Below are 68,750 nucleotides of genomic sequence, written 5' to 3' on the forward strand. Positions count from 1 at the left end.
TTTGGGGAGAAATATGGGGATTTCTTCTTTAAGGGTTGATTTGTTTGTTTTAAGGGTTGATTTTGTTTTTAAAGGTTGATTTTTTTTTTAAGGTTTGATTTGTTGTTTTTTTAAGTGTTGATTTTATTTGTTCTTAAAGGTTGATTTTGTTTTTTTTAGGGTGGATTTTTTTAAGGGTTGATTTTGTTTGTTTTTAAAGGTTGATTTTGTTTTTTTTTTTTAAGGGTTGATTTCTTTTATTTTTTTAAGGGTTGATTTTTTTTTTTTTTAAAGGTTGATTTTTGTTTTTAAGGGTTGATTTGTTTTTTTTTAAGGGTTGATTTGTTTTTTTTTTTTAAAGGTTGATTTTTTTTTTTTAAGGGTTGATTTGTTTTTTTTTAAGGGTTGTTTTTTTTAAGTGTTGATTTTGTTTGTTTTTAGGGGTTGATTTTGGTTTTTTTTAAAGGTTGATTTGTTGTTTTTTTTTTAAGGGTTGATTTTTTTTAAGGGTTGATTTTGTTTTTAAGGGTTGATTTTGTTTTTTTAAGGCTTGATTTCTTGCTTTTTTTTTTTAAAGGGTTGATGTTTTTTTAAGGGTTGATTTTTTTAATCAAATTAAAAAAATAAGTTTTTTTTTTTTAAGTAATTATTTTTTTTAAGCATTGATTTGAGTTTTTAAGGGTAGATTTTGGGTTTTTCGGAGCGAACTGGGGATTCGGGGCGGGAGCTGTGCGACGTGAGGGCGTTGGCGGGGCGGCGGGCTGTTTTGGGTGAATTTGGGGCTGTTTTGGGCAGCGTCCTTCCCCAGGATCCTGCATTGTGCCAACGTGACGGTGCAGCCCGAGGCGACGTGTCGGCGGGCGTACCCCCGCCGCTACACCCCCAATATGCTCTGCGCGGGGGGCATCAGCCCCGAGGGGGAGCCTGCCGACGCCTGCCAGGTGAGTACTGGGGGCAACTGGGAGCACTGGGAGCAACTGGGGGCACTGGGAGCAACTGGGGACACTGGGGGTATTGGGAGTGCTGGGGGAGCTAGGGGGAAGTGGGAGCACTGGGGGCAACTGGGAGCAACTGGGGACACTGGGGGGTTTGAGGAGTGCTGGGGAAGCTGGGGGGAAGTGGGAGCACTGGGGGCAACTGGGAGCACTGGGGGAAACTGGGGGCAACTGGGAGCTCTGGGGGCAACTGGGAGTACTGGGGGCAACTGGGTGTACTGGGGGCAGCTGGGAATGCTGGTGGAGCAGGGGAGAAGTGGGAGCACTGGGGGCAACTGGGAGCAACTGGGGACACTGGGGGGTTTGGGGAGTGCTGGGGGAGCTGGGGGGAAGTGGGAGCACTGGGGGCAACTGGGAGTACTGGGGGCAACTGGGAATGCTGGTGGAGCAGGGGAGAAGTGGGAGCACTGGGCGCAGCTTGGGACACTGGGGGCAACTGGGAGCACTGGGGGTATTGGGAGTGCTGGGGGAGCTCAGGGGAAGTGGGAGCACTGGGGGCAACTGGGGGCAACTGGGGGTATTGGGAGTGCTGGGGGAGCCGGGGGGAAGTGGGAGCACTGGGAACTGGGGAGGTGAAGGGCACTGGGGGCAACTGGGAGAACTGGGATCATTGGGATGTAGGGGACACTGGAGGCAATTGGAAGCACTGGGTCAACTGGGAGCACTGGAGAGAACTGGGATGTGGAGGGGGTTCCAGGTGTGGGGGAGTCTTTGGAAGGTTTTGGGGAGGGTGAGGGGTCCGTGCCATACTGGGAGGGAGCCCAACTGGTCCCAGTGCCCCCCAGTAGCCACCAACCTTCCCCTTGCCCGGTCCTTTGGGGTGGTTGGAGGGGGGAATTAAGGGGGTTTAGGGGGGGGGATATGGAGGGGACGGGCCCCCACCCTTGTCCCCGTTCCCCCAGGGGGATTCGGGGAGCCCCCTGGTCTGCGGGGGGCAGCTGGGGGGCATCGTCTCGTGGGGCCCCTCCATCTGCAGCGACCCCCGGCGCCCCGGGGTCTACGTCAACGTCTGCCGCTACGTCCCGTGGATCCGCAGCGTCCTACAGCAAAATTAGGAACCATCAAGCCCCCCCACCCCAATAATCCCCCCCCCCAGACCCTAAATAAAATCCTTTCTGGCCAAGCAAAGCCGGCGCTGGGCTCGTCTTGTGTTTTTTGGGGGGCCCCAAGGGGGTTGGGGGTGGTTTGGGGGATGGATGTGGCCGTGATTTTTTTTTGGGGGGGTCAGGCTTGGAAATCTTGCGAGGGGCAGAGTTAAGGGGTGAATATGGGGGGACAGAGTTAAGAATATCTCTATTTTGGGGGGCAGAGTTATGGGTATCTCTATTTTGGGGGTAGAATTAAGGATATCAGTTTTGGGGGGGCAAAGTAAAGGATATCTCCATTTTGGGGGGGGGCAAAGTAAAGGATATCTCCATTTGGGGGGGCAGAGTTAAGGATATCTCCATTTTGGGGGGTTAGAATTAAGGATATCTCAGTTTTGGGGGGCAAAAATATGGGTATCTCCATGATATGTTGGGGAAAAGTTAATGATATCTCCATTTTGGGGGGGCAGAACTAAGAATATCTCAATTTTGGGGGGGGGCAGAATTAAGGATATCTCCATTTTTGGGGGGCAGAGTTATGGGTATCTCTATTTTGGGGTTAGAATTAAGGATATCTCAATTTGGGGGGGGGGGGGGGGGCAAAGTAAAGGATATCTCTATTTTGGAGGGCAGAATTAAGGATATCTATCCCACCCAATTAATCTCTACCTCCCCCAATTAATCTCTACCCCCCTAATTTATCTCTATCCCCCCCAATTAATCTCCCTCACCCCAAAATTAATCTCTATCCCCCCCAATTAATCTCCCTCACCCCAAAATTAATCTCTACCTCTCCAATTAATTTCTGCCCCCTCAATTAATCTCTACCCCCCCAATTAATCTCTATAGCCCCAACTAATCTCTACCTCCCCCAATTAATCTTTACTCCCCCCAATTAATCTCTACCTCCCCCAATTAATCTCTATCCCCCCAAAATTAATCTCTACCTCCCCCAATTAATCTCTACCCCCCCTCAATTAATCTCTATCCCCAAAATTAATCTCTACTTCTCCAATTAATTTCTATCTCCCCCAATTAATCTCTACCTCCCCCAATTAATCTCTACCCCCCACCCCCAATTAATCTCTACCCCCTCAATTAATCTCTACATACCCTCAAATAATCTCTACCCCCTCAATTAATCTCTATACACCCTCAATTAATCTCTACCCCCCCCCAATTAATCTCACTTCCCCCATGGGGGCGAGGGCCACCTCGGCCTCCCTGGTGCGGGGCACTGTGGGAGCTCCGTGCAGGCCGGGACAGCCCAGGTTAATTAGAGCCGAGTAATTACAACCCTGCCGACTTGCCTGGAGCCCAATTAGCACCCGAGCTCATTAGGGGCCCCTTGACAAGCCTGGAGCCGGTTGGGCAACGAGGCGCCCAGGGCAAGTCGAGACGGTCCAAGAGGGCTGAGTCAGCCCAGCCCAGCCCAGTCCGGCCCAGTGACGGGGCAGGGTTAAACTGGGATTTCCAGAGAACTGGAAGGACCCGCTCGGGCCGAGAGCGGGGCCGCGGCGGCGGCTCCCTGCCCCCGAGGTGTCGCGGGGCCTGGGCGGCTCCCCAGGGTCCGCTGGGGTTGGACTGGGAGCAACTGGGAGCAACTGGGAGGCCCCGTGTGGAGGAAGGGGAGGAGATGCGGGCGCGTTTCCTCCTCCTCTGGAGGGAGGGAGGGAAATGGGGGTGTCCCTTGGTGTGTGTCCCCCGTCACCTCAACCCTGGTGTGGGGTCACCACCTCCCCATGGCCTTGGGGACCGGGTGGAGACGCCCGTGGGGTCGTCCCCAAGGGGTGGACAACAACGAAGGCAAGGAAGAAATTGGAGATAATGAGGAAAATTCAGGAAAAAAAAATAAAAAAGAAAAAAAAAAGAAAAAGAAAAAGAAAAAGAAAAAGAAAAAGAAAAAGAAAAAGAAAAAAGGAAGAGGGAAAACACAGAAAATGGGACAAAAAAAAAAAAAAAAAAAGATGAAGCCACGTCTTGATGGTGCTCAACCACCCTTGGCCAACCCCAAGTTGAGGAGACACCTTTGAGGGTTGACCTGCTGGAGGTGGAACCCGGCACGTTCCCAAAGTGCCTTCTCCATCCCTGGATCCATCAAGGAGATGTTTTTGGGGGCCAACTTCTCCATCTCTGGATCCCACTTCCATCAGGATGTTTTTGGGGGCCAACCCCTTCAGAAACGACGTCCTGGTGCATCTTCAACCATCCTCATCCAACCTTGGATGAAGCAAGGAGATGTTTTGAGGTCCAACCCCACCTGAGATGCACCCTCTTGACCATCCTCATCCATCCCAAGGTCCCGTGCCCGGTGACGAGCCACCTCTGGGGTTTGATCCCATCAGAGCCACGTGTCGATGTCTTCTCCTCCAAATTCTTCAAGCCCTGGGTCTTCCACCCAACGTGGAGCAACGTTTTGCAGATGGAGCCACGGGAGACGTGTCCTGGTGCAACTCTCAACCAACCTCATCCAACCACCCGAGGAAGAGATGCGTTTTGGGATCCTGATGTCCTCTTGATGATTATTCTCCAGCCCTAGGTCCCACACCCAGCGAGGAGACACGTTTTGGGGTTGACTTCACCGGAGACTCGTCCTGGTGTCCTCTCAACCATCTTTGTCCAACTGGAGATCCTGTGTCTAATGAAGAGCCATTTTTTGGGAGTTTCAGCCCGGAAAAGCTGCATTTTGGGGCCTACTCCTCCACCTCCTCAACCATCCTCCTCCACCTCCTCAACCATCTCAACCACCCTTCTCCAACCTCAGTGTCCAACGAGGAGACGTGTTTTAGGGTTGAATTCACCGGACACGTGTCCTGGTGCCCTCTCAACCAACTCGAGGTCCCGTGACCAATTAGGAGCCACATTTTGGGTTTGAACCCAGCAGAGCTGCATCTTGGGGAACTTCTCGACCATCCTCCTCCATCCTCAGCATCCAATGAGGAGACGTGTTTTAGGGTTGACATCACCGGACACGTGTCCTGGTGTCCTCTCAACCATTTACGTCCAACTTGAGGTCCTGTGGCCAATTAGGAGCCACATTTTGGGGTTTCAGCCCGGAAGAGCCGCATCTTGGAGCCTTCTCAACCAAACCTCGGCGCCCAACGAGGACCCACAATTTGGGGGTTGACATCACCGGACACGTCTCCTGGTGCCTTCTCAACCCACTCGAGGTCCCGTGGCCGATCAGGAGCCACATTTGGGGTTTGAACCCAACAGAGCTTCATCGCGGGGGCCTCCTCCACCATCCCCATCCCAACCCGGAGCCCCCGACCCATCGGGGTTGCCTCCTGGGGTCACCCCACGGCGTGGGCTTCCCGGAGCCGGGCGGAAAGGTGCCACGGCCGTGGCCGGATTAGAGGCGAAGGCGGAGGAAGCCGTTTCCTCCTCCGGCCCCAGATAAAAACCCGGGGCTGGCGGTGGCAGGAGGAAGACGCGCCCGCGGCCGCGGCGCTTCACCAGCTCGGGTGGAGCCTCCCCTCCCCGTGGCCGCGCGGCCTCACGCCAGCCCCCGGTAGGAACGTGGGGCCCCAGGGTCGGGGTGGGGACATTGGGAGGGGGTGGGGGGTCCCTGGTGTGCCCCGGGGGGGGGAGAAAATCGGGGCGGCTCCTGTCCTTCCCTCGCATCTCTCCTCCCTCCTCCTGCCCTCCATCTCGTCCTTCTTGTCTTCCCTCGTCCTTCCCTCCCTCCCCCTTTCCTATCCTCCAGGCCTCCTGTGCTCCTTTTCCTTTCTCCCTTCCTCCTTTCTCTCCCCCTTTTTGTCCTCCCTTCCCCTTTCTGTCCTCCCTTCCCCTTTCTGTCCTCCCTTCCCCTTTTTGTCCTCCCTTCCCCTTTCTGTCCTCCCTTACTCCTTTCTATCTTCCCTTCCCCTTTCTATCCTCCCTTCCCCTTTCTGTCTTCCTTTCCTCCTTTCTGTCCTCCATTTCATTTTTTTGTCCTCCCTTCCTCCTTTCTGTCCTTATTCCTTTTTGTCCTCCCTTCCCCTTTTTGTCCTCCCTTCCCATTTTGTCCTCCCTTCCCCTTTTTGTCCTCCCTTCCCCTTTTGTCCTCCCTTCCCCTTTTTGTCCTCTTTCTGTCCTCTCTTCCCCTTTCTGTCCTCCCTTCAATTTCCTGTCCTTCCTTCAATTTTCTGTCCTCTCTTCCTCCTCTCTGTCCTCCCTTCCTCCTTTTCACCCTCCCTTCCATTTTCGGTCCTCCCTTCCTCCTTTTCGTCCTCCCTTCCTCCTTTCTGTCCTTCCTCCTTTTCATCCTCCCTTCCTCCTTTCTGTCCTTCCTCCTCTTCATCCTCCCTTCCTTCTTTCTGCCCTCCTGTCCTCCCTTTCTCATCCTCCCTCCTTATCCTCATTTGCCTCCCGTCATTTCCTTCCCGTAACCTTCCCCCTTCCTCCTCCTCCTCCCATTCCCATTCCCATTCCCTTCCCCTTCCCCTCCTTCCCCAGTGCCCCACGTCCTCACCCCGACCCCCACCCCGACCCCCACCCCACCAGGGCCCACCCAGGGTCAGAGCCACCCCCTCGCTGTCTCCCCACAGCTCCTGGCCCTCCGGTATGAAGGTCCTGGTGGTGATGCTCCTGGTGCTGGTGACCGCAGGTAGGAGAGGTCCTGGGGGTCCTGCATCTGCCCCAGGGATTCCGTGTCCACCCGTGGGACCCCCGTGTCCACTTTGGACGTCCCATGTCCACCCGTGGGATCCCCAGGTCCACTTTGGGTATCCCACGTCCACTTGTGGGACCCCCACGTCCACCTTTATTTCCCCATATCCCCCCATGGGACCCCTATGTCCACTTTTTTTTTCCCCGTGTCCACTCATAGGACCCCCAAGTCCACTTTTATTTCCCCACGTCCACCCATGGGACCCCCAGGTCCACTTTGGATGTCCTTTGTCCACTTGTGGAACCCCTATGTTGACCTTCATTTCCCCATGTCCACCCGTGGGACCCCCATGTCCACCCGTGGGACCCCCACGTCCGCTTTGGATGTCCCATGTCCACCCCTGGGTCCCCCATGTCCACCTTTATTTCCCCACATCCACCCATGGGACCCCCACTGATTACCCCACATTCACTCATGGGACACCTACGTCCACCTTGGCTGCCCCATGTTCACCCCCGGGACCCTCGTATCCATCCCAGGTGCCCCACATCTACCCCGGTGGTCTTGTGTGTGCAGGTGGGACCCCCACATCCACCCCAGACCCTCCTCATCTACCCCAGGTCCCGTGCCCACCTATGAGACCACCCCATGCACCCTGGGACCCCTTGTCCACCTTGGGTGCCCCCCAACTACCCCACGTCCACCTTGGTTGCCCCACATCTGCCTCAGGGGGCCACCAGATGCCCCAAGATGCCCCCCACCATCCACCCCGGAGACCCCCAACAATCTCAGGTGCCCCTTGTCCACCCCATGGCCCCTTCCAGGCTGGGTTGGCCTCGACCACCATCGATTCACCTCCTTGGTCGTGGCTCAGGGGACGTGTGGCAGTGGGGAGGGTCCCAACCCACCCGTGCCCCGTGGCCCTGGGTCCCAGGCTGCCCACGACCCCTCTGCCACGTCCCTCTGTCCCCCACAGCCTCGAGGAACGTCCTGTGGGTGCTCGAGGGGACCTCCTGCGACCTGCCCTGGCAGGCTGCCCTCTTCAAAGGGGACAAGTTCATCTGCGGGGGGACGCTGGTGGCCAGGAACTGGGTGCTGACGGCCGCCCACTGCCACGTCCCGGGGTAGGAGGACTTGGGGGAGCAACGCCTTGGGGGGGCTGGGGGCGATGGGCTCAGGAATCAGCCAGGGGTCAACCAGCACCTGGGGTCTTTGTGGCCAAGCAGGCTGGCATCTCAGCGGGTTTCGGTCTACCTATTTTGGGGCTACTGTACCCTTAACCCTGCCCTTTTCCTCCCAATTTGTACAAATAGCCTTAAATCTTCTTGTTCTTGAGGTGCAGTACCCTTAACTCCGCCCTTTTCTTCCCCATTTGTACAAATAACCTTAATTCTGCTCATTCTTGAGCTTCAGTACTCTTAACTCCACCCATTTCCTCCCCATTTGTACAAATACCCTTAATTTTGACCATTTTGAGCTGAGTACTCTTAACTCTGCCCTTTTCCTCCCCATTTTTACAAATAACCTCAACTCTGCCCATTTTTGAGCTGCGATACCCTTAACTCTGCCTTTTTCCTCCCCATTTGTACAAATACCCTTAATTTTGACCATTTTGAGCTGTGAGTATTCTTAACTCTGCCCTTTTTTGTCCCCATTTGTGCAAATAACCTTAACTCTGCCCATTCTTGACCTGCGAATACCCTTAACTCCACCCGTTTCCTCCCTATTTGTACAAATAACATGAACTCTGCCCGTTCTTGAGCTATGAATACCCTTAACTCTGCCCTTTTCCTCCCCATCTGTACAAATCACATTAATTCTGCCCATTTTCTGCGCATGTGTAGCTTCAGCTGTTTCTTTTTTCTTTCTTTTCTTTTCTTTTCTTTTCTTTTCTTTTCTTTTCTTTTCTTTTCTTTTCTTTTCTTTTCTTTTCTTTTCTTTTCTTTTCTTTTCTCTTTTCTTTTTTCTTTTCTTTTCTTTTCTTTTCTTTTCTTTTCTTTTCTTTTCTTTTCTTTTCTTTTCTTTTCTTTTCTTTTCTTTTCTTTTCTTTTCTTTTCTTTTCTTTTCTTTTCTTTTCTTTTCTTTTTTTCTTTTCTTTTCTTTTCTTTTCTTTTCTTTTCTTTTCTTTTCTTTTCTTTTCTTTTCTTTTCTCTTTTCTTTTCTTTTCTTTTCTTTTCTTTTCTTTTCTTTTCTTTTCTTTTCTTTTCTTTTCTTTTCTTTTCTTTTCTTTTCTTTTCTTTTCTTTTCTTTTCTTTTTTCTTCTCTTCTCTTCTCTTCTCTTCTCTTCTCTTCTCTTCTCTTTTCTTTTCTTTTCTTTTCTTTTCTTTGGCGAAGAGGGTACATCCTCTTAACTGCTTTTTTTTCCCTGATTATCTATGATCTTAACTCTACCCCCTTTTCCATCTGCTTATAACCCGAGCTCTGCCTCTTCAGCGATGATGTATAACCTTAACTCTGCCCCTTTTATGCCTTTATATAACCTTAACCCTGCCCTTTTTATGACTCTCTATCACCTTGTCTCTGCTTTTGCTTCTTCTGCCCTTGTCACCACCTTCTTGGACCCCAACCTCTGCCCTTGCCCCTGTTTTGTGGGGGTCCTCAGGGCCCTCCGACCGTGATGGGTTTGTCTTGACGGGTTCATCCAACCTTTGGCTCCAGCTACATCAACGTGCGGCTGGGGGGCCGGGGCCCCAAGGATCCGGGTGTCTCGGAGCAGCGGCGGCTCTCGGCCAAGGTCATCAGCTACCCACGCTATGACCCGGCCACCAAGGACGGCGACCTGATGCTTGTCAAGCTCCTCCAACCCGTCCACATCAACGAGAGGGTGAAGCCGCTGCCGCTGGCCTCCCACTGCCCCGTGCCTGGCAAGACGTGCCAGATCTCAGGATGGGGGTCCACCACCAGCCCTGAAGGTATGAAACCAGTAGCCTAAGAGTCGGATGGCTGGGCCATCCTGATATAACCCTTGGGCATCCTTCCAAGGATGCCCACGTCACCTTGGGGTTCCTTGGACATCCTTCTCCTCCCGAGGAACCCAAGTGTCCACATCACCTTGGGGTTCCCCTTGGTGTCCCTGAGAGAAACACGGGGACAAGCCCCAGGGCAGAGTCTGAGAGGTCAGAGCTCGGCCCCCGTGTGACTTTGTGCTCCCCGTCACCCGTAGTCACCTTCCCCGAGGACCTCCACTGTGCCAAGGTCACCATCGTCTCGGAGGAGCAGTGCCGGCGCATCTACCCCGGCTCCATCACCCCCAACATGGTGTGCGCAGGCGAACCCCGCAACCGTGCCGATTCCTGCCAGGTGGGTGCAAGTTTTGGCCACCTCGGGCCCCTCTGGTCATTTTTGGGACCCCACAACGGTGTTGGGATGAGAACGGGCACAATTCGGTACAGCCAGCGGCACCCAGAGGGGATTTGGGGGCGTGGGGTGGGAGGTGAGATGGCATCGTGCAGGGATTGAGGAGAACATCTCCTTGGCGGGTCTTCAGTTCACTTCTTTGGAGATCCCAGGATGGCCCTAAAATGGCCCCAAATTTGGGATGATTCTATGGGGCAGGCTGTGATCCCCAGGCCCCCGGGTGCCACCCCTCTTTCCCCGGCAGGGTGACTCCGGGGGACCCCTCGTGTGCGATGGACGGCTCCAGGGCATTGTCTCCTGGGGCCCGGGCGTCTGCGGGGACCCCCAAAAACCCGGTGTCTACGTCAACCTCTGCAAATACACCCGGTGGATCCAGGAAACGATGAGAAGGAACTGAGCCCCCAGCCCATCCCCAGCTCCGATGGCCGCAGGACGGGCCCCGCAGCACCTCCTCCTCCTCCTCCTCCCCGATGAAGGTCCCCGGAGCCGGCCGGTCCGAGCACCGGGACACGCGCCCCGGGGTGGGCAGGGGCCAGCCGCGGGGCCCTGTGGAGATGTCGATGAATAAAGTTTTATGACGTGGCTTTGCGCCATGTCTTCAGCGGGTGGAGTGCAGCCCTGGGAGCTTGAGGTGCCTCCGGGTTGCCCCAGGTCTCGTAGGGACAGGAGAGGACATCAAGCTTTGGGGCAGACCGGATGGCCCCACTGCAGCTAGACCTGTTGACACCACCGTGGGGCAGATGTCTCTTTTGGCCCCACCATGGGGTAGATTTTGGCCCCTCTGCAGGTAGATCAGTTGGCCTTTCATGGGGTAGACCCGTTGACCTCGCCATGGGGTAGACATGTTGACCTTATCATGGGAAAGACCACCACGAGGTAGATCTACTGGCCCCATCGTAGGCCTCCTCACCATGGAGCAGATATTTTGACCTTGCCATGGGGTAGACCCATTGAATCTACCGTGGGGTAGATCATTTGGCCCCAACACGGGGTAGACCATCACAATGTAGATCTCCTGGCCCCATTTTGGATAGATCTGTTGTTGTCACCACAGGGCAGACCCGTTGACCCCGCCATGGGGCAGACCCGTTGACCCCACTTGGCTTCACCATTAGGCAGACCCGTTGACCTTGCCATGGAGTAACCCCATTGGCTCTGCTCCAGGTTGACCTCACCATGGGGTAGACCTGTTGATCCCTTTATGGAGTAGTCCCCTTGGCTGTTTTGGGGTTGCCCAGGACCCTTCCCACCACCACGGTGGGGACAAAATCCATCTCAGCATCCTCCCCCGAGAGAGACGAGCCCTCACAATGCCCCGGGGTCAGACCTTCCCTCTTGGTCCCCCAACTCCAGCCATGTCTCCACGGGCAGGTGCATGACCAGGGAGAATTTCCCATCCCCAGAGGGGAGAAATTTCCCCGTGACTCAGCTGGAGAAGAAGGGGCCTAATTTCCCGACCTGGGGTAACTTTGGCGGCGCATCAGGGCTGTTTTGCTTCCCCGACGGGTATGCAACGGGCAGGCAGCATCCACCCAGGGCACGTTGGCTTGCGAGCGGGAAGAAATCACCTGCTGGAGGCCAAATTTGCATGGATCCAAGGCCTCTATTTTGAAGAATGGAGGGGTTTGGGGGGGATTTTTTCTCCTCCACGGGGTCCACGCAGCCCCATCTTGGTGATGGGGCTGGATGGAGAGCGGTGCCCACACGGCTTCGCCGTGATGGGTACGTGTCAAGGAAAGGGTGAGGGATTTTGGTGGGCTGCAGAAGCACTTTCATGTCTTCCCCCTTGCGGGAAGAGGTCCGGCGAGGTCACAACGTCACGTGTTGTCCCTTGTGGCTCAATGGGGCGGGGAGCGACGCCAGCTGCCTTGCGCAAGGCACCCCCTCCCTCTTCCCCCACGTGGCCAGGACCTGATGCACTGGAGGGTGTGGGCCTTGTCTAGCCACTGCGGCGGGGAAAGAGGTTTTGGTCCGGGTCCAAACCCCCAGGGAGGCGGAGGAATGGCTGTCCATCATTGCTGGGACCAAACGGTGGCCACTGGTGGCTTCCAGCTCTTCGCTCAGCCTTTCACACAAGGAGGTTCGAGCCTTTGGGGTTTCAGAACCCTACAGAGGGTTTGGCTTGGAAGGTCCCAGGTTGGTGGCCATCAGATGTGGTGGGCTACCACAGTGGGCTCCAACAGCTCCTCATCATCCATCTGGTCAAGGGGCTTTTTTGGGATCTGGTCAACGTGTCCATGGAGGTCTGGTCAACGTGTCCGTGGAGGTCCAGTCAATGTGTCCACGGAGATCTGGTCAACGTGTCCTTGGAGGTCTGCTCAACTTGTCCAAGGTGGTCTGGTCAACGTGTCCATGGACATCTACCTGTATGTCCATGAAGACACGGTCAAGGCATCCATTGGGGTCTACCCAACATGGCCATGGAGGTCTGGTCAACGCATCTAAAGAGGTCTTCGCCTTTCACCCATGGAAAGTTGGTCAACGCATCCATTGGGGTCCGTGCAATGCAAGCATTGAAGCCTGGTCAACGCTGCCCTCGTGGTCTGGCCAAGATGGTGATGGAGGTGCTGGTTCTGGTAAGTCACGACGTCCATAGAAGTGAGATTAAAGGTCAGGGAGACCACTGTGGAGCCTGGTCCTGCTGGCCATGGAAATGAGCCAGAAAAAGGAGACGTTTGTTGACCTTGAGGTGTCCCATCAGGGGGCTCAGAGGTCCCCGCTGTCCCCCATGTCTGCCACTACCACGCCAGGGATAGCTGGCTTGCAACCCCTGCCACCACGTCCCCAAAAACACCAGCACCCGACACCACTATTCCTGTGTCACCCGTGTCCCCTGAGCCACCCCCTGTGTCACCCAGGGCACTGCCACCCACGGTGCTGCCAGCCCGTGTGTCAACCAGGGCCACCCCCTCCTCCCTCCCTCCTGGGTCACCCAGGGCACTGCCACCCACGGTGCTGCCACCCCGTGTGTCAACCAGGGCCACCCACCGTGTCACCCAGGGCGCTGCCAACCCGTTTTGTCACCCGGGGCCACCCCTGGACTCGGCGCCCCCAAGGCTGTGGGGACACAGAGGGGACAAGGACAGGGTGGGACACGTCCCCTCCGTGCCACTGAGGATAGGGAGAGGGGAAGCGTGGGGTCCCCCCGCGGCCCTGGCAGTGGGTGGCAGGCCCGGGCTGGCCCTGGGGATAATTAGGTAATTAGCACTAATTACGCGGAGGAGATGGGAGCGGAGGAACTGGGAGAACCGGTTGGGCCCAGCCCCAACGTCATCGTCATTGTGACCGGGGACGTGGCCCAACATGCACGCCCCCTCCCCAGCATCTCAGGGGGCCCCCCGTCTTCTTCTGTGGGTCCCCGTGTCCCCCACAGGTCCCTCGTGTGACCCCACATCCCCTTGTGTGACCCCATGTCCCCTCGTGTGACCCCATGCCCCCTCTTGTGTCCCCATGTCCCCTCACGTCCCCACATGTGCTTCTGTGGACCCCCCCATGTCCCCTCGTGTGCCTTCAAGTTCTCCCCTGCCCCTTCACGACCCCCACAGACCCTTCGAGGTCCCCCATACCCTCCTTGTGCTCCCCTGTCCCCCCCCATGTCCCTTTGTGTCCCCTCTTGGGGTCCCACATCCCCTTACGTGCCCCCTGTCCCCCCATGGGCTCCCCCTGTCCCCACCATGCCCCCCATGTCCCTTCACGTCCCCTCATGCCCCCTGGAGACCCCCAGAGGTGGGCTCCCTCTCTGTGGTGGGAAGCCTGGTAGATGTGACCCTCATGGCCCACGATCACCGCGTCGATCCCATGGGTGGGATCTCCACGGGGACGAGATCTTTTCCCACCAGATCTCGGGGAACATGGCCCGGGTGGGATATCCACGGGGGGATCTCTGCCCTTGACCACTCCACGGAGGGGTTCCCCCGGTGTGGAGGTCTCTGGTAGACCAGGTCACCACGGGTGGGATCTCGGTAGACGGGACGTCCATGGGATGGGATCCTCGGGGACGGGATCCTGGTGGACGAGGTCTTTGAGGACCACGACCACCATGGGCTGAAGCCTGGTGGACCAGGTCCCCGTGGACCAGACCTCCACAGGATGGGAGCTCCTCAGCACCCCGGCCTCTTCGGCGAGGCCCTCAGCAGAGCAGATCCCCGTGGGCTTACTGGGAAGGGTTGCTCTGGGTTCAACTCCAGGTTTGGGACCAAACCCAGCCCCGGGCTTCCTCTGCCACCAGCAGAGAGCGAGATCAGCATCTCCGAAAGGTGATTCATCCCCGCCCGGCCTTTCCTTTCGTCAGGGCTCAGCTCCTGGGCCTCTCCACCCTTAATTGCTTGGCAGGGGCTCTAATTGCCCCGCGAGCTGCTGGCAGCCTCGGCTCCTTCCCCAAAAGCTCTGCAAAAGAGGTTCCTTCGCCCGAATCACGGCTCTGGTCCTCTGCAACGCCAAGGATGGCCAAGCTGGGGGTGGCACTGGAGGACCCCTGGGTGCCCCAAATCCTTCCAGGAGCCGTAAGGTGCTGCAGGACGTGCTGGAGCTTGGACAGGTTTCATCTGGAGGAGGGAAATCTGGTGGGATTACGGCACCGGTTGCTTGATCTGCTGGGATCCTGGCTGGTGTCCAGCACCAAACCCGCCCAAGGAAGGGCCGGGCATCGCCGAGGTCCCCGTGCAGCAAAGGGTGGAGATGCCCTGGGTGACCCTGGGGACACTGGGTGACACTGGTAGCACCCAGGTCCCCATGGATGGAGACCCTAAGCCCCCACGGGGTGGAGAAGCCGGTGGCTACCTCCCATCTTGGAGACCTCCCCCTTGCCATCGGGGTTGGGGATGGAAATAAGGGGATCGGAGGGGACATGAGGGCTCGGGGACAATTTCCAGCTGGGGACAAGGTGGGGGACAAGTGTCACTCGCATCCCCGGTGCCCCCTTGACTCACCGGAGCCGACTCGCAGGGCTCGGTGGGGTTGGCACCAGGTCGTAGCCTCGCCCATCGTTCACCCGCATCCGCGGCGTTACTCATCGGGAGGTGCGACCAGGAGAAGGTGGCACGTAGGTCCCCGAGGACCTCTGGCCTGGTGACATCCTCGGGGACCTCCCGGAGCTGCAAAATGTCCCCCCTCGGAGGTGGCATCCCAAATCTTGTGCCAAATCCCACGTCCTTACACACGCGTGTGCACGCGTGTGCGTGATGTGAAGTCTACTCGCGTAGTAGGAGCAGAGGGTGGACGGACAGACGGACGGATGGAGAGGGAGGTGGACAGACGGACAGATCTGTAGGTCTAGGTGGATCCATCCATCTCGATGTAGATGGACAGACGGATGGACAGATCCATCCATCAATATAGATGGACAGACAGACGGACAGATCCATCCATCTTGATGCAGATGGACAGATGAATGGACAGACGGATGGACAGATAAATGGTTGATAGATGGATGGACAGAAGGACAGACGGCCATCCAGCTTGCTGGAAGGACAGTCGGATGGAGATAGAGCTGTACAGGCGGACAGACAGACGGACAGAGCCCGGTGGATGGGCAGAGATGGACAGACAGACGGATGGACAGACAGAGAGCTAGACAAAGCTGGATGGACAGACGGACGGAGAGAAAGAGATGGATGGGGGGACAGACGGACGGGGGACAACTGGATAGGGGTGCAGGTAGGGGGATGGACGGACAGACAGCTGGACAGACGTACAGGCGGGTAGCCAGATGGGTGGACAGACGGACAGGCAGACTTGCAGTCAGGCGGACAGATGGACAGGGAGATAGATGAACGGACAGACGGATAGATGTGGCCGGACAGACGTCCAGGCAGACTTACAGTCGCATGACCAGACAGACAGACAGACAGACGGGTGGCCAGGCAATCGGATAGATGGACAGACGGACAGATGGCCGGACCGGCAGGCAGATAAACGGACAGACTGACCACACAGCTAGGCAGACGGACAGCAGGACAGCCAGCTGGATGGACAGCCAGGGAGAGAGGCGGACAGACGGACGGACAGCACCCAGGCCATTCCATTTAACGACGCCCAGAGGGCCGGATCCAGCCCATCCCACCCCAGCAGCCGTGGGGACAACCCCCCTCAAACCCACCCACGAGGAAAAGGGGGTGACCCAGCCAGTCTGTCCATCTGTCCGTCCGTCCATCCGTCAAGCTCGGCCAGTCTGTTTTCGGGCAGGTCGGGAGGAGCGGGGCGGCGTTTTCCTCTGGGACATCAAAGCGGTAATCACCCGTGGGGCCGGGGAGACACCCACGGCCGCGCTCGTCCCGCTTGCCGCTTGGACCCGTCGCCCAACAGCCCTTGAGTCACCCCGGCGGAGACACAACCTACTTTTCGGCCCGGTATAAATATGGCCCAACGACGGGTTCTCGGCTTCCCGACGCGCTGAGCCGGCCCCGTCCTTCTCCTCCAGCAGGTGAGTCCGTCCCCGCAGCGGGGACAGCGGTGGCCTCCATCTCCGAGGGGTCGGATGGTGCCGGGTGGGATTTGGGGGGGTTCTCCAGGCCCTTTGTTTCTTCCTTCCTACGGGTCGGATCCGTCTGCGTTGTGGTTTGGTGGAGGGAGCCTTCCGTATCCCGGGTTAACTCGGCGCGCCCAGTTTAACGGGGACTGGGAGGGAAATGGTGCTCCCTGGGTTGCTGGAGGCACCGCCGGAGAGCTGAATTGGGCCAAAAGAGGGTGGAGAAGAGGGATTGAGGCCACGGCGTGGTCCGTAGGGATGAAGGTGCACCAAAACACCAAGAGCATCGTGGTGGCGTTGCCTCTGTCCCTTGTTGGGAGGTGGAAGGACAGTGCCGGGACTGTCCCCGTGTCCCTCACGTGGCACTGGGTGCCCTCCCGTGGTCCCCGAGCTGATCTGGTTTGGTTTCTCTGCCCCTCCAGGAATGGCTCGTGACGGGCATGGGGCCTTCGGCTTCGCCCCCATCTTCATCCTCATGGTGGGACTGCTGTCCGCCACCCCGCTGCTGGCACAAAACGTGAAGGGGGGCAACGGAGGCGACGAGCGTAAGTCAATCCGGTGGATGGGGATGGGGACGGGGACACCGCGGATGCTTCGTGAGGGAATGTATCCGGAGGGATGGGATGGGATGGGATGGGATTGGATGGGATGGGGTGGGATGGGATGAGGAGATGCCTTCTGGCTCGTGGGAATCTTGCTGATGGGAAGGCTTGGGCAAGGCCCTGTAATTTCGAAACCTGTTTTCGTTTCGAGCTGAGATAAAGCAACCCCCTCGCCGTAGAGAGAGAAAGGACGCGGAGGAAAATTCCGTCACGTGGTTGGAGACGCTAGGATCTCTGGGACCTCTTCCTTTCCTTCTCCGTGAGGCTGTACGGGGATTTTTGCCATGGAAAAGGAGACAAAAGAAGTCACCTGGGGTGAGGGAGAGCAGGAGAGACTTAATCCCGATGGGAACATCCTCTTCCTTTCTTCTGGCCTCCAAAATGATGCTCTGCCGAAGAGGAACCAGAACGGCCCCGTGGATGGGTCTTGATCAGGGAAGAAAGAAGAGGCCCATGATATCTGCCTGAGGGTTGCCAAAACCTGGGATCTTAACCCAAATCGGTGCTCCCAGAGCTGAATCCAAAATTCCCAGGTCCTGCCGAGAAGGAACGAGCTCGTGTCCAGACACGGCACCTGGATAATTTGCCGTGTGGCTTTCCAAGAACTGTTTTCGGGGGCATTCTGGTGATAAGGTTTCTTTGGTTTGGGGTGAAGACACCATCAACTTGGCATCAATCTCTTCAGGAAATCCCAGCTACGGATCCCACCGCAGGGCTCCACCGTCTTGCGTCGCTTCTCCACTGGCTGGTCTTCATCGACGGCGATCCTCCAGGCCCAGGGAAGCTGCTGAGATGCCTACAAGGAGCTTGGTGGAACCTAAACCTTCTGGATGGTCTCCAAAGGCCCAAGGACGGCCTTTGAGGTGACGAGGGATGCTTCCCCGATGAGCGTGCATGCTGGGACGGTTCCCACCCTCCAGCTTTGGCAGCTGGGACCGGATAGTGGCAGATTCCAGGCGGTCTGAAATTCGGGCGTCTCCCATTGCCACCCGTCACAGGTCGTAATCCCCACTGGCACAAACCAGTCCCACCAGTAAAATTCCAATGTCCCAACGTGCGGTGGAAGGTGATTGCAGATAACCATGGACCAGAGCCACCTCGCACACGCACGGATCAATACAGCTCCTCGCCAGGGCAGCCAACACGTGGAGGTGGCAAGCACAACTTCTTCTCAAAATCACCCCAAAAATCAGCTGGGATGCTCCAGGTTACAGCGTGGAGGACTCAGCCTCAACACCCATGAAGACATCTGGGGAAATGAGGATTTTATATGTCCCATGTGATAGAGGCGAAAGTCCAACTACTGCACATTTTTGGGGGTAGGAGAGAGGGTTTTTGTTTAAAAATATTTTATTTCCTTTTTTTTTTTCCTTTTCTTTTTTTTTTCTTCTTCTTCTTTTTATTTTTCTTTTTCTTTTTTTAATCTAGTTATTATTTTATTGTGAATCTCATCTGCTACATGGACACAACTGACCACGAGGCATCTTCTCCAGTAGCTTTGGCTACTGGATTCTCAAAAGGCCTGAGAAGTTCCTCGCCCACGTAGAGCTGTAGAAGGAGGGACACCAGCAGCAAGGCTTGTCCATTGTGTGGACACCCAAGTGGAGCCTTGCATGGGCACAACCTCAAGATGATCATCCCACGAACCTCATAAATATTCCAGCATGGGGCGGGACACCTCGTCTTGCAGACATCCAGCGTTGGATGGGGTGGGATTGCCTCCCAAAATGGTCGCTCCTTCTCTTCGTGGACCATCAAAGTTGGCCAACTCCAGTGGACCACCCTCAGCTTCATTGAGCTAAATCAAGGGGAGATGCTTCCAGAGACCTTAAAGATTGATAAACCTGTGTCAGAAATGGAAACTTTGGGTGATGAGACCCTTTTTTACCGAGATACGACCCCAAAAATGACAAGACCCCAAAACCAAGCTGATGGCTCTCTCTCTTCCCCGCAAACCTCATGGGACCAACGCGTCTTGGCTCCGGAGCTACGTAAGGACTCGCATTCCTGAGTGAGCTCCTGTTATCATTTCTCCCTGTGTCATGGCTTCTCCTGCCTGTGTTGATGCAACCATCTTCTACCTCGGCCCTAACTAGGAGGTCTGGGTACATAACATGAGCCATCCGGGAGGTAGGAGTCTTTTCGAGCTGGTCCTACAGGCTTTCTTACCAACGGAGGAAGAAGAAATCAGCTCTTTTAGGGGTGCGTCATCTCCCTTTTAGAGTCCAATCTTGGGCTGGGAGGAATCTTAGAGGTGGAACGGATGCCCCTCCCCAAGGCACATGGCGAAACCGGCGGAGATAAGTGGCCCTTGGTGACTTCCTGACGCGTGGTGATTTCCAGGACAGCTCATGGGCACAGCCTGGCACGATGGACTGGTCCCAGGGGGTCTTCTCGTGGGATCTCCCACCCCAACGCTCTCCCTGGGATGCGTGATTGGGCCATGGAGTGGTGGGCTCCGTCAGAAGGCGTCGGGAGAATTCAGATCATCGAGGACTCTTTGGGGCTACTAGTGGTTGGATTTCAACTGCTCCTGGTCCAAAAAACATCTTTTTCTCATTAAAAAAAAAAAAGAGTTTGGTGGGACCTCAGTAGGTTGATAGATGACTCAGTGAAACAAAACACAACAAAAAGTTTTAATTATGGTTTTTGACTGTTCTGATGGTATTTTAAGGCTAAAAAAAAACGCAGGAGAGAGTGCTTTCCCTTCTGTGTCCCATTTAACCATTTTAAAAGTTGTTTTTGTGCTTTTCAACCCAAAATAACATTATTTTTTTTTCCTTTGGAAGGAGGCTTCCTGGCTGCCTATAGCCATGCAAGGCTCTCACGGTGCCCTTGGGTGCTCTTGTCTTGCAGTGCCAGAGATGGATGAGTCCCGTATCATCGGTGGGGAGCCCTGCTCCATCACCCAGCGACCTTTCCAGGTTGCCCTCATCAAGAGGGGACAAATCCTGTGTGGAGGAAGCTTGATAGACGCCCAGTGGGTCCTGACGGCCGCCCACTGCAAGCAGCCGGGCAGGTAAGCTGGCTCTTTGCTCATTTCCCCATGGCTTCCTACAAGCCGACGCCTCGTTTTCCAAAATTTTTTAACGACTGACGGGGAGAGATGGGTCCCAGGGGTTGGTACCTGCAGGTATCGGTGCCCAGATGTTGGAAATTCCAGAGGATGGTGCCTCCAAATGGTGGCATCCAGAGAGAGATGCCCCAGATGTCGGTGTCTCCGCTTCCAGATGAGGACACCTCCGGATTTTGGTGTCCAGAAGTTGGTATTTTGGTGTCCAGAAGCTGGTATTTTGGTGTCCAGAAGCTGTTAATGTCGAGTCTGGTACATTCAGGTAGCTCCAGAGCTGGGTATCTCCAGAGGTTGCTAGTCGTACCCAGATGTTACCTCCAGATTTGATGTCCAGAAGCACCAGATGTTGATGTTCCAGCCATGGGTGTCTCCAGATGTTGGTATCCAGAAGCTGGTACCTCCAGAGGGCATCGAAGGCACAGCACTCCCCAGGGAAACAGGAGCTGACGTCTCCTTTGCTCAGTGACAACCTCTGGCCATCAACCCCCAAGGGACTCAACCTCCCCCACGTTTGAGGCCTGGTCACCCCCCTTTTTCCAGGTGAGGACACCGAGTGGAGCAGGTCCCCCCACAGCCAAACTTCTCCAGCTTCCCCACAAGGCTCCACGAGAGGAAACCTCACTTTCCAGAGAGGAAATAACGATGGAAAACAGAAGAAACGTTGGCCAGAAGTTGGGCTCAGGGTGGCGTTGCTGGGATGTTGTAGTGGGACGCCTTGCCTGAAGCCTGATGCGAGGAAGACAAAGGTGGAGTCAAGGAGCTGAAGTCAAGACGTTCTCCAAAATCCCATGGAGATGGGAAAGGCCCCAGGGTACCTGAGCCATCGAAGAGCTCTTGGAGGAGATCTGGCTCATGAATCCCCAAGGCATTTTCATTTTTCTGCCCGAGGACAAGGGGATAAGGTGGACCCATGGACACATCACCCTAACTCTGCCTGCCGGCTGGGTCTGGAGAAGCTTTGGGGGATGACCCTCTGTCATCCCCTTGACCCATAGGGTTGTGTATCTCCTCTGGCTCTGATTTCTTGACCTTCTTCTCCGGGCAGGGACCTCAGGGTGTTAATCGGGACGGACACGTTGCGGGACGGCACGGGGGAGGTGAGGATGATTTCACGGTCGATCGTCCACCCGGCCTACAACCCCCGCAAGAACGACAACGACTTCATGCTCCTGAGGCTGAACAGACCCGTGCAGTTCAGCAACAACATCAAGAAGATCAGATTGGCCACGAGGTGTCCCATGGACGGGATGAGGTGCAGCGTGTCTGGCTGGGGCACGACCAAGTCCCCCGGAGGTACTGGCTCATGGTGGAGACCCCGGTGGAAGAGGTGGGGTGTGGGGGGACGTAATTTGGCAGGGAAAAGGAGGCTGAGTTGTCTTTTTGGTTGGAAAAATTAGATGAGGGAGGGTCCCTGATGTTGTCTTCACTCTACCCAACGAGGTTTCCCATGAAGAATGACTTTCCCTTGGGGTTGAGGTTGGGGTTTCCTTTGCGTTGGGCCTCTGGTGGAGGCATCTCCCTTGCCCGCCTCCCAAGGAACCCCACCAAAAATACCATGAGATCTACTGGGCTGCCCTTTCTCACCGTTTTTTTCTCTCCACCCCCCCTCGTCTGCAGCAAAGCTCCCCAGAAAACTGCAGTGTGCCGGCGTCCAATCCTTTGGGAAGGATAAGTGCGCGAGGGCCTACGGGAGGTTGATCACCCCCAACATGTTCTGTGCCGGCGTCCCCCAGGGGGGCATCGATTCCTGCCAGGTAAGAGGTCCCTAAAACCTCCTCCCGTGGGGCCATGGAAGGTTTGGGTTCCTTCACCATTATCTGCAAACCAGAAAACCAGGGAATGGCCCCAACCTGTAGGTGAAGCTACACAATATTTGGGTTTCCCACAATATTTGGGTTTCCCACAATATTTGGGTTTCCCACAATATTTGGGTTCTCCACAACCTTTGTTTTCCCAAAAATATTTTGGTTCCCCACAACTACCTCATTCTTGAGTCATGGAGAAAGGGGTGGACCACAACAAGTGGGTGAGTCCACGCAATATTTGGGTTCCTCCACCATTATCTCCAACCCAACCCATAAAACCAATAAATGGCCCCAACATGTAGGTGAAGCTACACAATATTTGGGTGTCCCACAATATTTGGGTTCCCCACAACCTTTGTTTTCCCAAAACTATTTGGGTTTCCCACAATATTTGGGTTTCCCACAATATTTGGGTTCCCTACAACCTTTGTTTTCCCAAAACTATTTGGGTTTCCCACAATATTTGGGTTCCCCACAATATTTGGGTTCCCCACAACCTTTGTTTTCCCAAAACTATTTGGGTTTCCCACACCATTTGGGTTTCCCACAATATTTGGGTTTCCAATTTGGGTTTGCAATATTTGGGTTCCTCCACCATGATCTCCAACCCAACCCCTAAAACCAAGCAACGACCAAGACTTGTTGGGTTCCTACAAGGCCTACCTACCCCACAACTACCTCGTAGCCGGGACTGGACCACGGCTCGGGGTGCAAGGTCGGTGGTGTCACCCCAACCAGCCCCACCTCGTGCTCTTCTCCCCACAGGGTGACTCCGGGGGCCCGTTGGTGTGCAACGGGGTGCTGCAAGGTGTGGTGTCGTGGGGCATGGCCGTCTGCGGGCGCAAGGGGCAGCCCGGCGTCTACTCCAACGTGTGCCAAGCCGTGCCCTGGATCAGGAGATACATCAGGGGGTAGCGGGACCGACCCCCTCCCCAGCCCCACCACCTCCCCGCGCCCCCCTGAGGAGATTCTCGGCACTTTAGTATTTGGGGTGGGGTGGGAGAAGCAAAGAATTTCCCAGAATGCACTCGGGAAGATGGGCGATTCGGGGCGGAATAAAGGAATTGGAAGAAAAAGGGGAAATTGAGTCATGGAAGGATTTCGGGGGGGCTCCAGGACCCTTGGATGCGTCCCCTGGGGTCCTTTTGCCGCATCCTTTGGGGAGGGGGCCACCAGGGCAATAATTAATGAGCTATTAATTGCCATCCTGACAATAACCCCATAATTAGGAGAACGCTGTTTTAATTAGCGATTTCCCTTGTTAGCGTTAACGAGAAACCCTTTGGGATCTGAGATGGGGCACGCATCCTGTCTCCTGCACCCGCACTGGGGGAAAGGGACTAATTAATAAGCCTAATTAATAGGGATAATTAATCCCCTACACACCTACCGGCACCGGGAGCTTTCCTCTCCCAAACTCTCTAGGCAGCTTCACCGGCTGCAGGACCCCACCCTAATTAATCACCCCACTAATTAATGATGTTCGTGTTGGCCATGCTAATTGGGAGCGCGGCCAACGGCCGAGGTCACCGGGAACGGGGAGGGGTGACGGTGACACGGGGACCTTGTGCGAGGTCCCCTCTCTGCGGGCACCCAGAAAGGGATTGGGATTTCCCCAAGGGAATCCTCGTTAGGCCTAATTAGGCCACTAATTAGCTGGAGGCCCGCGGGAGGTGTGGAAGGGACTGTCCCGAGGTGTCGGTGGTGTTATTTTGGGGACAGTCCCCAAATGTCCCCAGATTGTGGTGTCCTCTAGGTCTGGAAGGGGACATTGGCACCTTGGGGACATCATCACCTTGGGGACATCGTCCCTTTAGGGACATCATCCTTTTGGGGACATCATCCCTTTGGGGACCTCATCCCATTGGGGACATCATCCCTTTGGGGACATTGCCCCTTTGGGGACATCATGCCCTTGGGGATTTTGGCCCTTTGGGGACATTGGCACATTGGGGACATCATCGTCTTGGGGACATCATCCCCTTGGGGACATCATGCCCTTGGGGATTTTGGCCTTTTGGGGACATGGGCACCTTGGGGACATCATCGTCTTGGGGACATCATCCTTTCGGGGACATCATCCCTTTGGGGACCTCATCCCACTGGGGACATTATCCCCTTGGGGACATTGGCTTTTTGGGTCCCCTCAATTCTGCTTTGGGGTCCCCTTCATTTTCTTTTGGGGTCCCCTTAATTCTCCTTTGGGGTTCCCATAATTATCTTTTGGGGTCCCTCTAATTTTCTTTTGGGGTTCCCTCAATTCTCCTTGGTGTCCCCTTTACTCTACCCCCAGTTTTTGGGGTCCCCTTTGCTTCTCCTTTGGGGTCCCCTTAACTTGGTCTCTTGTTTTGGGATCCCCTTTATCTGCCTTACTTTGGGGTGCCCTAATTGGAGTCTCCTTAATGATGTCCCTTATTTAGGGTCCCCTTAATTGCCCGTGCTTTGGGGTCCCCTTAACTCTGCCCCTATTTTGGGGTCCCCTTAATTACATCTGCGATTTGGGGTCCCCTTAATGATGTCCCTCATTTAGGGTCCCCTTAACTCTGCCCCTATTTTGGGGTCCCCTTAATTATGTCCATCATTTAGGGTCCCCTTAATTGTCCCTGTTTTGGGGTCCCCTTAACTCTGCCCCTATTTTGGGGTCTTCTTAATTCGTCCCCTATTTTGGGGTCCCCTTAATTACATCTCTGATTTGGGGTCCCCTTAATGATGTCCCTCATTTAGGGTCCCCTTAATTGCCCCTGTTTTGGGGTCCCCTCAACTCTGCTCCTGTTTTGGGGTCCCCTTAACTCCGCCCCTTTTTTGGGGTCCCCTCCCCCCAAAAAAATTTGGCCAAATGGGGAAACTGAGGCAGGGCAGAGCCTCGAGGGGGAGGATTGTGGGTAATGTGGGGCTGGCACCCCACAGCCGTGTGGGCTGTACTGGGAGGGACTGGGAAGGGCAGAGATGGGACTGGGAGGCACTGGAAAGGGCAGAGGGGGCACTGGGAGGGACAGGAAGGGAACTGGGAGGCACTGGAAAGGAACTGGGAGGCACTGGAAGGGACCTGGGGAGCACCGGGAAGGGGAGGGAGGGCACTGGGAAGCACTGGGAGGGACAGGAAAGGCACTGGGAGGCACTGGAAAGGGCAGGGAGGGCACTGGGGGGCACTGGAAGGGTACTGGGAGGCACTGGAAAGGGCAAGCAGGGCACTGGGAGGTACTGGAAGGGTACTGGGATACACTGGGACATGCTGGGAGGCACTGGAATATACTGGGAGGCACTGCAAAGCACTGGGAAGTACTGGAAGGCACTGGGAAGCCTCTAGGAGACACTGGGAGGCACTGGGCGGTGCTGGGAGGGACTGGGAGGTATTGGAGGCCTCAGGAGTTCACTGGGAGGCACTGGGAGCACTGGGAGCCCCTGAAGGCACTGGGAGGTACTGGGAGGGCGCTGGAAGGTATTGGAGGCCTTGGGAGCAAACTGGGAGGTATTGGGGGCACTGGGAGCACTGGGGACGCTGAGAAAACTGGTAGCACTGGAAGCACTGGAACACTGGGGTCACTGGGCTCACTGGGGCACTGGAGACACTGGGAAAACTGGGAGCACTGGGAGCACTGGGGTCACTGGGCTCACTGGGGCACTGGGGGCACTGGGATCACCAGGGTACTGGGACCACTGGGGCACTGGGATCACTGGAGCACTGGGAGCACTGGGAGCACTGGAATCACTGGGATCACTGGGGCACTGGGGCACTGGGGACACTGGGAGCACTGGAGCACTGGGACCACTGGCACCACTGGGAGCACTGGGATCACTGGGACCACTGGAACACTGGGACCACCGGGGTATTGGGATCACTGGGACCACTGGGGCACTGGGATCACTGGGATCACTGGGGCACTGGGGGCAATGGGATCACTGACATCACTGGGAGCACTGGGATTACCAGGGTACTGGGATCACTGGAGCACTGGGATCACTGGCACCACTGGGAGCACTGGGATATTGGGGTCACTGGGACCACTGGGGCACTGGGATCACTGAGGCCACTGGGAGCACTGGGGTCACTGGGAACACTGGGATCACTGGGGTCACTGGAATCACTGGGATCACTGGGGTCACTGGGAACACTGGGAGCACTGGGGTATTGGGATCACTGGAGCACTGGGACCACTGGGACCACTGGGAGCACTGGGCTCACTGGGCTCACTGAGAACACTGGGATCACTGGGGTATTGGGATCACTGGGACCACTGGGATTACTGGGGTCACTGGGGTCACTGGGGCCACTGCGGTCACTGGGAGCACTGGGAACACTTGGACACTGGGAGCACTGGGAGCACTGGAAACACTAGGATTTAGGCACTGGTGTCACTGGTATCACTGGTATCACTGGTATCACTGGGGGTACTGGGAGCACTGGGAGTGGTGGGCGTGTCCCCACTGTCCCCGCCCCAACCTGCCAGGGCGGGGCCCCCCCGGGGATTTAAAGGGCCGGGCCCGGCCTCGGCAGCCTCCAGGTCCCCGTCCTCTGCCGCCATGGAGCGCCTCCTGCCCCTGCTGCTGCTGGCTGCTGGTGAGGACTGGGAGGGACTGGGAGGGACTGGGGGGCACTGGGAGGGCAGTGGGGGGCACTGGGAGGGGACTGGGAGGGAGTGGGAGGGAACTGGGGGCACTGGGAGGGAGTGGGAGGCAACTGGGGGGCACTGGGAGGGAACTGGGAGGGCACTGGTGGGGACTGGGGGGGAACTGGGGGGCACTGGGAGGGTTTGGAATGGACTGGGGGGGACATGAGAGCACTATGAGGCAGCTGGGAGAAACTGGGGGGCACTGGGAGGGACTGGGAGGTGACTGGTGGGCACTGGGAGGGACTGGGAGGGACAGAGAAGGAACTGGTGGGCACTGGGAGTGGTTGAGGATGTTGGCAGGGAATTGGTAAGGAACTGGTGGGCACTGGGAGGAAATTGGGAGGGAACTGTGGGGGACTGGGAGGGACTGGGAGGCACTGGAAGTGAACTGGAGTGGAGTAGGAAGGGAGTTGAGGACATTGGAGGGGTCTGGTGGGCACTGGGAGGGCCCTAGGGTGCACTGGGGGGACTGGGTGGTACTGGGATGGTGCTGGGGGGACTGGGAATGTGCTATAGGGAGCACTGGGGGGAACTGGGAGCTGCTGTGCTGCACTGGGAGTGAACTGGGGGGCCACTGGGGTGAACTGGGAAGGTGCTGTGTGTGCTGCAGTGCACTGGGAAGGCACCAGGGGGCACTGGGATGGTGCTGGGGTGCACTGGGGAGAACTGGAAGGGAACTGGGGGGCATCTGGAGGGGGCTGGGAGGCAACTGAGGGGAACTGGGTGGGACTGGGAGGTGCTGGGAAGTGACTGGGGGAAACTGGGAGGGCACTGGTGGGTGCTGCAGTGCACTGGGAGGGCGCTAGGGGGCACTGGGAGTGCTGGGGGGCACTGGGAGGCCCCAGGAGGCACTGGGAGGGCACTGGGGTCACTGGGAAGGCACTGGGGGGTGAGAGGGAGTGGGGGACACTGGGATTGTACTGGTGGCAGTGAGGAAGAATGAAGAGACCCCGGGAGGCACTGGGAAGTACTGGGAAAGAGGTGGAGGTGAACTGGGGACACTGGGAGCATACTGGTGTGAGTGGGAGGGAAAGAGGAAGCACTGGGAGGCACTAGAGGGCACGGAGGCATACTGGGAGGGAGCTGAGGGTGAACTGGGGACACTGGGAGGCAGTGGGAGTGTACTGGTATGGATGGGAGGGAAACTGGAGGCACTGGGAGGCAAATGGAGGGCACTGGGAGGTACTGGGGCACTGAAGGAGGACTGGGGAGCATGGGCAGCACTGGGAGCACTGGTGGGGGTGTAAGAGGTACTGGGATGGCAACCGGTTGCACTGGGAAGGAACTGGGGGTGAACTGGGGGCACTGGGAGCACACTGGTGGGGCATGGGAAGAAAAGGGGGAAGCAACTGGGAGCCACTGAGGAGACAGCAAGGGTTTACTGGGAGGGAGCCAGGGGAGACTGGGGTCACTGGAATGTACTGGGTGGGAATCAGAGGCTACTGGGAAGACCTGGCGGGCAGTGGGAGGCACTGGGAGTCACTGGGGACAATGGAGAGGAAGTGAGGCTGCATTGGGAAAGAACTGGGAGGCACTGGGAGGGAACTGGGAGGGCACTGGGAGGTGCTGGGAGGGCAATGGGAGGCACTGGGAGGGCACTGGGAGACACTGGGAGGTAGTAGGTGGGAAGTGAGAGATCACTGGGAGAACTGGGAGGGAACGGGAGCAACTGGAAGGGCAGGAAGGTGACGTGGGGAGGCCCTGAGGACCCTTAGATGGGGAGGAACTGGGAAGGAAGGAACTGGGAGGCACTGGGAGACACTGGCCAGCAATAGGTGTGAAGTGAGAGGTCACTGGGAGAACTGGGAGGGAACGGGAGCAACTGGGAGGACAGGAATGTGACGCGGGGAGGCCCTGAGGATCCTTAGATGGGGAGAAACTGGGAAGGAACTGGGAAGAACCTGGGAAAAAACTGAGAAGGAAGGCACTGGGAGGAACTGGGAGGCACTAGGTGTGAAGTGAGAGGTCACTGGGAGAACTGGGAGGGAATGGGAGCAACTGGGAAGGCAAAGAGGTGGTGCGGGAAGGCCCTGAGGACCCTTAGATGGGGAGAAACTGGGAAGGAACTGGGAAGAACCTGGGAAGAAACTGAGAAGGAAGGAACTGGGAGGCACTGGGATGGCGTGGTGTGGGAGGTGGTGTGGGAAGGCCCTGAGGACCCTTAGATGGAGAGGAACTGGAAAGGAACTGGGAAGAACCTGGGAAGAAACTGGGAATGAAGGCACTAGGAGGAACTGGGAGGAACTGGGAGGCACTGGGAGGGCTGAACCCCGCTTCCCGTCCCACAGCGGCCACGGGGGACGAGAACCGGATCGTGGGGGGCCACAGCTGCCAGAAGAAGCGCCACCCCTACCAGGCGGTCCTGCTGGGCCCCCAGAACAACATCCACTGCGGCGGGGTCCTCATCGACAAGTTCTGGGTGCTGACGGCCGCCCACTGCGACACCAAGAGGTGGGGTGGCCCCAGCTGGGGTGGGGATTGGTGGGCGGAGGGCCCTTCCCCTTCGTCGGGCCAATGGGGAGGCCACAACCATCCAGTTGGGCTCCCAACATGACCATCCTATTGGGTTGACCAACAACCATCCAGTTGGGCTCCTAACATGACCATCCCATTGGGTTGGCCATCAAAACCATCCAGTTGGGCTCCCAACATGACCATCCCATTGGGTTGACCATCAAAACCATCCAGTTGGGCTCCCAACTTGGCCATCTCGTTGGGTTGACCACCACAACCATCCAGTTGGGCTTCCAAGATGACCATCTCATTGGGTTGACCATCAAAACCATCCAGTTGGGCTCCCAACATGACCATCCCGTTGGGTTGACCACCACAACCTCCCAGTTGGGATCCCAATATATCCATCCCATTGGGTTGACCATAAAAACCATCCAGTTGGGCTCCCAACATGACCATCCCGTTGGGTTGACCACCACAACTGTCCAGTTGGGCTCCCAGCATGACCATCTCGTTGGGTTTGGCCACCACAACCATCCAGTTGGGCTCCCAGAATTAAGTTCTAACTGTATAGGCCACCACAACCAGTTGGGCTCCCAGCATGACCATCCCATTGGGTTGGCCACCACAACCATCCAGTTGGGCTCCCAACATGACCATCCCGTTGGGTTGACCAACAACCATCCAGTTGGGCTCCCAACATGACCATCCCGTTGGTTTGGCCATCAAAACCATCCAGTTGGGCTCCCAACATGACCATCCAGTTGGGTTTGGCCACCACAACTGTCCAGTTGGGCTCCCAGAATTAAGTTCTAACTGTATAGGCCACCACAACCAGTTGGGCTCCCAGTATGACCATCTCATTGGGTTGGCCACCACAACCATCCAGTTGGGCTCCCAACATGACCATCCTCTTGAGTTGGCCACCACAACCAGTTGGGCTCCCAGTATGTCCATCCCGTTGGGTTGGCCACCACAACCATCCAGTTGGGCTTCCAACATGACCATCCTGTTGGGTTGGCCACCACAACCATCTTGTTGGGCTCCCAACATGACCATCACGTTGGGTTTGGCCACCACAACCATCCAGTTGGGCTCCCAGCATGACCATCCCGTTGGGTTGACCATCAAAACCATCCAGTTGGGCTCCCAACATGACCATCCCGTTGGGTTGACCACCACAACCATCCAGTTGGGCTCCCAGTATGACCATCTCATTGGGTTGGCCACCACAACCATCCAATTGGGCTCCCAGCATGACCATCCCGTTGGGTTGACCATCAAAACCATCCAACTGGGCTCCCAACATGACCATCCAGTTGGGTTTGGCCACCACAGCCATCCAGTTGGGCTCCCAACATGACCATCCTGTTGGGTTGGCCACCACAACCATCTTGTTGGGCTCCCAATATGACCATCCCGTTGGGTTGACCACCACAACCATCCAGTTGGGCTCCCAGCATGACCATCCCGTTGGGTTGACCATCAAAACCATCCAGTTGGGCTCCCAGCATGACCACCCTGTTGGGTTGGCCATCAAAACCATCCAGTTGGCCTCCCAACATGACCATCCCATTGGGTTGGCCACCACAACCATCCAGTTGGGCTTCCAACATGACCATCCCATTGGTTTGGCCATCAGAACCATCCAGTTGGGCTTCCAACATGATCATCCTCTTGAGTTGGCCACCACAACCGTCCAGTTGGGCTCCCAGAATTAAGTTCTAACTGTATAGGCCACCACAACCAGTTGGGCTCCCAGTATGACCATCTCATTGGGTTGGCCACCACAACCATCCAGTTGGGCTCCCAACATCACCATCCTGTTGGGTTGGCCATCAAAAGCATCCAGTTGGGCTCCCAGAATTACAATCTAACTATGTTGGCCACCACAACCATCCAGTTGGCCTCCCAACATGACCATCCCCTTGGGTTGACCAACAACCATCCAGTTGGGCTCCCAACATCACCATCCCCAAGAATCCCAGAAGAAGCCTTTTCCCCTTCTTCCACGGAGGCCAGGAAGCTTCGTCACCGCCCCGCTCCTTCCAACCTCCGTGGCCTGGACCTCCCCTTGCTGTGTCCTCCGCCCCGGCCACCTCCCGGCCTCACCACGATCCCTTTTCTCCACCTCCACGCCCAGGTCCATCCCCATCCGCATGGGCGACCACAGCCTGAAGACCAAGGAGGGGACGGAGCAGTGCATCAACTCGGCCCAGGCCTTCGTCCACCCCGGCTACAACCCCACCACCCATGACAACGACATCATGCTGCTGAAGCTCCAGAAACCCGTGCGCTTCACCGACCACGTCCAGCCCGTGGCCCTCCCCAGGAGATGTCCACCGCCCAACACCGAGTGCATCGTGTCGGGCTGGGGCAGCACCAGCAGCCCTGAAGGTCGGTGGAAACATCTCCTCGCGACGTGTGGTGGGCTCCCGAGGGACCTGGGCGGACAGCTGGGTGTCTTGGGACGTCTCAGTGTCTTGGGGGCATCTGGGCAGGTTGTTCTGGGGACAGTTTGGGGACTTCTTGGTGTCTTGGGGACAGCTTGGTGTCTTGGGAACATCTGGGTGTCTTGGGGAAATCTCAATGTCTTGGGAACATCTTGGCTTCTTGGAGACGTCTCAATGTCTTGAGGACAGCTCGGTGTCTTGGGGACATCTGGGCATCTTTGAGGACATTTCAGTGTTTTGGGGACAGCTTGGGAACATCTTTGTGTCTTGAGGACAGCTTGGTGTCTTGGGGACATCTTGGCTTCTTGGGGACATCTCAATGGCTTGGGGGCATCTTGGCTTCTTGGAGATGTCTCAATGTCTTGATGACATCTTGGTGTCTTGGGGACATCTGGGCATCTTTGGGGACATCTGGGTGTCTTGGAGACTTCTCAATGTTTAGGGAACAGCTTGGGGACATCTGGGTGTCTTGGGGACATCTGGGCATCTTTGAGGACATCTGGACCTCTTGGAGACATCTCAGTGTTTAGGGGACAGCTTGGGGACATCTTGGTAACATCTGGGTGTTTTGAGGCCATCCTGGTGCCTTGGGAGCATCTGGGTGTCTTGGGGACATCTTGGCTTCTTGGGGACATCTCGGCTTCTTGGGGACATCTCAATGTTTTGGGGACAGCTTGTGGGACAGCTTGGTGTCTTGGGGACATCTGGGCATCTTGGAGATGTCTCAGTGTTTTGGGGACAGCTTGGTGTCTTGGGAATACCTGGGCATCTTGGGGACATCTTGGGGACATCTCAATGTCTTGAGGACAGCTTGGGGTCATCTTGGTCTCTTGGGGACAGCTTTGGGACATCTTGGTCTCTTGAGGACAGCTTGGGGACATCTTGGACTCTTGGGAACATTTGGGCATCTTAGGGATGTTTTGGTGTCTTGTGGGCATCTCAATGTTTTGGAGATGTCTTTGCATTTTGGGGACATCTTAGGGACATCTTCATGTCTTCAGGACAGCTTGGGGACATCTCAATGTCTTGAGAACAGCTTGGGGACATTTTGGCCTCTTGGGGACAGCCTGGGGACATCTTGGACTCTTGGGAACATCTTGGGGATATCTTGGAGTTTTGTTGACATCTCAATATCTTGGAGATGTCTTTGCATCTTGGGGACATCTTGGGGACATCTTGGGGAAATCTCAGCACCTTGGGGACACCTCCCTCTGGGCGGGGCTTCCTGGGTCTCCATTCTCCACCCCACGACCACAGGAGACACCAAATCATCTCCACCGTGGCCACCCAACCCTCACCTTGGGGCGCGTCTCCCACGATGGGGCCACGTCACCTTAGCAGGGAGCAGGTCCCGTTGCATCAGAGCCCCCTGGGGACCCTTCCCATGGGGTTTAGGGTGACCCGGGACCCCTCACCGTGTCCCACCGTCCCCAGGCTACTTCCCCGACGTCCTCCAGTGCGGCGTGGTCTACACCATCTCCAACGAGGAGTGCAGCAAGCTCTACCCCAAAGGCATCACCCGGAACATGCTCTGCGCCGGGCTCAGCTCGGGGGGCACCGACTCCTGCCAGGTGGGTCTGGCGGCAGTGGGGTGGCCGTGGGGGTGCTGCACCCATGGGTGGGTGGCTTCACCCGCCCTGTCCCCGAGGAGAGACCGACGGAGAGGAGCTGGGGTTGGGGGGCATCTCGCACCCTGCTGAGGACCAGTGGAGGTCCCCATTTCTGGTGGAAGATCAGCCCTGGGGGGGTCTCGGCTGCTTCGGGGCCCCCCGCTAAGCACCCTGGGGACCCCCGGCTGCTATAGGGACCACCTGGGTGCTGTAGGCACCCTGGGTGCTATAGGGCCCACCAAGCATCACACAGCACCTTGGGTGCTAGAGAGAACCCCTGGGTGCTATTAGGACCCCTGGGTGTTGTAAAGACCCCAGAAATGTTATAGGGACCCCCCCAACAAGCACCATATGGATTCCTGGCTGCTCTAGGGACCCCCAGGCACTCTATAGGCTCCTGGGAGTTATAGGGACCCCTACACACCATGGGGACATCCTAGGAGCTGTAGGGACCTCCAGGGTGCTGTAGGGACCTCCAGGGTGTTACGGAGCCCCTATGGATGCTATAGGGACCCCACAGGTAATGCACAGCCTCCTGGGTGTTATATGGACCCTCGGGTGCTATGGGAATCCCCCTGGTGCTATAAGACCCCCACAGGGTGTTAAAGGGACCCCAAGGGTTCTATAGGGACCCCCAAACTCCGTATAGCCACCCCTGGGTGCTATAGGGACCTCTTGCATGCTATGGGGACCCCTTAGGTACTATAGGGACCCCTTAGGTGCTATAGGGACCACAAGGCAACATTCAGCCTTCTATGAGGACCCCTCGGCTCTATAGGGACCTACTGCATGCTATAGGGACTCCCAGGTGCTGTACAGCCCCCCTGGGTGCTACCCCATAGGGACCCCACCACCCAACCCCACAGGCCATGATGGTCTCCACCCATCAGCAGGCACCACCAGGAGGACCATGGGGTCCCCGTGAGGCAGGACTGGGGACACAGGAGGGTGGGGGGAGTAAGTGTGGGTGGGTTGGCCACCACAACCATCCATTTGGGCTCCCAACGTGGCTATCCCATTGGATTGGCCACCACAACCATCCAGTTTGGCTCCCAAAATGACCATCCTATTGGGTTGACCATCAAAACCATCCAGTTGGGCTTCCAACATGACCATCTTATTGGGTTTGGCCACCACAACCGTCCAGTTGGGCTCCCAACATGACCACCCTGTTGGGTTGGCCACCACAACCATCCAGTTGGGCTCCCAAAATGACCATTCCATTGGGTTGACCACTACAACCATCCAGTTGGGCTTCCAACATGACCACCCTATTGGGTTGGCCATCAGAACCATCCAGTTGGGCTCCCAGTATGACCACCCTGTTGGGTTGGCCACCATAACCATCCAGTTTGGCTCCCAACATGACCACCCTGTTGGGTTGGCCACCACAACCATCCAGTTGGGCTCCCAACATGACCATCCCCTTGGGTTGGCCACCACTACCACCACATGTAGGCTCCGGTGAGATGGTGGGGACCATCTCACCGGGTTCCTCCGTCCTCCAGGGCGACTCGGGGGGGCCACTGGTGTGCAAGGACGAGCTGCAGGGCATCGTCTCGTGGGGCATGCAAGTGTGCGGGCGGCGGGGCAAGCCCGGCGTCTACACCCGCGTCTGCGAGTTCACCGCCTGGATCCACGACACCATGAGGAGGAAGAGACACGTTTGAGAACCCACCCCACGCTTCTGGGTCTGCTCCCCGCTTCTCTCATCCTGGGGAGGAGCTCCTGGAATAAAGTCCTCTAGAACGTGGCCGCCCCGTGCCGTCCTGTGGATGTGGGGAGGGGGAGAAGCGTGGGGGAATATGGCCGCCGTGAGCATGGTGGCCTGTGGGGTCTCAGGAGGTAGGTGGGCAACTCTTGGCCATGGGTGTTGGGGGGTGGGAAACACAGAACCACGTCTTTCTGGTGCTGGTGGCCACAGTGGCAACCTGGAACCATGACCTGCTGGTGCTGGTGGCCATGGTGGGCAACCGAAACCATACATCTGGTGCTGGTGGCCGCGGTGGCAACCTGAAACCAAGGATTTTTTGGTGCTGGTGGCCATGGTGGGCAACCTGGAACCATGAATTTTTGGTGCTGGTGGCCATGGTGGCAACCTGGAACCATGAATTTTTTGGTGCCGTTGGCCACAGTGGCAACCTGGAACCATGAATTTTTGGTGCTGGTGGCCATGGTGGCAACCTGGAACCATGAATTTTTTGGTGCCGTTGGCCACAGTGGCAACCTGGAATCATGAATTTTTGGTGCTGGTGGCCATGGTGGCAACCTGGAACCATACATCTGGTGCTCATGGCCACAGTGACAACCTGGAACCATGACCTGCTCGTGCTGGTGGCCATGGTGGCAACCTGGAACCATACATCTGGTGCTGGTGGCCACGGTGGGCAACTGGGAACCATACATTTGGTGCTGGTGGCCATGGTGGCAACCTGGAACCACGTCTTTCTGGTGCTGGTGGCCACAGTGGCAACCTGGAACCATACATCTGGTGCTGGTGGCCACGGTGGCAACCTGGAACCATACATTTGGTGCTGGTGGCCACGGTGGCAACCTGGAACCATGAATTTTTTGGTGCTGGTGGCCACGGTGGCAACCTGGAACTGTACATCTGGTGCTGGTGGCCACGGTGGGCAACTGGGAACCATACATTTGGTGCTGGTGGCCACGGTGGCAACCTGGAACTGTACATCTGGTGCTGGTGGCCACGGTGGCAACCTGCAACCACATTTCTGGTGCTGGTCAGCAACCCGTGGCCACGTGTGTCCAGGTCTGGAAGACATATTTCAAAGTGTAGAGGACACACGTGTCCAGTTCTGGAGGACACACGTGTTCACGTCTGTAGGACTTGTGTCCAGGCCTGAAGAACACGTGTGTCCAAGTCTGGACGCCACAGATGTCCACAAGTGGAGGCCACACGTGTCCACAGGAGGAGTCCACACGTGTCCACCCCTGTAGAGCACGCACACAGCTGGAGAATTCATATCTGGTGCCCCACAACTCCATGTCCCACCTGGTGACCGTGACCGTCACGCCACCACCACGCGTGTCCTCCTCTGGAGGCCACAGCCCGCGTGTCCCACGGACCCACCGCCACCGGGCCACCCAGGGTTAGCACGGGCTGCGTCAACCAGGAGCGAAGCAGGGAACCTGCTCCTCCTGGCAGCGCGTGGGCTGCCCTAATTGGCGCCAATTAAGCGCTCGCTAACGAGGAGGCCGCTAACGAGGGCCTTCCCCCCACACCGAGAGAACCAGTCTGGCCGTGCCCGCGGCGCGCGGCGCCGCCCGAGAAGCCGCACCGCCCTGTTTACACCGCTTACACCCCGCTTCAGATTTACACCCCGGGGGGGGCAAGCCCCGCCCCTCCGAACTCGTGGCCACGCCCCCCCGGGGTGGAAGCCCCGCCCCCCGTGCATGTGTAATTGGTGTGGGGTGATGGCTCCCCCTAGGGGCACGCGTGACGAAGGAGACGGGGAACCTCCAACTTTGGTCTTCTTCTGCTCTGGTCTTCAGGACCAGACAACCAACCTGATTGGCCAATCAGCACGGGTTGGTCTACAAAGCCAGCTGGCCAATCAGCATGCATTGGTCTACAAAGCCAGCTGGCCAATGAGGAAGTTCTGGTCTACAAAGCCAACGGGCCAATCAGCTTGTGCTGATCTACACAGCCAACTGGCCAATCAGGAAGTGCTGGTCTACAACGCCAGCTGGCCAATCAGCTTGTGCTGATCTACAAAGCCAACTGGCCAATCAGCGTGCATTGGTCTACAAAGCCAGCTGGCCAATCAGCACGTGTTGGTCTACAAGGCCAACAGGCCAATTGGCACGTGCTGGTCTCTCAAGATGACTGGCCAATGGGGCTTGCTGGCTGGCCAAGGCAGCTGGCCAATCAGCACATGCTGGCCTCTACGGCCACCAGCCAATGAGCACGCCCCCATCGCAAAGCCAGCTGGCCAATCAGCACGCACCCGTTTCCAAAGTCACCAGCCAATCAGCTCACATCGGCCTCCAAAGCCGCCAGCCAATGCCACGCGTTTGCCTCCAACACAGCCGTCCAATCATCTGTCGGTGATTCCCACAGCCTCCTAGCCAATCAGCATCTCGCCTCCAGAGCCAGCCAGCCAATCAGCACGCCCCGTTCCCCAGAACTACCAGCACCTGCCACGCCGTCGTTCCCACGGCTCAGCCACCCAATCACCTCCTCCCTCTCCCCACCACCGGGCGGGGAGCCAATCAGCACGCCCCATCCATCCAACCGGCAGGTTCCAAGCAGCCAATCGGCGAGCTCCGGCCGACCAATCAGCGAGCGCCGCCCCGGATTGAGCACGAGGGAGGCCGGGCGAGGCGGTGCCGAGGGATTAGGGGCGGATTAGGGAAGGCGGCCTCCACGCTCGGCCTCGGGGCGGGACGAGCCGGGCCCCGACGCCGTTATAAAACCCGCGGCGCTCACGTGGGAGGGACGGGCGCGGAGCGGCGGCGGCGGAGGAGGAGGAGGAGGAGGAAGGAGGAGGAAGGAGGAGGAGGAGGAAGGAGAAGGAGACACGTCAGGGCCGGTCGGAACGCTTCTTCCCGGCGCGGAGGGGAGGCCACGCGAGCCTCGGCAGCGGGGAGGCCTCCCCCGGCCCCCGCGGGGCACAGCGGGGACCTGCGGAGAGGTTTGGTGGGGTGGGGATGGAGGGCAGGGGGGGGAGGCTCCAAAGGGAGGCCGTGGGTCGTGCTCTCCGTCCATCCTTACTTCAGCCTCCATCCATTCCTCGCTGGTGTTCAATCTCCAGCCTCCTTCTTGCTCTCTCTCCAGCCTCCTTCTTGCTCTGTCTCCAGCCTCCATCCACTCCTCCTTCTTCTCTCCAACTCCAGCCTCCTTCTTGCTCTCTCTCCAGCCTCCTTCTTGCTCTCTCTCCAGCCTCCTTCTTGTTCTATCTCCAGCCTCCACCCATCCCTCCTTCTTCTCTCCATCTCCAGCCTCCTTCTTGCTCTCTCTCCAGCCTCCTTCTTGCTCTCTCTCCAGCCTCCATCCACTCCTCCTCCTTCTCTCCATCTCCAGCCTCCATCCACCTTTTCTTGCTCTCCCTCCAGCCTCCATCCACCCCTCCTTCTTCTCTCCATTTCCAGCCTCCATCCACTCCTTCTTGCTCTCCCTCCAGCCTCCATCCACTCCTCCTTCTTCTCTCCAACCCCAGCCTCCATCCCTGCTTGTTCACTCCATCCTCAGCCTCCATCCACTCCTTCTTGCTCTCTCTCCAGCCTCCATCCATCCCTCCTTCTCTCCATCTCCAGCCTCCATCCACCCCTCCTTCTTGCTCCAACCCCAGCCTCCATCCCCGCTTCCTCGTTCACTCCGTTCCCAGCCTCCACCCATCCTTCTTCTTTGTCCCTTCCCCAGCCTCTACATCCTTCCTTGCAGAAGGAAGCTCCATTTCCAGCCTCCATCCACCCCTCCTTCCTTCCTCCACCCCTGACCTCCGTTCACCCCTCCTTTCTTTCTCCATCCCCGGCCTCCCTCCACCCCTCCTTTCTTCCTCCCTCCACCCCTCCTTCCTTGCTCCATCCCCGACCTCCATCCGCCCCTCCTTGCTTGCTCCATCCCCAATTTCCACCCCTCCTTGCCCCATCTCCACCCGTCCTTCCTTGCGGAAGTTTTCCACCATGAGGGTGGGGAGGCACCCAGAGGAGCTGGGGATGCCCCGGCCCTGGAGGTGCTCAAGGGCCACCTCGGACGGGGTTTTGGGCAACCTGGCCTGCTGGGAGGTGGCCCAGCCCATGGCAGGGGGGTGGCATTAGAAGGGCTTTGAGGTCCCTTCCAACCCTTCTGTGATTTCTTCTCCGTGGTTGCTTTATCCCTGAGTCCCCAGCCTCCGTCCATCTCTCCTTGCCTCCACCCCTGATCATTGTCACAAGTGATGCAGAATGGTTGACTTGTCTTCCTTTCTTCATTTTCCTTCATTTTCCTTCATTTTCCTTCATTTTCCTTCATTTTCCTTCATTCTCCTTCTTTCCTTCTTTTTCCTTCATTTTCCTTCATTCTCCTTCCTTCCTTCCTTCCTTCCTTCATTTTCCTTCATTTTCCTTCTTTTTTCTTTTCCCTTCATTTTCTTTCCTTCCTTCTTTTTCCTTCATTTTCCTTCTTTTTTCCTTCATTTTCCTTCCTTCCTTCTTTTCCCTTCTTTTTTCTTCATTCTCCTTCCTTCCTTCTTTTTCCTTCATTTTCCTTCTTTTTCCTTCATTTTCCTTCCTTCCTTCTTTTTCCTTCATTTCCCTTTTCCTTCATTTTCCTTCCTTCCTTCATTTTCCTTCATTTTCCTTCATTTTCCTTCATTTTCCTTCTTTTTCCTTCCTTCCTTCTTCTTCCTTCTTTTTCCTTCGTTCTCTTTCCTTCCTTCTTTTTCCTTCATTCTCTTTCCTGCATTCATTTTCCTTCATTCTCTTTCCTTCCTTAATTTTCCTTTTTTTTCCTTCTTTTTCCTTCCTTCCTTCTTTTTACTTCATTTTCCTTCATTCTCCTTCCTTCCTTCATTTTCCTTCCTTCTTTTTCCTTCATTTTCCTTCATTCTCCTTCCTTCCTTCATTTTCCTTCATTTTCCTTCATTTTCCTTCATTTTCCTTCATTTTCCTTCATTTTCCTTCATTTTCCTTCTTTTTCCTTCTTTTTCCTTCCTTCCTTTTCCTTCCCTCCCTCCTTCCCTCCCTCCTCCTCCATGTTTGCTCCACCTCTGGTCTCCATCTCTCCATCCTCACTCATGCTTTGAGCCCCCTTCTCCCCCCATCCCTCCTTCCCCACACCGCCTCCGTCCCTCTCTCCACCCCTCCCCTCGCCATCCCTCCATCCTCGGCCTCCCTTCCCTGGCCCCACGTCCATGGGGCCCACCAGGCATCCACGGGGAGTGGTGCCCCACACCCATGGGTGGCTCCAACCCACGGCCGTGGGAACCGTGACCCACAGGCGTAGGGTGCCTTGACCCACCTCCATGGGGCCCACAACGCCTCGTTTTTTTGGGGGGGAGCAATGACCCACGGTCATGGGTGCCTCCAATCAATGGCCATGGGGGACCATGACCCACATCTATAGGGGACCAAGACCCACAACCATGGGGGACCACGACCCATGGCCATGGGGGGCACGAACCCAACCCCACAGGGGACAGTGACCCATGACCACGGAGAACCATGACCCCTAAACTTGGTTTCTCCACCCTATGGAGGTCCTTGATCCAAAACCATGAGGAATTTTGACCCACAGCCACGGGGGACCATGACCCACATCCTTGGGGAGGAATGACCCACGTCCAAGGGTGCCTTCACCCCACAGCCTTGAAGAACCGTGCCCCAAAACTACGGGAGGGGGGGCCCCAACCCGCTGCCACAGCCCGAGGGAGGCATCCGAGGGCAGTGTGGGGTGCTGGAAGGTCAACCGCCCCGAGACAAGGAGGGGGAGGCGGAGGAGTTGGTGGGGCCCATAATTACGGGCCTCATTAACAATGACTGTGTTGATTGCTGCCGTGGCACTTGGCATAATGATGTCGCCATTGCAACAGCACGATGACGGGGCGAATCGTGCAGCTCCCAGCGCCGGGCAGAGGGGATTGTGGAGACCCCCCCCACCATGGTGCCATAACCCCCAAAATGGTTTGGAGCTACCAGAAATCCCCCCAAAAAAATGTGGAGGGCTGCCATAACGACCCCAAAAATGTCTTGGAGCTACTATAAACCCCTCAAGACGTGTGCAGAGCTCCCATAAAGACCCCAAAAATGTCTTGGAGCTATGAGAACCTCCCCAAGAAATGTGTGGGGCTGCCATAATGACCCCCAAAATTGCTTGGAGCTACCAAAATGCCCCCAAGAAATGTGTAGGGCTGCTATAATGCCCCCCAAAATACTTCGGATCTCTGAGAACCTCCCCGGGAAACGTGCAGGGCTACCATAGTAAGTCCCAAAATGTCTTGGAGATACCATAAAGCCCCCAAGAAATGTGTAGGGCTGCCATAATGCACCCAAAAAATGGTTTGGAGCTACCAGAAATCCCCCAAAAAAACGTGTAGGGCTGCCATAACGACCCCAAAAATGGCTTGGAGCTACCATAAACCCCCCAAAAAAATATGCAGGGATCTCATAATGACCCCCCAAAATGTCTTGGAGCTACCAGAACCTCCCCAGGAAACGTGCAGGACTGCCATAATGCCCCCCAAAATAATTTGGAGCTACTCTAAACCCCCAAGAAATGTGTTAGGGCTGCCATAACACCCCCCAAAACGGTGCAGAGATACGTCAGTGCCACCCCCAAAAAATGCATAGCCCCATAAAACCACCACTGTGGTCCCAACGTTTCTGCCCCCCCCGCAGTGGCCACATCGATGGAGGTGCAAGCCATGGTGGCCCCCCGGCCATGGGACCGAGTGAAGCTGTTGGGAGCCTTGGTCTTGGTGGCATCCATGGGTGAGTGCGAGGGTGAAGGGTCTGGCTAACGTTGCACACGCGTGTGGAGGTGCTGACACGTGTTTTCTCGCCCCCGTCATGCCTTGCAGTGTCCTCGGTGGCAGGTGACACGCGTGTGGTGGGCGGCATGGACTGCGAGCCCCACTCGCAGCCCTGGCAGGTGGCCATCCTCGACATGTACAAGCTCTACTGCGGCGGCGTCCTGGTGGCCAGGCAATGGGTGGTGACGGCGGCCCACTGCACCACGCCGGGGTAAGGGTGTTGTAACATGTGTCATGTGTGTCACGCGTGTCCTGTGTCTCCTGGGTCGTGAGCGTGCCATGGTCACCATGGTCTATGCGTGTGCTGTGTCATGGTCTTGTAGTCCCATGTATTGGCATGGCCGTGATGTGGTCTACATGGGTCCTGGACATGCCATGACCAATGCATGCCATGGTTGCACCATGTTCGTGGGCTACGTCATGTCCCACGCATGTTCTTGCCATGCCATGACCAACGCACGCCATGGTTGCACCATGGTTTCCATTTTCATGAGCCATGTCATGTCCCACGCATGTCTTGGCCATGCCATGACCAACGCGTGTCATGGTTGCACCATGATCTCCATGTTCATGGACCACATCATGTCCCACAAGTGTTTTGGCCATGCCATGACCAACACATGTCATGGTTGCATCATGGTCTTGATGTTCATGGACCACATCATGTCCCACACATGTTCTTGCCATGACATGACCAACGCACGCCATGGTTGCACCATGGTTTCCATTTTCATGAGCCATGTCATGTCCCACGCATGTTCTTGCCATGCCATGACCAACACATGTCATGGTTGCATCATGATCTTGATGTTCATGGGCTACATCATGTCCCACACGTGTTCTTGCCATGACATGACCAACGCGTGTCATGGTTGCACCATGATCTCCATGTTCATGGACCACATCATGTCCTACATGTCTTGGCCATGCCATGGCCAACACGTGCCATGACTGCACCAAGATCTCCATGTTCATGGTCCACGCCATGTTCCATGCATGCCATGACCAGCGCATGCCCTCGCCATGCTGCAGTCTTTACCCCACAAGATCTATGGCCACACCGTGGTCTCCAAGCCCCACGCAAGTGGCCGCGTTCCCCGTGTCCTGGCCACCTCGCCACCCGTCCCACGCGTGTCCCTTGGGTGCTGCAGGATCACCACCATCCGCCTGGGCAAGCACAACCTCTTCACGCGGGAATGGGGCGAGGAGCGGAAGATGGTGCAGAAGCTGGTGCCTCACCCCAACTACAACCCCAGCACGAAGGACAACGACATCATGCTGATCAAGCTCCTGACGCCCGTCACCCTCACCGAGAGGATCCAGCCCGTCCCCGTGGCCTCCTGCCCCCCAGTGCCTGGCACCAGCTGCACCACGTCGGGCTGGGGGGCCACCACCTCCCCAGAAGGTACCCAGTGCCGACAGCCCCTCCTGGATGCCTGGGTCCCCTCCTGGGGCATCTGGGTTCTCTCCTTGGCACTTTGGTCCTCTCCTGAACATCCAAGTGTCCTCTTGGACACCTGGGTCCTCTCCTGGACACCCAGGTCCTCTCCTGGATATCTGGGTGCTCCCCTGGACACCTGGGTCCTCTTCTGGACACCCGGGTCCTCTCCTAAAAAAATAGGAACAAAACAGGGCAGCAGAGGAGGAAGAGGAAGGAAATAACACAAAATCAAGTTAAATTAAAAAAAAATACAATGAAAAGAAACCAGAAGCCTAAAAGCACCTAAAACCCTGTAAATTGAGTAGTGGGTGAAATGAGAAGCAAACAGGATCAAATATGACCAAGTGACAAAAGGAAATAAGGCAAAAAAAAAGGAGAAAAGTTAAAATAAAGGCAAATAAATTAAATGAAGGGGAAATTAAATTAAATGAAGGGGAAATTAAATTAAATGAAGGAAAATGAGTTAAGTAGAACAGAAGGGAAAGAGTAAAACTAAAACATTTTTTTTTTAATTAAAAAAGGGAAAGAAAAAAAAAAGTAGGTGGAATAAGGTGGAGTGAAACAAAAGAGAAACACCCCAAAATTAAGTTGGAGGAAACAAAGGGAAAACGTAAAACTAAGTCAGTTTAAGAGAAGACACCAAATTGGTGGAAAAAAGGGATGGATTGGGCAAGTCCTGGTTCCCCAACCTTTGAATGTCTGGTTTCAAATCAGACCTTTTTGGGGTAGAAATCCCTTATTTTTGGCGTTCCCCTCTGGAAATGCCCACCCAAGGGAGGTTTCACCCACGATGGGATGTGTCTCCATGGGTGACTTTCCAGCCGGGAGAGTGGAAACAGCCCCAAAAAGCACACTTTCCACCCCAAAACAGTCTGGAGGAGCCACCTCCGCGTGAGACCCCGGGGGAGACGCAACGCCCTCTTCCCCAGGACGGGGGAGTCGGCGCCGGGAGTTCGGGGGGGCAAATTTCTGCCGGTTCCCGGGTCGATTGCTCTGGTTTCTTTCTCCCCTCCCCTCCGTTTCCCATCTCAGTCTCTTACCCGGACGTCTTGCAGTGCGTCACCGTCACCATCTTCTCCACGGCTGAGTGCAAGCGGTTATACCCCGGCTCCATCACCGAGAACATGATATGCGCCGGGAGCCTCCAAGGCGGTAGGGATTCCTGCCAGGTACGGCCACGATGTCCTCCTTCCACCGCTGCCACCAGGGGTTGTCCACAAGGCAGACCAAGGGGACGCGTCCCCCGGTCACCACCGTGGGGTTGGTGGTCTTCACGGTGGCTCATGAACCCAACAAGGGTTGGCCAACATGAGTTAGGCAAGGCAGCGATGTTCTCAACCCAACAAGGGTTGGCCAACATGAGTTAGGCAAGGCAGCGACGTTCTCAACCCAACAAGGGTTGGCCAACATGAGTTAGGCAAGGCAGCGACGTTCTCAACCCAACAAGGGTTGGCCAACATGAGTTAGGCAAGGCAGCGATGTTCTCAACCCAACAAGGGTTGGCCAACATGAGTTAGGCAAGGCAGCGACGTTCTCAACCCAACAAGGGTTGGCCAACATGAGTTAGGCAAGGCAGCGATGTTCTCAACCCAACAAGGGTTGGCCAAAACGTTTCGGAAGGGTTGGCCAAAAAGTGTTCAACCAGTTGGGTGCCGGACCAACCAACGGCAGTTGGACAAGCCAGGGAGTTCTTCAGGCCATGGAGGTCTTCAGCCCAACAAGGATTGGTCAAAACGAGTGTAATTGGGAAAATCAAGGGTAATTGGTCAAAAAATGTGTAATTGGCCAAAACGAGTGTAATTGGGCAAATCGAGTGTAATTGGCCAAAAAAAAGTGTAATTGGCCAAAACGAGTGTAATTGGGCAAATCAAGTGTAATTGGGCAAATCAAGAGTAATTGGCCAAGTCAAGAGTAATTGGCCAAAACGAGAGTAATTGGGCAAATCAAGAGTAATTGGGCAAATCAAGAGTAATTGGCCAAAGCAAGTGGAGTTGGCCAAAGCAGGTGTAATTGGGCAAATCAAGAGTAATTGGCCAAGTCAAGAGTAATTGGCCAAAACGAGAGTAATTGGGCAAATCAAGAGTAATTGGGCAAATCAAGAGTAATTGGCCAAAGCAAGTGGAGTTGGCCAAAGCAGGTGTAATTAGCCAAAGTGAATGTTATTAGCCAAAGCGAGTGTAATTAGCCAAAGTATAATTGGCCAACTCAGCGATGGTTGGCCAACCCAAAGAGATTTGGACAAGCAGCCGTGGTGGTTGGCTGACCAGTGATGGTTAAAGCGTTACGTCCCGGTGCAACGGTGGTGGAACTACTGGATAATTAGACAGCCTGACGTCATAGGTTGGTTGAACCAATGGTTTATCAGCCCGATAAAGGTTGGTCAAATCATTCGGAGGTCCGATTGGCCAAACCGGTGATGTCTGGCCACTTGGCCAAACCGGTGATGTCTGGCCAAGCCAACAGTGGTTGGCCAAGCCAACAAGGGTTGGCCAACCATGAGAGGAGACCCAAGAGGATGAGGCCTGAGAGTGGCGGGCCGAGCAACGAGGAGTTGGCCAAGCCAAAAAGCGTTGGGCGACGGCTGGCTCACGGCACCTCTTTCCGTAGGGTGACTCCGGGGGACCTCTGGTTTGCAACGGGACCCTCCAAGGCATCGTGTCGTGGGGCATGGAGAAATGCGGGCAGCCCAAGAGACCTGGTGTCTACACCAAGGTCTGCAGATACGCCCAGTGGATCCAGAAAACCATGAAGGACAACCAGTGACGCTCCAGCAACCTCCGAGCTCCCGAGGGAGGTCGGAGGGCCACGTCCAGGCTGCCGCCGCTCGCCGGGGCGGGTCGCTGGGCCAACGGAGGCTGTGGCAAGGTTGTGGGTGCAGCCAGGGCGCCGCCTGGTGAAGCCAGCGAGAGGGTGGATGGGAAGGGACAAGAAATTAAAGCGTTGCGATGTTTGGTGGGAAATTTCGTCCTTTCAACCTGCCCCCTCAAGAGAAATCCCAGACCCGGCCTCTCCTCCCAGCGTCCTCCGCGGGCCCGGTTTCCATTTACGGCTTCATTTTGAGGTCAGAGCCCTCCCGCCATCCCCCAAATTTGCGATTTTAGGTTGATTTGATTTGAAGACGAGCCCCGTTTCCCACACTCGTGCTCTCCCATCATCTCACGAGGACGAAGACGTGGCCGGGCCTTGCAATGGCCCCGTGGACGTGGGACGCTGGTGGATGAGTCCTCCAACCCAAACGGCGTTGGCCAACCCAACAAGGGTAACTAACCAATGAAGGTTGCCCAATTTGATGACATCTGGCCATCCAACCATCTCCTATCCAATAGGAGATCCCCGGTGGGAATGAACAACACAAGGAGCATCAGCAGGGGACACCCAAGCCCATGAGGGGCACCCAAGGGCCCCAGTGATGGTTGGCCAACCCAACAAGGGTCTATCAGCAGCCAAGCTGGTTGACAAACCTAAGGCAGTTGGCCAATCCGATTGGTCAGGAGGATCACCCAACCTGGCCTAGTGAGGGTTGGCCAATCCAACAAGGGTTTCCCAACTCAACGATGATGATTGGTCAACCCAACGTCTACCGGGTTCTTCTGGGGCTGGTGGCCACGGGTTTGTTTTGGCTGTGATGTTCCCCCCCCCCCAAGTTCCTCCATCCCACCCCACTTCTGCATGCCCTCGAGATTTTTTAATTGGCCTTTTTCTCCCCAAAAAAAGTGTCCCAAGATGATGCACGCAGGTTCCCGGGGGCTTTGTGGCCCCAAGGAACATGTTGGCAGGGAAAACGGAGGAGGAAATGCAGAAAAAATGCAGAGGAGGCACCTGGAGATGTTTTGGGTCCATGCGGGGGATGGGGCCACGTCAGCCTCACGATCTGGGGAACGCCATTGGGTGGGCTGTCCCTAAGCCCCGCCCACCTCAAACTGGGGAGATGCTATTGGTTGGGCTCACCCCAAGTCCCTCCCACCCTGAAACGGGGAAACACCATTGGCCGGGCTCTCCCCAACTCCCACATCAATCGGGGGAAACTTCCTAATTCCCGCCCACCCCAAACTGGAGAACCACCATTGGTCGGCCTCTTCCCAACTCCCACCCACCCCAAAACGAAGAACCACCATTGGTCGGCCTCTCCCCAACTCCCACCCACCCCAAAACGGAGAACCACCATTGGTCGGGCTCTCCCCAAGCCCCACCCCTGCCCAATTTAGGGTCTCACCACCACCACCACCACCCCCCGTAACACCCCTAGGGACACGTAGACCCCCCCCCAAATCCCACCAAATCCCACCAAATCCCCCATGGGTGGGCCACGGGGGGCGACCACGACCCCCCAGGAGACCCCACCACCCCCTCCCACACAAGGGGGTGCCACCTCCCCGCCGGGTGCGGGTGCCCCCCCCGGCGAACACCCAAGGAGGGGGGGGCCGACGGTTAATTCCCCCTTAATAACACGCGGCCCCACGCTGTTTTCCCCCGTGATTACGGCCCCCGCCGCGAGGAAAATCGTTATTACTGTAATTAGCGTTAATGACGGGGGGGGGCAATAATATGACTACAGCGGCCGCATCACGCCCAAGGTGTGTTCGTTGCCCGCCCGGGGCGGTTTCTCAGCCGCTGCGTCAGGGGGTGATTTGCTTAATCCGGATTAAATCCGGAGGAGGGGAAGAGCCAATCCCCTGCTCCGGGACCGCCCCCCTCCCGAAAAATCGGGGTGCCCCAGTGCACCCCATAAATACTAGAGGGGATCTGAGGGTCCGGGACCCCGCTGATCAGCCCCATTGATCCAGAGGATTTGGGGGTCCAGGACCCCTTTGCTTGGCCCTATTAGGTATTTAGGGGTCTGGACCCCCTTGCTCAGCCCCATTGATCCAGGGGATTTTGGGGTCTGGGACCCCTAAACTCAACCCCACTGACCCAGGGGACTTAGGGGTCCAGGACCCCTAAGCTCAGCCCTATTTTGCAGAGAATTTAGGGATTTGGGACTCCCTTGCTCGGCCCTATTAGATATTTAGGGGTCTGGACCCCCTTGCTCAGCCCCATTGACCCAGGGAATTTTGGGGTCCAGGCCCCCCTTTTTCAGCCCCATTGACCCAGGGAATTTTGGGGTCCAGGGCCCCCTTTCTCAGCCCCATTGATCCAGGGGATTTTTGGGGTCCAGGGCCCCCTTTCTCAGCCCCATTGATCCAGGGGATTTTTGGGGTCCAGGGCCCCCTTTTTCAGCCCCATTGATCCAGGGGATTTTTGGGGTCCAGGGCCCCCTTTTTCAGCCCCATTGATCCAGGGGATTTTTGGGGTCCAGGACCCCTTTTTCAGCCCCATTGATCCAGGGGATTTTTGGGGTCCAGGACCCCTTTTTCAGCCCCATTGATCCAGGGGATTTGGGGGTCCGGGACCCCCTTTCTCAGCCCCACAGCTCACCCCATAGCCACCACCGTGTCCCTTCGAGGGGGGGGGGCATGTGAACGTGGCACCTGCCTGGGGACGTCACCAAGCAAACACGGTGGGTGGGGGGGGGGAGTGGGGGGGGGGGGGTTGCTAATGAGCCCCCGTTAATAATTAACGCAAAGCCTTGATAGCCGGGGGCACCCAGCCCCCCGGCATCCAGCCCCCGGCCCCCCCCTCGTCATGGAGTCTCCTCGCCTCTTCCTCCTCCTCCTCTTCCTCCAGGCGCTGGTGGCCCCCGGTGAGAGGCTGGGGGGGGGTCCCAAGGGTGGGGATGGGGGGGGTCCTGGGGGTCCCCAGGGTGGGGATGGGGGGGTCTTGGGGGTCCCCAGGGTGAGAATTGGGGGGGTTGAGGGTCCCAAGGATGGGGATGGGGGGGTCCTGGGGGTCTCTAGGGTGGGGATGGGGGGTCCTGGGGGTCCTAAGGGTGGGAATTGGGGGGGTTGAGGGTCCCAAGAATGGGGATGGGGGGGTCTTGGGGGTCCCCAGGGTGGGGATGAGGGGTCCTGGGGGTCCCCAGGGTTGGAATTGGGGGGGTTGGGGGTCCCAAGGATGGGGATGGGGGGGTCCTGGGGGTCTCTAGGGTGGGGATGGGGGGTCCTGGGGGTCCTAAGGGTGGGAATTGGGGGGGTTGAGGGTCCCAAGAATGGGGATGGGGGGGTCTTGGGGGTCCCCTGGGTGGATGGGGGGGGTCTTGGGGGTCTCCTGGGTGAGAATGGGGGGGTCTCGGGGGTCCTAAGGGGGATATGAGGGTTTCTGGAGGGGGGGGGTCCCAAATTTGGGGATTGTGGGGGGCAAAGGATGGGAACTGGGGGGGTCCTGGGGGTCCCCATGGTGGGAATGGGGGCGCGGGGGGGGGTCGCAAGGGTGGATATGGGGGTGTGAGGGGGATATTGGGGGGGACCTAAAAAAAAGGGGGGGGTCCCGGTGTTGTCCCCCCCCCCCCCCATTTAAATGTGGGCGGTGCCAGCCTGGCCCCGGGACGAGCGGATCCTGGGGGGCAGCGAGTGCCCCCCCCAGGCCCACCCCGGCCTCGTCCTGCTCTTCTACTTCGACCAGCACCAGTGCGGGGGGGCCCTGATCAGCACCGAGTGGGTGCTCACGGCAGCCCACTGCCTGACCAGGTGGGGCACTGGGAGGCACTGGGAGGCACTGGGAGGGGCGCTGGGGGGGAGTGGGGGCACTGGGAGGGGGGCTGGGAGGGACTAGGAGGCACTGGGAGGCACTGGGAGGCTCTGAGAGGGGCTCTGGGGGGGACTGGGAGGCACTGGGAGCACTGGGAGGGGTGTTGGGGGGGACTGGGAGGCACTGGGAAGCACTGGGAGGGGTGCTGGGGGAGACTGGGAGGCACTGGGAGGGGTGCTGGGGGGGACTGGGAGGCACTGGGAGGCACTGGGAGGCACTGGGAGGGGTGCTGGGAGGGACTGGGGGCACTGGGAGGGGCGCTGGGGGGGACTGGGAGGCACTGGGAAGCACTGGGAGGGGTGCTGGGGGAGACTGGGATGCACTGGGAGGGGCTCTGGGGGGGACTGGGAGGCACTGGGAGACACTGGGAGTGGCGCTGGGGGGGACTGGGAGGCACTGGGAGGGTCTCTGGGGATACTGGGGGGGGAATGGAAGGGTTCTGGGGTCGCTGGGAGGCACTGGGATGGACTCTGGGGGTTACTGGGGGGGACTGGAGGGGGACTGGGGGCTACTGGAGGCATTGGGAGGCATGGGTAGATGGACTGGGGGAACTGGTGGGGGGAGTGGGGGTTACTGGGAGGCACTGGAGGCTACTGGAAAGCAATGGAGGGGGACTGGTGGTACTGGGAGGGGGACTGGGGGCTAGTGGGCAATGCTGGGAGCCACTGGGAGAGTAACTGGGGGGACTAGGTCCTACTGGGAAGCACTAGAAGGGGCACTGGGGGCACTGGGAGTCACTAGGAGGGGGACTGGGGTTACTGGGGGTTACCAGGATCACTGGGAGGGGGGACTGGGAGACACTGAAATGGGAACTGGGGACACTGGGAGGCACTGGGAAGGGGCACTGGAAAGAACTGGGTGGGGAACTGGGAGCACTGGGTGGCACTGGGAGTCACTGGGAGCCCTATTCCCAGTGCATGTTCATGGCTGCCCATTGCCAGGCGGTTCTGGGAAGCGCTGGGAGGGGAACTGGGAAAGACTGGGAGGAACTGGGAAGCACTGGGAGGAACTGGGAGGGGAACCCAGAAGTACTGGGAGGGGAACTGGGAAGAGAACTGGGTCACCTCCACCTGTGCCCTGCCCCTGTCCCGCACGTCCCCGTCCCTCTTGTCCCCGTGTCTCCATGGCCACGTCCCCCCACGTTGGTGTCCCCCCATGACCACGTCCCCCATGGCCACGTCCCCATGACCACGTCCCCATGACCACGTCCCCATAACCACGTCCCCATGACCACGTCCCCATGACCACGTCCCCATGACCACGTCCCCATAACCATGTCCCCATGACCATGTCCCCATGACCACGTCCCCATGACCCCGTCCCCATAACCATGTCCCCATGACCACGTCCCCATGACCCCATCCCCATGACCACGTCCCCATAACCATGTCCCCATGACCACGTCCCCATGACCCCATCCCCATGACCACGTCCCCATGACCACGTCCCCATGACCCCATCCCCATGACCACGTCCCCATGACCCTGTCCCCATGACCCCGTCCCCATGACCCCGTCCCCATAACCATGTCCCCATGACCACGTCCCCATGTCCACGTCCCCATGACCACGTCCCCCATGACCACGTTCCCCATGTTCCCATCTCTCCCATCTTCATCTCTTCATGTCCAAGTCCCCAAGGTCCACGTCCTTCCATGACCGCGTTCCCCATGACCACGTCCCCATGACCACGTCCCCATGACCACGTTCCTCCATGTCCATCCACATCCTTCCATGACCACGTCCTTCTATGACCACGCTCCCCATGACCACGTCCCTCCATGTCCATCCACGTCCCCCATGACCACATCCCTCTATGACCACATCTCCCATGTCCATGTCCCCATGACCACGTACCTCTATGACCACATTCCCCATGACCACGTCCCTCCATGACCATGTCCCCCATGACCATGTCCCCCATGACCACATCCCCCATGACCACGTCCCTCAATATCCATGTCCATCCACGTCCTTCCATGACCATGTTCCTCCATGACCACATTCCCCATGACCATGTCCCCATGTCCACGTCCCCATGTCCACGTCCCTCCATGACCACGTCCCCATGACCATGTTCCCCATGTTCCCATCTCTCCCATCTTCATCTCTCTGTGTCCAAGTCCCCAAGGTCCACGTCCCTCCATGACCACGTCCCCCATGACCACATCCCCATGACCACATCCCCATGACCACGTCCCCATGACCACGCCCCTCCACGTCCATCCAAATCCTTCCATGACCATGTCCCCCATGACCACATCCCTCCATGACCACATCCCCCGTGACCACGTCCCCCACCCCTCCAACCGTGCCATCCCACGTCCCCGCGGCCACGTCCCTCACGTGTCCCCTTGTCCCCAAGCAACATCCAGGTGCGGGCGGGGTCCCACAGCTTGGAGGCCCAGACGGGACAGGAGCAGTACGCAGTGGCCACGAAGGTGGTGGTCCACCCCGGCTTCAGCGACCTGGACGGGGACGGCAGCTACGCCGACGACCTGATGCTGCTGCGCATTCAGCCCACCTTGACCGTCACACCCTTCGTCCAGCCCCTGACCCTGCCCAGCGCCCCCCTGGCCCCCGGCACCAACTGCACCGTCATGGGCTGGGGGACCACCACCAGCCCCGAGGGTATGGGACAGCCAGGGGGTCCTTGGGATGGGGATCTCAACCAGCGTTGGGTTGGGTTGGGTTGGGTTGGGTTGGGTTGGGTTGAGTTGGGGGTGTCTCTGGAAGGAAGAGACCCAGGTGTCCAGGGCTGGGTGAGGACCCAGGTGTCCATGGGATGGGCATCTCAGCCGGGGTTGGGTTGGGTTGGGTTGAGTTGGGGGTGTCTCTGGAAGGAAGAGACCCAGGTGTCCAGGGCTGGGTGAGGACCCAGGTGTCCATGGGATGGACATCTCAACCAGCTTTGGGTTGGGTGGAGGCATCTAGGCAGAGAAGTGACCCAGGTGTCCATGGGGTGGACATCTCAACCAGCATTGGGTTGGGTTGGGTTGGGTTGGTTGGGTTGGGTTGGGTTGGGTTGGGTTGGGTTGGGTTGGGTTGGGTTGGGGGTGTCTCTGGAAGGAAGGGACCCAAATGTCCATGGGATGGGCATCTCAACCAGCGTTGGGTTGGGTTGGGTTGGGTGGAGGCATCTCCACAGAGAAGGGACCCAAGTGTCCATGGGATGGACATCTCAACCAACATTGAGTTGGGTTGGGTTGGGGGTGTCTCTGGAAGGAAGGGACCCAAATGTCCATGGGATGGGCATCTCAACCAGGATTGGGTTGGCTTGGGTTGGGTTGGGTTGGGTTGGGGGTGTCTCTGGAAGAAAGGGACCCAGGTGTCCATGGGGTGGACATCTCAACCAACATTGAGTTGGGTTGGGTTGGGTTGAGTTGGGTTGGGTTGGGTTGGGTTGGGGGTGTCTCTGGAAGGAAGGGACCCAAGTGTCCATAGGATGGACATCTCGACCAGCATTGGGTTGGGTTGAGTTGGGTTGGGTTGGGTTGGGTTGGGTTGGGGGTGTCTCTGGAAGAAAGGGACCCAGGTGTCCATGGGATGGGCATCTCAACCAGGATTGGGTTGGGTTGGGTTGGGTTGGGTTGGGTTGGGTTGGGTTGGGGGTGTCTCTGGAAGAAAGGGACCCAGGTGTCCATGGGGTGGACATCTCAACCAACATTGAGTTGGGTTGGGTTGGGTTGGGTTGGGTTGGGTTGGGTTGGGTTGGGGGTGTCTCTGGAAGAAAGGGACCCAGGTGTCCATGGGGTGGACATCTCAACCAACATTGAGTTGGGTTGGGTTGGGTTGGGTTGGGTTGGGTTGGGTTGGGTTGGGTTGGGGGTGTCTCTGGAAGGAAGGGACCCAAATGTCCATGGGATGGGCATCTCAACCAGGGTTGGGTTGGCTTGGGTTGGGTTGGGTTGGGTTGGGTTGGGTTGGGTTGGGTTGGGTTGGGTTGGGTGGAGGCATCTCCACAGAGAAGGTGTCCATGGGATGGACATCTCAACCAGCGTTGGGTTGGGTTGGGTTGGGTTGGGTTGGGTTTGGTTGGGTTGGGTTGGGTTGGATTGGGTTGGGTTGGGTTGGGTTGGGTTGGGTTGGGATGGGTTGGGTTGGGTTGGGATGGGTTGGGTTGGGTTGGGTTGGGTTGGGTTGGGTTGGGTGGAGGCATCTCCACAGAGAAGGTGTCCATGGGATGGACATCTCAACCAGCGTTGGGTTGGGTTGGGTTGGGTTGGGTTGGGTTTGGTTGGGTTGGGTTGGGTTGGATTGGGTTGGGTTGGGTTGGGTTGGGTTGGGTTGGGTTGGGATGGGTTGGGTTGGGTTGGGATGGGTTGGGTTGGGTTGGGTTGGGTTGGGTTGGGTTGGGATGGGTTGGGTTGGGTTGGGTTGGGTTGGGTTGGGTTGGGTTGGGTTGGGTGGAGGCATCTCCGCAGAGAAGGGACCCAGGTGTCCCTTCAGCCCCTGTTGGACACGTGTGTCCTCCCCCACCCAGTGACCTACCCCGACACCCCCCAGTGCGTGAACGTCACCATGGTGAGTAACAGCCGGTGCCAGGAGATCTACGGCAGCAAAGTCACCGAGAACATGCTGTGCGCCGGCGTGGCCGCGGGGGGCAAGGACTCCTGCCAGGTGCGTCTGGTCACCCGTGTCCCCTGGCCTTGGGGACCTGTCCATGTCCCCATATCCTACAACCATGTCCCCATGTCCTACAGCCACGTCTCCATGTCCTGTCACCACATCTCCATGTCCCATCACCACGTCCCCATGTCCCAAAGTGTGTCCCCATGTCCTACAGCCACGTCTCCATGTCCCATCACCACGTCCCCGTGTCCCAAAGTGTGTCCCCATGTCCTACAACCATGTCTCCGTGTCCCATCACCACGTCCCCATGTCCCAAAGTGTGTCCCCATGTCCTACAGCCACATCCCCATGTCCTACAACCATGTCCCCATGTCCCATCACCCCATCCCCATGTCCCAAACTGTGTCCCCATGTCCTACAACCACTTCTCCATGTCCCACCCCCATGTCCCCATGTCCGACAGCCACGTCTCCATGTCCCATCACCATGTCCCTATGTCCCATAACTGTGTCCCCATGTCCTACAACCATGTCTCCGTGTCCCATCACCATGTCCCCATGTCCCAAAGTGTGTCCCCATGTCCTACAACCATGTCTCCGTGTCCCATCACCATGTCCCCATGTCCCAGACTGTGTCCCCATGTCCTACAGCCACATCCCCATGTCCTACAACCATGTCCCCATGTCCCATCACCCCATCCCCATGTCCCAAAGTGTGTCCCCATGTCCTACAACCATGTCTCCATGTCCTGTAACCACGTCTACATGTCCCATCACCATGTCCCCGTGTCCCAAAGTGTGTCCCCATGTCCTACAACCATGTCTCCGTGTCCCATCACCACGTCCCCATGTCCCATCCCCATGTCTCCATGTCCCACAACCATGTCCCCATGTCCCATCACCACACCCTACATCCCCCGTCCCAGGGCTGTCCTCCATCAGCTGTGTCCCCCCGTCCTGTCATCTTGTCCCCCACGCCCCGTGGCCGTGTCCCCGTGTCCCGTGGTCATTTCTCCGTGCCCTAAAACCTCATCGACCTGTCCCATGATCACCTCCCCCTGATCCCCTGGACTTTGAGATGTCCCCGTGTCCCCTCGCCACAACCCCATACCCACGCCCCACAACCACCTCCTGCCCCACAACCACGTCTCTTTGTGGGTCCACCTCGCTTTGGTTGGACCCACACCGTTGTCTCCAAGACCAGTTATGTCCCCGCCTGGTGGCCAGGTGTCCCCCCCCGTCTTGGGGCCATGGACCGGGTCTCGTCACGGCCCCTTTTGTCCCCAGGGTGACTCGGGGGGCCCCCTGATATGCAACGGGGTGCTGCAAGGCATCGTCTCCTGGGGCGACTACCCCTGCGGGCAGGCGGGGAAGCCAGGGGTCTACAGCCTGGTCTACAACTACCTCGACTGGATCCAGGAGACCATGGCGGAGAACTGAGGTCTCCTGGTCCCACCACGGACCCACCGACACCACCACGGACCCAAAAAACCCATCACGGACCCAAAAAACCCATCACGGACCCAAAAAACCCATCACGGACCCAAAAAAAACATCACGGACCCAAAAAACCCATCACGGACCCAAAAAAAAATCACGGACCCACCGACACCACCACGGACCCAAAAAAACCATCACGGACCCAAAAAAACCATCACGGACCCACCGACACCACCACGGACCCAAAAAACCCATCACAGACCCAAAAAACCCATCATGGACCCACTGACACCACCACGGACCCAAAAAACCCATCACGGACCCCAAAAAACCACCACGGACCCAACAAACCCATCACGGACCCAACAAACCCACCACAGACCCACCATGGATAAGCTGAAGCCACCAAGAAAGGATCAACGCCATGGCAGAGCCACCGACACCGTCGTGGGTGGATCGACACACCCCCCCCCCAAAAAATGGACCCCACTATGGTTGGGTTGATCCCATCGAAGACCAATGAACCCCATCATGGTCTTAACCCCATCATGGACTCCATCATGGTTGGGTTGACCCCATCAAGGACCAATGAACCCCATCATAGACTCCATCATGGCTCAGTTGACTTCATCAAGGACCAGTGAACCCCATCATGGTCTCCATCATGGTTGGGTTGATCCCGTCAAGGACCAATGAACCCCATCATGGTCTTAACCCCATCATGGACTCACCCCATTACGGATTCCATCAGGTTTGGGTTGATCCCATCAAGAACCATGAACCTCATCATGGACTCACCCCATCATGGACTCCATCATGGTTGGGTTGACCCCATCAAGAACCAATGAACCCAATCATGAACTCCATCAGGGTTGGGTTGACCCCATCAAGAACCAGTGAACCTCATCATGGTCTTAACCCCATCATGGACTCCATCATGGTTGGGTTGATCCCATCAAGAACCAGTGAACCTCACCATAGACTCCATCATGGCTCAGTTGACTTCATCAAGGACCAGTGAACCCCATCATGGTCTCCATCATGGCTGGGTTGATCCCATCAAGAACCAATGAAACTCATCATGGTCTTAACCCCATCATGGACTCCGTCATGGTTGGGTTGACCCCATCAAGGACCAATGAACCCCATCATAGACTCCATCATGGCTCAGTTGACTTCATCAAGGACCAGTGAACCCCATCATGGTCTCCATCATGGTTGGGTAGATCCCATCAAGGACCAGTGAACCCCAAAGTGGACTTACCCCATCAGGGTTGGGTTGATGCCATCAAGAACCAATTAAACTCATCATGGTCTTAACCCAATCATGAACTCCATCATGGTTGGGTTGACCCCATCAAGGACCAATGAACCCCATCATGGTCTCCATCATGGTTGGGTTGACCCCATCAAGGACCAAACCCCATCATGGTCTCACCCCATCATGGTTGGGTTGATCCCATCAAGAACCAGTGAACCTCATCATGGTCTTTCCTCATCATGGACTCACCCCATCATGGTCTCCATCACGGTTGGGTTGACCCCATCAAGGACCAATGAATGCTGCCATCTCCGACCAACCCCACCAGAGAACCCACCGCGGTTGGGTTGCCCCCACCATGGACCTCTCCACCACCAGGTTGACCCCATCACAAGCAGGTTGGCTCTACCGTGGTCTCCACCATGTTTTTTATGACCTCCTAGCCCACCACGGACCCCACCACGCACGGACTGACCCCGTCGTGATGGGCCTGAGCCCACCATGGACGGACCAACCCCCAGCATCAGCGTAGATGGAGTGACATCATCATGGACGGAGTGACATCATCATGGATGGAGTGACATCACCAGGGATGGAGTGACATCATCATGGATGGAGTGACATCATGGATGGACCAACCCCACCACGCCCCCCCCAGAACGTCCAACCCAGGTCCACCTCCCCCCAATAAACCTCCTGCATCTCCATGGCCGCACTCACATTCCTCCAGGGGAAGCGGAGCTCAATTTGGGGGCAAAATGGGTAAAAAATGAGGGGAAGGTGGGCAAAACGAAGCCCAAGGGGAGAGGGGAAGAGCGTGAATGTGATGAAAATTGGGGAAAAAAAGGGTTAAGTCAGAAGGAAGCCGGGGGGGAAGAGGTGGGGAAGTGTGGGTGAAATTGGGGAAAAAGGGGAAAATTGGGGGAGAATAGGGAAATGTGGGGGAAATTGGGCAAATGTAGGCTAAACAAGGCAAGAGTAGGGTAAACTGGGCAAAAATGGGCAACGGTGGGCAAAACTGAGCAATTGGTGAAAATTGGCAAAATTGGTGAAATTGGATAGAAATGGGCAAATTGAGCAATTGGTAAAATTGAGACAAAATGGGCCAAAGTTGGGCAGAAATGGGTAAAATGGGCTAAGGTGAGCCAAAAGAGGCAGAAGTGAGCAAAAGCAAGCAGAAAAGTGGGTGAAACTAGGTAGAACTGGGCAAAGATGAGAGAAATTGGGTAGAAGTGAACTAAATTGAACTAAAGAGGGGTAAATTAGGCAAAGGCAAGATAAAAAGTGGGTGAAATTGGGTATAAAAGGGCAACATTATGAAAAATAAGCAAAAGTCAGTCAAAAACAAGTGGAAAAGTGAGTGAAATTGGACAGAACTGGGCAAAGATGGGTGAAATTGTTTAAAAGAGGGCTTAGATTAGGCAGAAGTGGGGGAAAAAAAAAAGAAAAAAAAAAAAAAAAACAGGCAAAAGCAATGGGAAAGATGAGTGAAATTGGGTGAAGATTGGTGAAATTGGGTGAAAGTGAACCAAGCTGGGAAAAAATGGGCAAAAAGGAGGCAAAAACAAGTGGGAAAATGAGTGAAATTGGGTGAAGGTTGGTGAAATTGGGCAAAAGTGAACCAAATTGGGCAGAAATGCGCAAAAGGCGGACAAAAATGGAAAAGTGAGGGAAATTGGGCAAAACTGGGCAAAGTGGTGAAATTCTTTAAAAGAAGGGTTTAGATTAGGCAGAAATGGGCAAAAGCAAATGGAAAAATGAGTGAAATTGGGGTGAAGGTTGGTGAAATTGGGCAAAAGTGACCCAAACTGGGCAGAATGGGCAAAGTGGTGAAATTCTTTAAAAGAAGGGTTAGATTGGGCAGAAATGGGAAAAAGTCAGGCAAAAGCAAGTAGAAAAATTAGTGAAGTTGGGAAGAACTGGAAAAGTGGTGAAATTCTTTAAAAGAACGGTAGTATCAGGCAGAAACGGACGAAAGGCAGGCAAAAGCGGAAAAATGAGTGAAATTGGGCAGAACTGGGCAAAGTGCGAATTTGTTTAAAAGAGGACTTAGATTAGGCCAGAAACGGGCAAAACTCAGGCAAAACTGACCCGAGGCGCTCAAATTGGGCTGAACCGTGCAAAAACGGGCAAAATCAAGGGGAAGGGAGGCCCAACCGTGTCGGGGACGCTCCGGCCGAGTCAGCGCGGAGGCAGGGCATGAGTCACGGGGGCGCGTCGCCGCCCGCGTCGGCGGGGTAATTAGGGCAGATAACGAGCCGGAGGGGAAGGGAGGCCGGGGGAACGGGAGGCCGAGGCCGCCGCGTGCTGGGATGGGCGGAGGAACCGGGCTGAGCCCTGGGAGGGCGCCCGGGCGTCCTGGCACCCGCGGGTGCCGCGCTCCGCCCTGGGCGCGGGCAGGGCACCCGGCGTCTCCCACCGCCACCACCCCGTCCAGTTTAACTGGGGGGGGGGGGGAGGAGACTGGGCGCAACTGGGAGAGAGGGAGCGTGGGTTCCCACGGCAACCTCGTCCCCGGGGAGCTTGCGGGGCGGCGCTGGGGTTGTCTATGGGGTTGGGTCCCCAAGGAGCATCTGGGGTGCCATGGGGTCACCTGGGTCCCCAAGGAGCATCTGGGGTGCTATGGGGTCACCTGGGTCCCCATAGGAGACCCAAGGAGAATCTGGGGTGCCATGGGGTCACCTTGGAGCATCTGGGGTGCTATGGGGCCACCTGGGTCCCCAAAGGGCATCTGGGGTGCTATGGGGTCACCTGGGTCCCCAAGGAGAATCTGGGGTGCCATGGGGTCACCTTGGAGCATCTGGGGGTGCTATGGGGCCACCTGGGTCCCCAAAGGGCATCTGGGGTGCTATGGGGCCACCTGGGTCCCCCAAGGAGAATCTGGGGTGCCATGGGGTCACCTTGGAGCATCTGGGGTGCTATGGGGTCACCTGGGTCCCCAAGGGGCATCTGGGGTGCCATGGGGTCCCCAAGGAGCATTTGGGGTGCCATGGGGTCACCTGTGTCCTCTTGGAGGATTTGGGGTGCCATGGGGGCCACCTAGTCCTTGTTCCATCCCTGGCTGCATCCCAGCATCCCTCGCCCTGTCCCCCCATTGTGTGACCCTCCCTCTTTTTGCCGAGTCCTCCATGGGCCGTTAACTCCCTCCACCCATCCCTCCCTCCCTCCCTCCCTCCCTCCCTCTCTCCCTTCCTCCACCCTCCCTCCATTCACCCTCCATCCCATCCCTCCTTCCATTCTCCATCTCACCCTTCCGTTGCATCCTCCATCCTGCCCTTACATCCTTCTTCCATCCCATCCCATCCCATCCCATCCCATCCCATCATCCCCATCCATCCTCCACCTTTCACCCGTCCTCCATTCTCCACCCATTCTCCATCCCATCCCATCCTCCACTTCATCCATCCTTCATCCCATCCCACCACTCTCCATCCCATCCTCCATCCTCCCATCCCATCCATCCCATCCCATCCCATCATCTCCATCCCATCCCCATCCCATCCCATTATCTCCATCCCATCCCACCATCTCCATCCCATCCCATCCTCCATCCTCCTTCCCATCCCATCATCTCCATCCCATGCCATTCCCTTCTCCATCTTCCATCCCATCCTCTATCCCATCTCATCCCCTCTTCCATCTTCCATCCCACCCCACCCATCCCATCACCATCCCATCCCATCTCCATCCTCCATCCCATCCCATCCCATCCTCCAATCATCCATCATATCCATCCACCCCACCCCACCCCATCCTCTCCATCCCCATCCCATCCCCTCCATCCCATCCCATCCCATCCCATCCCATTATGTCCATCCCATCCCATCTCCCCTCCATCTTCCATCCCAACCCATCCCATCCCTATCCCATCCCCATCCCATCCTCCACCCTCCATCCCATCCTCCATCCCATCATCTCCATCCCATCCTCCATCCTCCAATCCCATCATCTCCATCCCACCCCACCCCATCCTCTCCATCCATCCCATCCCATCCCCTCCATCCCATCCCATCCCACCCCATCCCATCCCCTCCATCCCATCCCACCCCACCCCATCCCATCCTCCACCCTCCATCCCATCCTCCATCCACCCTCCACCCATCCTCCCATCCCATCCTATCCCATCCCATCCCCTCCTCCATCTTCCATCCCAACCCATCCCCATCCCTATCCCATCCCCATCCCATCTTCATCCCGATCCCATCCTCCATCCCATCCCATTATCTCCATCCCATCCATCCCCATCCCATCTCCATCCAATCCCCATCCCACCATCTCCATCCCATCCTCTCCATCCCATCCCATCATCTCCATCCCATCCCATCCTCCATCCACCCTCCACCCATCCTCCATCCATCCCCATCCCCATCCCATCCTCTCCATCCCATCCTCCATCCTCCAATCCCATCCCATCCCATTATCTCCATCCCACCCCACCCCATCCTCTCCATCCCATCCCCATCCCTATCCCATCTCCATCCCATCATCTCCATCCCCATCCCATCATCTCCATCCCATCCCATCCCCATCCCATCCCATTATCTCCATCCCATCCCATCCCCATCCCATCCCATTATCTCCATCCCATCCCACCATCTCCATCCCATCCCATCCTCCATCCTCCTTCCCATCCCACTATCTCCATCCCATCCCATCCCCATCCCATTATCTCCATCCCATCCCATCCCATCCCATTATGTCCATCCCATCCCATTATCTCCACCCTATCCCATCTCCCCCTCCATCTTCCATCCCAACCCATCCCATCCCTATCCCATCCCCATCCCATCCTCCACCCTCCATCCCATCCTCCATCCCATCATCTCCATCCCATCCTCCATCCTCCAATCCCATCATCTCCATCCACCCCACCCCATCCTCTCCATCCCATCCCATCCCCTCCATCCCATCCCATCCCACCCCATCCCATCCCATCCTCCACCCTCCATCCCACCCTCCATCCACCCTCCACCCATCCTCCCATCCCATCCATCCCATCCCCTCCTCCATCTTCCATCCCAACCCATCCCCATCCCTATCCCATCCCCATCCATCTTCATCCCGATCCCCATCTCCATCCATCCCATTATCTCCATCCCATCCCATCCCCATCCCATCTCCATCCAATCCCCATCCCACCATCTCCATCCCATCCTCTCCATCCCATCCTCCATCCACCCTCCACCCATCCTCCATCCCATCCCAATCCCCATCCCATCCCCATCCCATCCTCTCCATCCCATCCTCCATCCTCCAATCCCATCCCATCCCATCATCTCCACCCACCCCACCCCATCCCATCCTCCATCCTTCTTCCTATCCCATCATCTCCATCCCACCCACCCCATCCTCTCCATCCCATCCCCATCCCACCATCCCCATCCCATCCCATCATCTCCATCCCATCCCATCCTTCATCCTCCAATCCCATCCATCCCATCCCATCCTCCACCCTCCATCCCATCCTCCAATCCCATCCCATCCCATCCCATCCCATCCCATCCCATCCCCATCCATCCCCATCCCATAATTTCCATCCATCATCTCCATCCCAATCCCATCCCACCATCTCCATCCCATCATCCAATCCCATCCCATCCCATCCCATCCCATCCCACCCCATCCCATCCCCCCACCCTCCATCCCCATCCTCCATCCACCCTCCACCCATCCTCCATCCCATCCCATCCCATCCCTCCCTGGCCCCAGGCACCCCGGGGTAGGGGCGGTCCCGGCCCCTCCCGGCCGGGCACAAAACGGGGCCGCCCCGCCCCACCCCCGCCAAAAGCGGGCACGGACCCGCACGGGGAGGGACACGCGGGGACGACGCGCGGTGACATGAGGTGGGGGACACAGCAACACGGGGGGGGGACGGGAATTGGGGGGGGGCATGGGGGAGGGGGTGGAGAGAGGGATGGAGGGATGGGGAGAGGGGTGGGGGGATGGAGAGAGGGATGGAGGGATGGGGAGAGGGATGGAGGGATGGGGAGAGGGGTGGAGGACGGAGGGATGGGGAGAGGGGTGGGGGGATGGAGAGAGGGATGGAGAGAGGGATGGAGGGATGGAGGGATGAAAAGAGGGGTAGGGAGAGGGATGGAGGGGTTCAGAGAGGGATGGAGAGAGGGGGTGGAGGGATGGCAGATGGTAGGGAGAGGGATGGAGAGAGGGACAGGGGTAGGGAGAGGGATGGAGGGGTGGAGAGAGGGGTGGAGGAGGGATGGAGAGAGGGGTGGAGGGGGGATGGAGAGATGGAGAGAGGGATGGAGGGATGGGCAGAGGGTAGGGAGGGGGATGGAGGGGTGGAGAGAGGGATGGAGGGATGATCAGAGGGGTAGGGAGAGGGATGGAGGGGTGGAGAGAGGGATGGAGGGATGGAGAGAGGGATGGAGGGATGGGCAGAGGGGTAAGGAGAGGGATGGAGAGGGGGGACAGAGGGGTAGGGAGAGGGATGGAGGGGTTCAGAGAGGGATGGAGGAGGGATGGAGAGATGGAGAGAGGGATGGAGGAATGATCAGAGGGGTAGGGAGAGGGATGGAGGGGGAATGGAGAGAGGGATGGACGGATGAACAGGAGGGGTGGAGGGGGGATGGAGAGATGGAGAGAGGGATGGAAGGATGGAGAGGGGTGGAGGATGGGCAGAGGGGTAGAGAGGGATGAAGGGGGGGATGGAGGGAGGATGGAGGGATGGAGAGGGGGATGGAGAGAGGGACTGAGGGGTGGAGGGGGGTGGAGGGGTGGAGAGAGGGACAGAGGGATGGGGAGAGGGCAGAGGAGGGATGGAGGGATGGGCAGAGGGATGGAGAGAGGAAGAGAGGGATGGGAAGAGGGGGAGAGAGGGGGTGGAGGAGTGGAGAGGGGGATGGGGAGAGGGACGGGGGGTGGAGGGAGGGATGGAGGGATGGGGAGAGGGGTAGAGAGAGGGATGGGAGAGGGACAGAAGGGTGGAGAGGGGTGGAGAGAGGGATGGAGAGAAGGATGGGGGGAGATGGAGGGATGGAGGGATGGAGGAGGGATGGAGGAGTGGAAAGGGAGATGGGGAGAGGGACAGGGGGTGGAGGGGGGATGGAGAGATGGAGAGGGGGATGGGGCAGAGGGGTGGAGGAAGGGGACAGAGGGATGGAGAGAGGGACGGAGGATGAAAGGAGAGATGGAGAGGGGGATGGAGAGAGGGGCAGATGGTGGAGAGATTGAGAGATGGAGGAAGGACAGAGGATGGAAGGAGAGATGGAGGGAGAAAGGGGGGAGAAAGAGGAGGGAGGGAGGGAGGGGAGGAGAAGGAGGAGGAGGAGAGAGCGGGATGAGGAGGAGAGAGGGAGGAGGAGGAGGGGGGAGAGAGGGAGAAGGAGGAGAGAGGGAGAAGGAGGAGAAGGGAGAAGAGAGGTGGAGGAGGAAGAGAGAGGGAGAGGGAGGAGAGAGGGAGGAGGAGGAGGAGGAGGAGAGAGGGGGGAGGAGGAGGAGAGAGGGAAGAGGAGAAGGAGGAGAGAGGGAAGAGGAGGAGGAAGAGGAGAGAGGGAGGAGGAGGAGGGTGAGAGAGGGAGGAGGAGGATGGGGAGAGAGGGAGAAGGAGGAGAGAGGGAGGAGGAGGAAGAGGAGGAGGAAGAGGAGAGAGGGAGGAGGAGGATGGGGAGAGAGGGAGAAGGGAGGAGAGAGGGAGGAGGAGGAGGAGGGGGAGAGAGGGAGAAGGATGAGAAGGGAGAAGAGGAGGAGGAGAAGGAGGAGGAGGAGGGATGGAAGAGGAGAAGGAAGAGGAGGAGGAGGAGGAGGAGAGAGGGAAGAGGAGGAGGAGGAGAGAGGGAGAAGGACGAGAAAGGAGAAAAGGAGGAGGAGGAGGAGAGAGGGGGGAGGAGGAGAGAGGGAGGAGGAGGAGGAAGAGGAGGAGGAGAGAGGGAGGAGGAGGAGAGAGGGAGGAGGAGGAGGGGGAGAGAGGGAAGAGGAGGAGGAAGAGGAGGAGGAAGAGGAGAGAGGGAGGAGGAGGAGGAAGAAGAGGAGGAGGAGGAGGGAGAGAGAAGGGAGGAGGAGGAAGAAGAGGAGGAGGAGAGAGGGAGGAGGAGGAGGACGGGAGAGGGAGGAGGAGGAGGAGGGGAGAGAGGGAGAAGATGAGAAGGGAGAAAAGGAGGAGGAGGAGGAGAGAGGGAGGAGGAGGAGGAAGAAGAGGAGAGGAGAGAGGGAGAAAGGAAGGAGGAGGAGGAGGAGGAGAGAGGGAGGGAGGATGGCCGGGGGGATGTTCGGGGGGATGGCCGGGTCTCCCCCTGACCTCCTCCCCCGTCTCCCCAGGGCCCCGGTGCTGCTGCTGCTGCTGCTGGCGGGTACGGGGGGCCCCCACCCATGGGTGGCCCCAGGGGATGGAGGCGGGGGGGGGGGGGGGGGACGCTCGGGGCGCCCCACAGCCCTATAGGATATGGGGAGGGGGCGTTTTTGGGGTCCCACGTCCCTTGGGGTCATGGGGAGGGGACACTTTTGGGGGTCCCACCCCCTATAGATATTGGGAGGGGACACTTTTGGGGTCCCACCCCCCTATAGGATATGGGGAGGGGACATTTTTGGGGTCCCATGTCCCTATATGACATTGGGAGGGGACATTTTTGGGGTCCCACGCCCCTATAATCCCTATAGGGGACACTTTTGGGGTCCCACACCCCTAGGGGACGTGGTAAGGGGCCACCCACGATGTCCCCATGTCCCTATGGGACACTTTTGGGGTCCCACACCCCTATAGGACATTGGATGGGGACACTTTTGGGGTCCCATATCCCCATAGAACATTTGGAGGGGACATTTTTGGGGTCCCACGCCCCTATAATCCCTATAGGGGGACACTTTTGGGGTCCCCCACCCCTACAACCCCTATAGGGGACACTTTTTTTGGCCCCACACCCCTATAGGACATGGGGAGGGGACACTTTGGGGTCCCACATCCCTATAGGATATGGGGAGGGGGCATTTTTGGGGTCCCCCACCCCTATAGGACACAGGAAGGGGACACATTTTTGGGGTCCCATGTCCCTATAATCCCTATAAGACATTGGGGGGGGGACACATTTTTGGGGTCCCCCACCCCTACAACCCCTATAGGGGACACTTTTTTTGCCCCACACCCTATAGGACACGGGGAGGGGACACTTTTGGGGTCCCATGTCCCCTATAGGACATGGGGAGGGGACATTTTTGGGGTCCCACGTCCCTATAATCCCTATAAGACATTGGGGGGGGACACATTTTTGGGGTCCCACACCCCTATAACCCCTACAGGGCCACATAAAGGGGACACTTTTGGGGTCCCACATCCTTGGGGTCACAGAAAGGAGACACTTTTGGGGTCCCACCCCCTATAGGATATTGGGAGGGGACACTTTTGGGGTCCCATGTCCCTATAGGACATTGGGAGGGGACCATTTTTGGGGTCCCATGTCCCTATAGGACACGGGTAGGGGACATTTTTGGGGTCCCACATCCCTACAATCCCTATAGGGCATGGGAAGGGGACACTTTTGGGGTCCATGTCCCTATAATCCCTATAGGGCATTGGGGGGGGACATTTTTGGGGTCCCACATCCCTATAAGACATTGGGGGGGGACATTTTTGGGGTCCCACATCCCTATAAGACATTGGGGGGGGACATTTTTGGGGTCCCACGTCCCTATAATCCCTATAGGGGACACTTTTTTTGCCCCACACCCCTATAGGACACAGGGAGGGGACACTTTTTGGGGTCCCACCCCCCTATAGGATATGGGGAGGGGGCATTTTTGGGGTCCCCCACCCCTATAGGACACAGGAAGGGGACACATTTTTGGGGGTCCCATGTCCCTATAATCCCTATAAGACATTGGGGGGGGACATTTTGGGGTCCCCACACCCCTATAACCCCTATAGGGGACACTTTTTTTGCCCCACACCCCTATAGGACATTAGTAGGGGACACTTTTGGGGTCCCACACCCCTATAGGACATGGGGAGGGGACATTTTTGGGGTCCCCGTGTCCCTATAATCCCTATAGGACACTGGGAGGGGACACTTTTGGGGTCCCACACCCCCATAGAACACGGGGAGGGGACACTTTTGGGGTCCCACATCCCTTGGGGCCATGGGGAGGGGACACTTTTGGGGTCCCACGTCCCTATATGACATGGGTGAGGGGGACACTTTTGGGGTCCCACGTCCCTTGGGGCCATGGGAAGGGGGCCACCCACGATGTCCCCATATCCCTTTGGGACATTTTTGGGGTCCCACATCCCTATTAAGACATTGGGGGGGGACATTTTTGGGGTCCCACGTCCTATAATCCCTATAGGGGACACTTTTTTTTGCCCCCACACCCCTAGTAGGACATTGGGAGGGGACATTTTTGGGGTCCCCACACCCCCATAGGACACAGGGAGGGGATATTTTTTGGGGTCCCCCACCCCTACAACCACCTATAGGGGACACATTTTTTTGCCCCACACCCCTATAGGACAAGGGAGGGGACACTTTTGGGGTCCCACACCCCTTGGGGTCACAGAAAGGGGACACTTTTGGGGTCCCACCCCCTATAGGATATTGGGAGGGGACATTTTTTGGGGTCCCACAACCCCTATAGGACACAGGGAGGGGGACCACTTTTGGGGTCCCACGTCCCTACAACCCCTATAGGGGACACTTTTTGGGGTCCCCACAGCCCTATAGGACACAGGAGAGGGGACATTTTTGGGGTCCCACACCCCTATAGGACATGGGGAGGGGACACTTTTGGGGTCCCACGTCCCTATAATCCCTATAAGACATTGGGGGGGGGACATTTTTGGGGTCCCACACCCCTACAACCCCTATAGGGGACACTTTTTTTGCCCCACACCCCTATAGGACATGGGGAGGGGGACACATTTTTGGGGTCCCATGTCCCTATAATCCCTATAGGACATGGGGAGGGGACACTTTTGGGGTCCCACACCCCCATAGGACATTAGGAGGGGACACTTTTGGGGTCCCACATCCCTTGGGGCCATGGGAAGGGGCCACCCACGATGTCCCCATGTCCCTTTGGGACATTTTTGGGGTCCCACACCCCTATAGGACACAGGAAGGGGACACTTTTGGGGTCCCACGTCCCTATAATCCCTATAAGACACTGGGGGGGGGGGACATTTTTGGGGTCCCACGTCCCTATAACCCCCTATAGGGGACACTTTTTTTGCCCCACACCCCTATAGGACACGGGGAGGGGACACTTTTGGGGTCCCATGTCCCTATAATCCCTATAAGACATTGGGGGGGGGACATTTTTGGGGTCCCCACACCCCTATAGGACATGGGGAAGGGGGACATTTTTGGGGTCCCACGCACCTATAACCCCTATAAGACACTGGGGGGGGGGGACACACATTTTTGGGGTCCCCCGCCCCTACAACCCCTATAGGACATTGGGAGGGGACACTTCTCGTGTCCCACCCTTGGGGTCCACCCAAACCCCCCCCCCCCCCCCAAACCTTCTCCCCTTTATCCTCCCCCACCAGGTTCCAGCGCAGGCGACCCCCCCCCTTCCTCCCCTCCCCCTCCACCCCCCCCCTTTGCCTGGGGGGTCTTTGGGGTGCTCCCCCCGCTTTGGGGGGGGTTTTGGGACGAGGACCGGATCATCGGGGGCTACCCCTGCGTCCCCTACTCGCAGCCCTGGCAGGTTTACGTCTCCCGGCCCGTCCGCTGCGGGGGGGTCCTGCTGAGCCCCCGCTGGGTGCTGTCGGCCGGCCACTGCCTCTATAGGTGGGGGGGGGGGGGGGGGAGGGGGGGAGTAGGGGGGGTGTGGGGGGGGGTGTGGGGGGTTGTGGGGGGGTGGGTGTGTGGGGTGTGGGGGGTGTGTGTGTGGGGGTGTGGGTGGGGGGGTGAAT

The 68,750-nt window shown here is 57.3% G+C and overlaps 4 protein-coding genes across 4 annotated transcripts; all 4 read left to right on the plus strand.

Annotated features, from left to right (window-relative positions):
• Positions 1–6,604: 6,604 nt before the first annotated feature.
• On the plus strand, positions 6,605–10,404 carry LOC311220710 (kallikrein-8-like; the record flags this gene model as incomplete). Its single annotated transcript, XM_084304260.1, has 5 exons — positions 6,605–6,647; positions 7,627–7,774; positions 9,309–9,562; positions 9,814–9,950; positions 10,252–10,404. The coding sequence occupies 5 exons, from the start codon at positions 6,605–6,607 to the stop codon at positions 10,402–10,404; spliced, it is 735 nt and encodes a 244-aa protein (XP_084160386.1).
• Positions 10,405–26,474: 16,070 nt separating this feature from the next.
• Positions 26,475–34,750, plus strand: LOC311220711 (trypsin-3-like; the record flags this gene model as incomplete). Its single annotated transcript, XM_084304261.1, has 5 exons — positions 26,475–26,511; positions 28,852–29,014; positions 31,161–31,414; positions 32,905–33,041; positions 34,589–34,750. The coding sequence occupies 5 exons, from the start codon at positions 26,475–26,477 to the stop codon at positions 34,748–34,750; spliced, it is 753 nt and encodes a 250-aa protein (XP_084160387.1).
• Positions 34,751–34,885: 135 nt separating this feature from the next.
• On the plus strand, positions 34,886–45,755 carry LOC311220712 (trypsin-like; the record flags this gene model as incomplete). Its single annotated transcript, XM_084304262.1, has 6 exons — positions 34,886–34,925; positions 41,418–41,510; positions 41,600–41,762; positions 42,703–42,956; positions 44,025–44,161; positions 45,600–45,755. 6 exons carry the CDS (start codon positions 34,886–34,888, stop codon positions 45,753–45,755), a joined length of 843 nt encoding a protein of 280 aa, XP_084160388.1.
• A 2,859-nt stretch (positions 45,756–48,614) lies between these two features.
• On the plus strand, positions 48,615–55,626 carry LOC311220713 (trypsin-like; the record flags this gene model as incomplete). Its single annotated transcript, XM_084304263.1, has 5 exons — positions 48,615–48,672; positions 49,402–49,555; positions 51,981–52,246; positions 54,099–54,235; positions 55,474–55,626. The coding sequence occupies 5 exons, from the start codon at positions 48,615–48,617 to the stop codon at positions 55,624–55,626; spliced, it is 768 nt and encodes a 255-aa protein (XP_084160389.1).
• Positions 55,627–68,750: the final 13,124 nt, after the last annotated feature.

This window comes from Netta rufina (genome assembly GCF_964035555.1).
Source record: "Netta rufina genome assembly, chromosome: 38".
NCBI classification, from domain to species: Eukaryota; Metazoa; Chordata; class Aves; order Anseriformes; family Anatidae; genus Netta; species Netta rufina.